We start from the raw sequence: 72,089 nt of genomic DNA on the forward strand, positions 1-72,089 counted from the left end.
AGTGGACATCTTTAATATGGGCAGTAAGACACACGTGCAAGGAAGGTAGTTCCAAAGAAACTTCAAGTAATAGAAGATAAGCTGTTTCACGATATGAGAAAGTAACAATAATGCTCAGGAAAGGAAAGAATACAGCAGCATAAATCATTTACGCACGAAATAAATAGCAAATGCAAGGCAGCCAACACGAAATGGCTAAAGGAGAAATGTCAATAAGTCTAAAAATAAATGTTCGCCGGAAGGAGTTACTCAGCTTATACAGACGTTAAAATTCTCTTCGATGAAGTTAAAGAGGTAATGTGGACAGTACAATGGGTATTCCGATGTTAAACGTAGAGGAAAGAGCGAACAGGTGGAAAGAGTACATTGAAGACAACTATGAGGGGTAGACTTTCCTTATGACTTGACAGAAGAACAAATTGGAGTCGATAAGGAAGACATAGGGGTTAGAGTATTAGTGTTAGCAGTTCGAAGAAATCTGGAGTACACAACATCAAATAAAACAGAAGGAACAGACATCGTACCAAGCCGCGTGGTGTAGCCGTGCGGTCTAGTGCGGCTAACCACTGTTCCCACAAATAATTGATGACGTGCAAGTCCTACTCGGAAATGAAGAGATTGGCACAGCAAAGGAATTCGTGGTGGGTTGCTTCAAACCAGTCAGACGACTGATGAATCAAAATTATTTAAAAAATGGACACTTCTTAAAAGTGACATTGAAACTGATTTATACATTTTCAAACTGATTATTTTCCTCCTCGTGCTTTTCAGTTTTCTCTTCCATTTTGTTTATACTTTTGAAGGCACCTCTCGTCCACGTTGCATCATCTCAAAACAGCATATCAATCATAACAATTCAATTTTTACTTCACAGTCGGAAGACAACGTTTCAGTTCGAACAATGCAGAACGACAACTACGAATACATTTTTTGTTGTTGCTTTTGTTAGGATAAGATAATAAAGTATAAGATAAATCACCATTGCAAATGTGAAAAAGTAACTTGCTGAAGTTTTCTTACAGTTATAAAATTTATTTGTAATATTTAGAGAGCCGAAAATTTAATAGTCGTGGGTGACTGGAAAAGTAACTGAATACGGATTCGGGGTAAGAAAAGAAAGAGGAAGCCGCCTGGAAGAATTTTGCACAGAGCGTAACTTAATCATAAATAACACTTGGTTCAAGGATCATAGAAGAAGGTTGTATACATGAAAAGAACCCTGGAGATACTGACAGGTTTCAGATAGATTATATAATGGTAAGACAGTGATTTAGGAACCTGGTTTTAAATTGTAAGATATTACCAGGGGCAGATGTGGACTCTGACCACAATCTATTGCTTATGAACTGTAGATTAAAACTGAAGAAACTGCAAAAAGATGGGAATTGAAGGCGACGGGATCTGAACAATCTGACAGAACCAGAGGTTGTACAGATTTTCTGGGAGAGAATAAGGGAACATTTGATAGGAATGGGGAAAGAAATACATTAGAAGAAGAATGGTTAGCTTTAAGGGATGAAGTAGTGAAGGCAGCAGAGTATCAAGTAGGTATTAAGACGAGGACTAGTAAAAATCCTTGGGTAGCAGCAGAAATATTGAAATTTGGTGAAAGGACAAAATATAAAATAGCAATAAATGAAGCAGGCAAAAATGAATGCAAACGTCTCAAACATGAGATCGACAGAAACTGCCAAATGGCTAAGTAGGGATGGCTAAAAGACAAATGCGATTGCAGTCTTTCTCGGCGTATTCCATTGATGAAATCTTCTCGGGTTATCAGCCGAGTGGTGGCGTCGTCTTGTCGCAACGTTTCGATGAGTTTCGTACCCATCATCTTCTGGCGAAGTGTCGGGATGCTGTGTTCCACCTATCTATATAGTTGCTGGACCGTTGTCCGTCTCTGTAGGCCGGCCAATCACGCTTCTCCGGAAGGGAGTGCCGCGTCAGTGGTGGGGGAACCCGTCGCGGCCGGTGGTGGGGGGCCGCGGTGCGGCCCTGGCGTCGAGGCCCGGTGGCTATCCATTCTGTCTGCGGGCGCTGCTGCCTTCCGATCGGAGCGTTCCTGACGTATCATGTCAAGTGTGGGGTTCCACGCTGCGCTAAGCTGAAATCCGCTGTCTCTGTTTACTAAATTGTTGTGCAGACGAATCTCCACTGCCTCTTTGAAGATGGAGTCCCAGAAACCGTTGGCGCTACACAGCTTCTTCGTGTTTTCGAATTCGAAGGTGTGTCCCTCGATAATGCTGTGTTCTGCTACCGCGGACTTGTTAGTCTGTCCCAGTCGTACGTTTCTGATGTGTTCAGCACAGCGCTGGGAGATACATCGTTGTGTCTGCCCGATGTATTCCATCCCACATTCGCACCCAATACTGTAGATTCCTGGCGTCTGTAAGCCCAAGTGGTCCTTGGTTGAGCCAAGAATATCTTTAACTTTCCGCGGTGCGTGAAAGATGGTCGTTATTTCGTGCTTCTGTAATATTCTCGCGATCTTGGCTGTCGCCGGTCCGGCAAACGGCAGGAAAGCTACACGTTTTTCTTCGTCTTCTACTGGTGTCTCCTCCCGCCTCTTGTCCGCACGCAAGGCCCGTCCTATTTGTGTCTCGGTGTAGCCGTTCTTACGGAAAGTTTCCCGTAGATGTGCTAGCTCACGCGGCAAACTCTCACTGTCACAGATGGACCTGGCTCTTTGTACTAAGGTAGTTAGTACCGAGTTACGTTGTGCCGGATGGTGGCAGCTCCGAGCATTCAGATATAAATCCGTGTGCGTCTTCTTCCTGTAAACCGAGTGTCCCAACGTACCGTCCGGATTTTTCTTGATCAAAATATCCAAGAAGGGGAGGCAACCATTCTCTTCTACCTCCATGGTGAATTTGATGTTGTCATGTATGCCATTGAGATGGCGTAGGAACCCTTGTAGATGTTCCTTGCCGTGAGGCCACACCACAAAAGTGTCATCAACGTATCTGTAGAACACCTTCGGTTTGTGGCAGGCGGTGTTCAGTGCCACCTCTTCAAAGTGTTCCATGTATAAGTTGGCAATACCTGGGGCCAGTTGAGAACCCATGGCAACACCATCTGTTTGCTCATAGAATCTCCCGCCACATTTGAAGTACGTTGTCGTTAACACGTGACGAAAGAGTCTGAGTGTGTCTTCATCAAAGTGATCTTCGAGTAAAGCCAAGGAATCCTCTAGTGGCACCCGGGTGAAGAGAGAAGTGACATCAAAGCTGACTAGTAGATCATTCTCCTCCAGGCGTAACTCTTGGAGTACCTTAACAAATTCGGTCGAGTTCTTGACATGATGAGGGCAGTGACCCACGAGTGGTTTTAACCGCTGTGCCAGGTGCTTGGCTACCCCATACGTCGGAGAATTTATGGTGTTCAGTATGGGACGTAGAGGGACATTCTCCTTATGAATCTTCGGGAGGCCATACAGTCGCGGTGGAGCCGGTGCCCGAGGGTAAAGCTTCCTGGTGGTGTTTCTGTCGAGTCCTGAGCTGTTGAGAAGAGCAATGGTCTTGCGTGTAACAGAAGCAGTCGCATCTTTCCCCACTTCTTTGTATGCTGGATCTTGTAGTAGCGTGTCGATCTTCTGCCAGTAATCTTCTGACTTCAGAAGGACTGTCGCATTACCTTTGTCTGCTGCTAAGACCACTGTATCTTTGTCATCGCGAAGGTTCAACAGCGCCCTGCGCTCTTCTGCCTTAATGTTGTTCTTTGGCATTCTTGCTTTCTCGAGTACCCTACTGGTCTCCCTCCTCACTTCCTCGGCTGCTCTCAGAGGGAGTCCACGTATAGCTTGCTCGACGTTGCTGATGATGTCACGTTTTGGTAACGTCCTAGGAACCGGAGCAAAGTTCAGACCTTTCGACAGCACGGAGATCGTTGGCTCATCCAGTGCTCTTCCTGTCAAGTTGATGACGGTCTTAGTCTTGCTGGCTTTCTCCTCCTGTTGACGTCCGCCCGGAAGTCTGAGGAACTTATCGCACTGTTTGTTGGTATCTTTCTTCTTGTGGAGCTCACTGCTAGCGTACGTATTGCCGTCCAGCCACTCCCAAGTGTGTGCTGGGAGAGTGGAAGCTAGGAACAGGTGGTGAGTGAGCAAAGTCTTGTCGTTCTTGTCGAGTTCCATTCTGGTCACACGTATGTGTTCCCGTACCAAGGCTGAACCAGCCCGTCGTAATATGCGCTTTGTCCTCGCCGTGTTGACAGGGTGCCGCAAGTTCGCAAACTGCGGCATCACGTCCTTATCCCGACACCTTAGTAAGAAGGCTAATCTGCTGAGCAGCTTTCCCTTCTTGATTCGTAGATTCTGCAGCATCTTGTAGCTGCGCTGGACCTCCTCCCCGTAGAGGTGTGATATATGCGATTGCAGTCTTTCTCGGCGTATTCCATTGATGAAATCTTCTCGGGTTATCAGCCGAGTGGTGGCGTCGTCTTGTCGCAACGTTTCGATGAGTTTCGTACCCATCATCTTCTGGCGAAGTGTCGGGATGCTGTGTTCCACCTATCTATATAGTTGCTGGACCGTTGTCCGTCTCTGTAGGCCGGCCAATCACGCTTCTCCGGAAGGGAGTGCCGCGTCAGTGGTGGGGGAACCCGTCGCGGCCGGTGGTGGGGGGCCGCGGTGCGGCCCTGGCGTCGAGGCCCGGTGGCTATCCATTCTGTCTGCGGGCGCTGCTGCCTTCCGATCGGAGCGTTCCTGACGTATCATGTCAAGTGTGGGGTTCCACGCTGCGCCAAGCTGAAATCCGCTGTCTCTGTTTACTAAATTGTTGTGCAGACGAATCTCCACTGCCTCTTTGAAGATGGAGTCCCAGAAACCGTTGGCGCTACACAGCTTCTTCGTGTTTTCGAATTCGAAGGTGTGTCCCTCGATAATGCTGTGTTCTGCTACCGCGGACTTGTTAGTCTGTCCCAGTCGTACGTTTCTGATGTGTTCAGCACAGCGCTGGGAGATACATCGTTGTGTCTGCCCGATGTATTCCATCCCACATTCGCACCCAATACTGTAGATTCCTGGCGTCTGTAAGCCCAAGTGGTCCTTGGTTGAGCCAAGAATATCTTTAACTTTCCGCGGTGCGTGAAAGATGGTCGTTATTTCGTGCTTCTGTAATATTCTCGCGATCTTGGCTGTCGCCGGTCCGGCAAACGGCAGGAAAGCTACACGTTTTTCTTCGTCTTCTACTGGTGTCTCCTCCCGCCTCTTGTCCGCACGCAAGGCCCGTCCTATTTGTGTCTCGGTGTAGCCGTTCTTACGGAAAGTTTCCCGTAGATGTGCTAGCTCACGCGGCAAACTCTCACTGTCACAGATGGACCTGGCTCTTTGTACTAAGGTGGTTAGTACCGAGTTACGTTGTGCCGGATGGTGGCAGCTCCGAGCATTCAGATATAAATCCGTGTGCGTCTTCTTCCTGTAAACCGAGTGTCCCAACGTACCGTCCGGATTTTTCTTGATCAAAATATCCAAGAAGGGGAGGCAACCATTCTCTTCTACCTCCATGGTGAATTTGATGAGAAGAGAAAGCAAGAATGCCAAAGAACAACATTACGGCAGAAGAGCGCAGGGCGCTGTGGAACCTTCGCGATGACAAAGATACAGTGGTCTTAGCAGCAGACAAAGGTAATGCGACAGTCCTTCTGAAGTCAGAAGATTACTGGCAGAAGATCGACACGCTACTACAAGATCCAGCATACAAAGAAGTGGGGAAAGATGCGACTGCTTCTGTTACACGCAAGACCATTGCTCTTCTCAACAGCTCAGGACTCGACAGAAACACCACCAGGAAGCTTTACCCTCGGGCACCGGCTCCACCGCGACTGTATGGCCTCCCGAAGATTCATAAGGAGAATGTCCCTCTACGTCCCATACTGAACACCATAAATTCTCCGACGTATGGGGTAGCACAGCGGTTAAAACCACTCGTGGGTCACTGCCCTCATCATGTCAAGAACTCGACCGAATTTGTTAAGGTACTCCAAGAGTTACGCCTGGAGGAGAATGATCTACTAGTCAGCTTTGATGTCACTTCTCTCTTCACCCGGGTGCCACTAGAGGATTCCTTGGCTTTACTCGAAGATCACTTTGATGAAGACACACTCAGACTCTTTCGTCACGTGTTAACGACAACGTACTTCAAATGTGGCGGGAGATTCTATGAGCAAACAGATGGTGTTGCCATGGGTTCTCCCCTGGCCCCAGGTATTGCCAACTTATACATGGAACACTTTGAAGAGGTGGCACTGAACACCGCCTGCCACAAACCGAAGGTGTTCTACAGATACGTTGATGACACTTTTGTGGTGTGGCCTCACGGCAAGGAACATCTACAAGGGTTCCTACGCCATCTCAATGGCATACATGACAACATCAAATTCACCATGGAGGTAGAAGAGAATGGTTGCCTCCCCTTCTTGGATATTTTGATCAAGAAAAATCCGGACGGTACGTTGGGACACTCGGTTTACAGGAAGAAGACGCACACGGATTTATATCTGAATGCTCGGAGCTGCCACCATCCGGCACAATGTAACTCGGTACTAACCACCTTAGTACAAAGAGCCAGGTCCATCTGTGACAGTGAGAGTTTGCCGCGTGAGCTAGCACATCTACGGGAAACTTTCCGTAAGAACGGCTACACCGAGACACAAATAGGACGGGCCTTGCGTGCGGACAAGAGGCGGGAGGAGACACCAGTAGAAGACGAAGAAAAACGTGTAGCTTTCCTGCCGTTTGCCGGACCGGCGACAGCCAAGATCGCGAGAATATTACAGAAGCACGAAATAACGACCATCTTTCACGCACCGCGGAAAGTTAAAGATATTCTTGGCTCAACCAAGGACCACTTGGGCTTACAGACGCCAGGAATCTACAGTATTGGGTGCGAATGTGGGATGGAATACATCGGGCAGACACAACGATGTATCTCCCAGCGCTGTGCTGAACACATCAGAAACGTACGACTGGGACAGACTAACAAGTCCGCGGTAGCAGAACACAGCATTATCGAGGGACACACCTTCGAATTCGAAAACACGAAGAAGCTGTGTAGCGCCAACGGTTTCTGGGACTCCATCTTCAAAGAGGCAGTGGAGATTCGTCTGCACAACAATTTAGTAAACAGAGACAGCGGATTTCAGCTTGGCGCAGCGTGGAACCCCACACTTGACATGATACGTCAGGAACGCTCCGATCGGAAGGCAGCAGCGCCCGCAGACAGAATGGATAGCCACCGGGCCTCGACGCCAGGGCCGCACCGCGGCCCCCCACCACCGGCCGCGACGGGTTCCCCCACCACTGACGCGGCACTCCCTTCCGGAGAAGCGTGATTGGCCGGCCTACAGAGACGGACAACGGTCCAGCAACTATATAGATAGGTGGAACACAGCATCCCGACACTTCGCCAGAAGATGATGGGTACGAAACTCATCGAAACGTTGCGACAAGACGACGCCACCACTCGGCTGATAACCCGAGAAGATTTCATCAATGGAATACGCCGAGAAAGACTGCAATCGCATATATCACACCTCTACGGGGAGGAGGTCCAGCGCAGCTACAAGATGCTGCAGAATCTACGAATCAAGAAGGGAAAGCTGCTCAGCAGATTAGCCTTCTTACTAAGGTGTCGGGATAAGGACGTGATGCCGCAGTTTGCGAACTTGCGGCACCCTGTCAACACGGCGAGGACAAAGCGCATATTACGACGGGCTGGTTCAGCCTTGGTACGGGAACACATACGTGTGACCAGAATGGAACTCGACAAGAACGCCAAGACTTTGCTCACTCACCACCTGTTCCTAGCTTCCACTCTCCCAGCACACACTTGGGAGTGGCTGGACGGCAATACGTACGCTAGCAGTGAGCTCCACAAGAAGAAAGATACCAACAAACAGTGCGATAAGTTCCTCAGACTTCCGGGCGGACGTCAACAGGAGGAGAAAGCCAGCAAGACTAAGACCGTCATCAACTTGACAGGAAGAGCACTGGATGAGCCAACGATCTCCGTGCTGTCGAAAGGTCTGAACTTTGCTCCGGTTCCTAGGACGTTACCAAAACGTGACATCATCAGCAACGTCGAGCAAGCTATACGTGGACTCCCTCTGAGAGCAGCCGAGGAAGTGAGGAGGGAGACCAGTAGGGTACTCGAGAAAACAAGAATGCCAAAGAACAACATTACGGCAGAAGAGCGCAGGGCGCTGTTGAACCTTCGCGATGACAAAGATACAGTGGTCTTAGCAGCAGACAAAGGTAATGCGACAGTCCTTCTGAAGTCAGAAGATTACTGGCAGAAGATCGACACGCTACTGCAAGATCCAGCATACAAAGAAGTGGGGAAAGATGCGACTGCTTCTGTTACACGCAAGACCATTGCTCTTCTCAACAGCTCAGGACTCGACAGAAACACCACCAGGAAGCTTTACCCTCGGGCACCGGCTCCACCGCGACTGTATGGCCTCCCGAAGATTCATAAGGAGAATGTCCCTCTACGTCCCATACTGAACACCATAAATTCTCCGACGTATGGGGTAGCACAGCGGTTAAAACCACTCGTGGGTCACTGCCCTCATCATGTCAAGAACTCGACCGAATTTGTTAAGGTACTCCAAGAGTTACGCCTGGAGGAGCATGATGATCTACTAGTCAGCTTTGATGTCACTTCTCTCTTCACCCGGGTGCCACTAGAGGATTCCTTGGCTTTACTCGAAGATCACTTTGATGAAGACACACTCAGACTCTTTCGTCACGTGTTAACGACAACGTACTTCAAATGTGGCGGGAGATTCTATGAGCAAACAGATGGTGTTGCCATGGGTTCTCCCCTGGCCCCAAGTATTGCCAACTTATACATGGAACACTTTGAAGAGGTGGCACTGAATACCGCCTGCCACAAACCGAAGGTGTTCTACAGATACGTTGATGAGACTTTTGTGGTGTGGCCTCACGGCAAGGAACATCTACAAGGGTTCCTACGCCATCTCAATGGCATACATGACAACATCAAATTCACCATGGAGGTAGAAGAGAATGGTTGCCTCCCCTTCTTGGATATTTTGATCAAGAAAAATCCGGACGGTACGTTGGGACACTCGGTTTACAGGAAGAAGACGCACACGGATTTATATCTGAATGCTCGGAGCTGCCACCATCCGGCACAACGTAACTCGGTACTAACCACCTTAGTACAAAGAGCCAGGTCCATCTGTGACAGTGAGAGTTTGCCGCGTGAGCTAGCACATCTACGGGAAACTTTCCGTAAGAACGGCTACACCGAGACACAAATAGGACGGGCCTTGCGTGCGGACAAGAGGCGGGAGGAGACACCAGTAGAAGACGAAGAAAAACGTGTAGCTTTCCTGCCGTTTGCCGGACCGGCGACAGCCAAGATCGCGAGAATATTACAGAAGCACGAAATAACGACCATCTTTCACGCACCGCGGAAAGTTAAAGATATTCTTGGCTCAACCAAGGACCACTTGGGCTTACAGACGCCAGGAATCTACAGTATTGGGTGCGAATGTGGGATGGAATACATCGGGCAGACACAACGATGTATCTCCCAGCGCTGTGCTGAACACATCAGAAACGTACGACTGGGACAGACTAACAAGTCCGCGGTAGCAGAACACAGCATTATCGAGGGACACACCTTCGAATTCGAAAACACGAAGAAGCTGTGTAGCGCCAACGGTTTCTGGGACTCCATCTTCAAAGAGGCAGTGGAGATTCGTCTGCACAACAATTTAGTAAACAGAGACAGCGGATTTCAGCTTAGCGCAGCGTGGAACCCCACACTTGACATGATACGTCAGGAACGCTCCGATCGGAAGGCAGCAGCGCCCGCAGACAGAATGGATAGCCACCGGGCCTCGACGCCAGGGCCGCACCGCGGCCCCCCACCACCGGCCGCGACGGGTTCCCCCACCACTGACGCGGCACTCCCTTCCGGAGAAGCGTGATTGGCCGACCTACAGAGACGGACAACGGTCCAGCAACTATATAGATAGGTGGAACACAGCATCCCGACACTTCGCCAGAAGATGATGGGTACGAAACTCATCGAAACGTTGCGACAAGACGACGCCACCACTCGGCTGATAACCCGAGAAGATTTCATCTAAAAGACAAATGTAAGGATGTAGGAGGCTTATCTCACTAGGGTTAAGATAGATACTGCCTACACGAAAATTAAAGAGACCTTTGCAGAAAAGAGAACAATTGTATGAATATAAAGAGCTCAGATGGAAACCCAGTTCTGAGCCAAGTAGGGAAAGCACATAGGTGGAAGGAATATATAGAGGGTCTATACAAGGACGAAGTACTTGAGGGAAGAGTTGTAGATGAAGATGAAATGGGAGATAGGATATAGCGTGAGGAGTTTCACAGAGCACTGAAAGACCTAAGGCGAAACAAGGCACGGGGAGTAGACAACATTCCATTAGAGCTACTGACAGTCTTGAGAGAGCCATCCCTGACAAAATTCTACCATCTGGTCAGCAAGATGTATGAGACAGGCGAAATAGCCGCAGACCTCAAGAAGAATATAATAATTCCAATCCCAAAGAAAGCAGGTGTTGACAGATGTGAAAATTACCGAACTATCAGATTAATAAGCCACGGCTGCAAAATACTACCGCTAATTCTTTACAGAATAAAGGAAGAACTGATAGAAGCCCACCTCGGGGAAGATCAGTCTGGATTCCGTAGAAATATTGGAACACGTGAGGCAATACTGACCCTACGACTTACCTTAGAAACTATATTAAGAAACGGCAAACCTACGTTTCTAGCATTTGTAGGCTTAGAGAAAGCTTTTGACAATTTTGCCTGGAATACTCTCTTTCGAATTCTGAAGGTGGCAGGTGTAAAATGCAGGCAGCGAAAGGCTATTTACAATTTGTACAGAAACCAGATGGCAGTTATAAGAGTCGAGGGACATGAAAAGGAAGCAGTGGTTGGGAAGGGAGTGAGACAGGGTTGTACCCTCTCCCCGATACTATGCAATCTGTACATTGAGCAAGCAGTAAAGGATCCAAAGGGAAAATTCGGAGTAGGTATTAAAATCAATGGAGAACAAATAAAAACTTTAAGGTTCGGCGATGACATTGTAATTCTGTCAGAGACAGCATAGGACTTGGAACAACAGTTGGACGGAATGGACAGTGTCTTGAAAAGAGGATGTAAGCAGAACATCAACAAAAGCAAAACGAGGATAATGGAATGTAGTCGAGTTAACTCGGGTGATGCTGAGGGAATTAGATTAGGAAATGAGACATTTAAACTAGTAAAGGAGTTTTGCTATTTGGGGAGCAAAATAGCTGATGATGGTCGAAGTAGAGAGGATATAAAATGTAGATTGGCAATGGCAAGGGAAGCGCTTCTGAAGAAGAGAATGTTGTTTACATCGAGTATAGATGTAAGTGTCAGGAAGTCGTTTCTGAATGTATTTGTATGGAGTGTACCCACGTATGGAAGTGAAACATGGACGATAAGTAGTGTGTACAAGAAGAGAATAGAATATTTCGAAATTTGGTACTACAGAGAAATGCTGAAGATTAGATGGATAGATCACATAACTAATGATGAGATGTTGATCAGGATTGGGGAGAAGTGGATATTGTGGCACAACCTGACTAGAAGTACGTATCGGCTGGTAGAACATATTCTGAGGCATCAAGTGATCACAAATTTAGTATTGGAGGGCAGCGTAGAGGGTAAAAATCGTAGAGGAAGACCAAGAGATGAATACAGTAAGCAGATTGAGACGGACGTAGGCTGCAGTACGTACTGGGAGATTAAGCAGGATATAGCAGCATGGAGAGTTGCATCAACCCAGTCTCAGGACTGAAGACCACAACAACAAAAAGTGTAAAATGAAAAAACTGAATGAAAAGAACGGAACACTCTTGCTGGTAGCAGTATAAAGTCTAATTTCACACTTTATATTATTCAAGAAAATGTTACACGTTCAAGCAAAATACATATTGAGCAAAAAGAGTGCGGTAGCGACAGTGTTCTTCCCCCATGCAAACTCGCGTGAGGTTGGTTCCACCTCACGCTCCTGTCGCGTTGAAGTACTCAGTTCAGTAGAATGATTTTTGTTTTTAAGTTTTTCGTTAATTTAGGATTGGGTAGAGACCTTAAGCTTGAGGATCATACACAGTAACATTAATAAAACCGACAATATGCAGGGGCGTATTCCTATCTAGAAATGGAGGAAAAAAGGCCCTGTGAACGTATGTCCAGAAATGGATGGTTTGCGCTCAGAAATGCACAGTAGAGAATTTCATGGCCGCCATGTCACGCCAGATGCTCAAAGTGGCCTCCGTGGGAACTGCAGATGATAAAGATAGTCGCAGTTGTCATGCAGGATACATAGAATCGCATTTTAGCTTGCACCGTGTTCGTGGGCCGCTTGGCTGAGCTTCTCTTACTGTTCGTCTCAATATCTTGTAGAACACAGCGCTCTAAATCTGGTGTATACACTGCCCACCGTCTTCCTGCATGTTCGTCTGTCTTAAAAGTCCCATCAACACACAAGGTACCAAAAAGGGCGAGAAATGTTACGTGATGTGGTTGGCGACTGTGAGGATAGTTGTTTGGGCATAGCCGTCCTATCTCTCCAACAATTCCATCTTCTTGGCCGTACACAAACACCGTTTCGGTTTCCAGAATTAGATTTTCACTCTGCAGCGGAGTTTGCGCTTAGATAAATCTTCCTGGCAGATTAAAACTGTGTGCCCGACCGAGGCTCGAACGCGGACGTGAGTCGTGCTTCGGTAGCTCAGATGGTAGAGCACTTGACCGTTTCAGTTTGTTCCGACGTTAATACCAGCTAGAAATCTACTAAGTCGTGGAGCCGAGTTGTTAAAGTATATAACCATAACAAACAGTTTTGTGAATCAAAATTGTGATTATAAGGTTAATGGATTAATGTCGCGGTAGTTCGCACAGATATAAGGTGTCTCAAGAAAAATTTCCAGCACATGCAGTGACTCCCGGATATAAGTTGTGGTGATGTAACTGTACCAAAAATACACCAAGAACAACTGTTCTGGAATGCATCGTGCTCAGCCATAATTGTCCACATTACTGGAGACACGAGGATATTGTGAAATAATGTTTACTAACACCAGCATCAACTGAAACGGCTCAACTGCTACAAGACAAAACTTTTGATAGGTTTTCATATTAAAAAATGTAAATGGATTAACAGTAGTATAAGGGCATGTATTTTGTCTTTTGACTTTTAAAAATAAAGAAGTGCGGTAATTATCTATAGATTTCGGTTTTCGTATTACAACCAGACTATCAAAATTATATTAGAAAGAGTAACTAATTCCTTAAGTGTTTATATTTAAGAGAACTATGTTGAGTTGCCTACTATTTATCAAAGTATATTTTGCTAATTTAGGTCACAAATGGCAGTACAGATTTGGCTTGGCCTTCCCCTTAAAAAAAAACTTCATGATTAATTCCACTTCCTCTAAATTATTTTCCTATACATTTTGTAGATGCGTGCGGTCCACTGGTCCTGATCACGAAGTAGTAGTAGTAGTATAAATTTTAAGCTTATCCTGGTTGAATTGTAATTGAGCCCTTCACACTGGCATCACGGCCAGAGTAGTGCCACTCGGGTTATCGATGGATGTCGTGGTTTAGTCTTACGATCACAGACCCTGGTCTGAGCGTCTTCGACTGTAATACCATTTAAGCTCATCTAGCGTGTCGGTGGCCCTCTAATCCATAAAGTTCAGTTCCACAGTGGTGCGAGGAGACTAAGTGAGTTGGCGGGTCAGACGGTTGCTGGTAGAGTGAGAGAGCGAGGGGTCGGTGCAGTGAAGGGCGTGCTGCTCGTTGTGATGGTGACCGGCCGGCTTCGTCACTGGGTACGAATCCGGCGAGAGTGCTGTACTCACGTCTGAGCGGTCAGTCGGCACTGGTGTTCACAAATAGCGGTGACCGTTTGTTTGTTTGGTTTGGTGGCTAAAACGCTGTTTAAAGCGTTTGTGTGTCCCAGAGTAGAAGTACGAGTACAGTTACGTTTTATACACTACACTGTGAACTGAGTGCAGTTCTGAGCGTATAAGTTATGAAATAGCTAGTTGGACTAAGTGATTTGATAGTAGTAATTAGCACAGGTTTTAGTATTAAAGTTTCTTTCGCTTTTTAAGAAATGCCATAGGTTTAGTTCGTTAAAATTTAGTACTTTTCTCATATTTAAAGAACTATCTTGAGGTTTTGCTGTTGTTTTAACGTATTTCAGATATTTTGTGCTTTAAAGGGAGTTCCTCTTACTCAGGCATTAATTAAAGATTAGCTGGGTGGACGATCACTGAGGTGTTTGTACTTCTAGTACGATTAAGTGCGATGACATGTTGCTTCTCATAAACCGAGAGGGTGTTAGTGAACTATCTGTTGACTGAGTGCGTGTGAAATTCGAGTTACTGCCTAAGACTTTTATATTGCTGGTGATCCGGAATTTTTCATAAAATCAAGTGATCTAGTTACTTTTTACTTGATGTGTCTGGAAACCACTGAAACTGTTGGTTTTTTAAGTTGGTATGAGAGGGAGGAATCAACCATTGGTTTAATTCAAAGAAGGCTAAATGAAAAGGTTAAAATTAAACGAGTTTCAGGCGTTTAACGTCAAATGATGATTCTAATACTTGTAAATCTTTTTATTGCTAATTTTCCGTGTGTGTGTGTGTGTGCACGTGGGGTTACGTATGTTTTTTGCTGTTATTAAAGATCGTAATTATCCATTGTAGCTCCTTTTCTATGCCTAGTGCTAACAGGTTTATATTAAACGTATCTAAGATATTCTGGCCAGAAGGGCAAAGACGTGGACTTCTATAAAGAGAACGGCCAATAAGTGCAATGAAGGAAGAACTAAGAGCAATATTGTAGTGCTTAACCACCCCACCACCACAAGTTAAGAACTGTTGTCAATGGATTTGCAAGAATTGTATCTGTTTAACCGATTGTCTTGAGTGATTTCTCCAGTGTGCCTGTTTGGAAGTTATGAATTGTAATTATTTGTTTTGAGGAGAAATGTCACACTTGAAGACTCTTGGAAATCTCTGTACATATTGCGATTATTATTTGACTGTCAGCCAAAAAAAATATTCACCCTCCATTTTTCTCCTCATTGGTTGAACTTTAAAAAATGCTGAATCACGTAATTATTTATTTCCCAGCAGTAAAACTAAATACCAGCTTTTCGTAATTCTGGCTTTGGAATTGCCTTAGTAACGACATATTTCAAAAATCTTTCATCTCTTACTTCACTTCCTTCAGGAAGAGTCCCAACAATCCGTTCTTAAGCTACGCTACAGCATATGACCCACACCATCTCTAAATTTCAAGTTTCAGACATTGGCTGTTTAGGCTGTATGAGGATGATGATGATGATGATGATGACGATACAGTCAATCATTGTGTCCCTGTTTCACTCCCTTTGGGGCTCCTTTGTTTATGTAACATAAATAAAATACGCGAGGTCTTTCTAATTGTAGTTATGCCCTTTACTCTTCTGCAAATACGTGACAACGACAATGTGAAGAGAGGATTATACTAGAGGGAAGCTGTGACATGCCATGTGAAATGATACCGTGCTGGTGTGAGTGTGGACATACCGTAATTTTGGAGACGGGATACATCTAACAATGAGAATCACGTTACTTATCAAGAACGTTATGCTGTTGGAACGTAAGTTGGTGTGGTCAGTGTGCCGGCATGCGCGAAGAAAATAATTGTGTCTGTTCGTACGGGAGGTATAGATCTGACATGGGATATTTCGGTTTCAATTCATCCATGACTGTAAGGGGTAGGAAAGGTTTCACGTGGAAAATTATATCCAGAAATAAGGAGGATATAAAAGTTGGTTTAGTTATGAATTTAATATTTGCAGAGTCACAGTCACCAGGAGTAGTTACTTCCGACACTTCACTGACTGTCGAATGTCACCTGATTGCTTTTGAAACAGTCATATTCTATTGCAATTAAATTCATAAATAGGCGGATGGTTTCCTGGGACGACACAGGTAGGCATATGTGGCGTGTTGAAGAGGTTGGCGGTAACCGGAATGAGCTGAGACTCCTTAACCGGTGAGGCAGAGACGGGGACGATGTTGTCCTTACCGTGTCGCCCTCAGGAGGGGGGGGGGGGGGGAGTAGACAGCAAACTAGTACTAAGTATGTGTTGGACAGCCTTCGTGATCTTGTGTATTGCGAGCATTCACAGATTTGTTCGTGGAAATTTGTGGAGATTAGGTATGGCAAGTGATTGCGCTGTACAACTATTCTTGTAATGTCATTCTACATTGAGAGACATCGATTGTGATGTGTTGCTTGCATCGAGATGTTTAAACGCAAGTGGAAGAGACATTTGCTAGTTCCCTAGGCATGGGGAACACACACGATTACGACTGTTAAAAGCATACTTTACTTGATAAATACAAGGACGATTTGGAATCTCTTATATGATACAATTTTCACTCTTTCTTTTCCGGATCAAACTATGCAAGCGATCGGTAGCGTATGCTATGCGCTTGATATAGAGAACAGTCGCATAAATGACATGATATTCTGGCCAACAACATGAAAATACATGAAGTTCTGGAAATTCTCGTAGGCTGATCAAAGATTTGAGCACAAAAGGGCTACAAATACGTCATTTTTCTGCGTGTAAAATCGGATGTTACAACTGATATCGGCCAATTAATTCAAGATGGACGAAGTATTTCTCATCAACAGAGCTCAAAAAGTAAATGTTCTTGAATTCCAGCGTCTGGAGACGGTAGCAATTCGTTGCTGAAACCACGGCACCAAACAGGCCAGGTTGGAAATAGTACCGTTAGCTGGCGCCTATGTGACGGGGAAACCAGCCCAGCCTTTATACATCGGTTTGGAGACAGGATGCTCTGCGCAGAGGGAGCTCTCTTCGCCCATTAGACCAGCGTCTGGCGGGGAGGGGGGGGGGGGGGGGGGGAGGTCAGTTACCTGATGACCGTTGGCCGCTGTGGATGACCGAGCAACCTCCCGTGGTATATCTAGTACTGACACTATACGCGGTGCATGTGGTTACATTTTTGGGATCTGTGTTCTTCCAGTTATGTGCATGAGTGTCTGGTGAACGACAGCTGTATGTAATATCAAGAAGTGGTGGTTTTTTAAGGTGCACGATACGAAATGCTTATACTACAACGATATGGTAAGATGATGCAAAGTTCAAGCTTTCTTTGATAAAATCAGAGCAGTTTAACTGACTAAGTGTCCTTGGCGACAGTTCCTGTATTTCAGGATCTGTAGACAAATTGTCAGGGTTCGGTTCCCAGTAGAATATGTGTAACTATTTTGGTCTCTACTAAATACACTCCTGGAAATTGAAATAAGAACACCTTGAATTCATTGTGCCAGGAAGGCGAAACTTTATTGACACATTCCTGGGGTCAGATACATCACATGATCACACTGACAGAACCACAGGCACATAGACACAGGCAACAGAGCATGCACAACGTCGGCCCTAGTACAGTGTATCTCCACCTTTCGCAGCAATGCGGGCTGCTATTCTCCCATGGAGACGATCGTAGAGATGCTGGATGTAGTCCTGTGGAACGGCTTGCCATGCCATTTCAACCTGGCTCCTAAGTTGGACCAGCGTTCGTGCTGGACGTGCAGACCGCGTGAGGCGACGCTTCATCCAGTCCCAAACATGCTCAATGGGGGACAGATCCAGAGATCTTGCTGGCCAGGGTAGTTGACTTACACCTTCTAGAGCACGTTGGGTGGCACGGGATACATGCGGACGTGCATTGTCCTGTTGGAATAGCAAGTTCCCTTGCCGGTCTAGGAATGGTAGAACGATGGGTTCGATGACGGTTTGGATGTACCGTGCACTATTCAGTGTCCCCTCGACGATCACCAGAGGTGTACGGCCAGTGTAGGAGATCGCTCCCCACACCAAGATGCCGGGTGGTGGCCCTGTGTGCCTCGGTCGTATGCAGTCCTGATTGTGGCGCTCACCTGCTCGGCGCCAAACACGCATACGATCATCATTGGCACCAAGGCAGAAGCGACTCTCATCGCTGAAGTCGACATGTATCCATTCGTCCCTCCATTCACGCCTGTCGCAACACCACTGAAGGCGGGCTGCACGATGTTGGGGCGTGAGCGGAAGACGGCCTAACGGTGTGCGGGACCGTAGCCCAGCTTCATGGAGACGGTTGCGAATGGTCCTCGCCGATACCCCAGGAGCAACAGTGTCCCTAATTTGCTGGGAAGTGGCGGTGCGGTCCCCTACGGCACTGTGTAGGATCCTACGGTCTTGGCGTGCATACGTGCGTCGCTGCACATACGGTTCACGTCCACGCTGTCGCGGCATGCTACCAGTGTTAAAGACTGCGATGGAGCTCCGTATGCCTCGGCAAACTGTCTGACACTGACGGCGGCGGTGCACAAATGCTGCGCAGCTAGCGCCATTCGACGGCCAACACCGCGGTTCCTGGTGTGTCCGCTGTGCCGTGCGTGTGATCATTGCTTGTTCAGCCCTCTCGCAGTGTTCGGAGCAAGTATGGTGGGTCTCACACACCGGTGTCAATGTGTTCCTTTTTCCATTTGCAGGAGTGTAGGTTTGCGTTGAAATTCTTGTAATCCACCAGTGTGTAGAAAGCGCCACATAGTGTTCCCATCGCAGCAGCTGCAATTCGGGGGATAAATTCAATAACAATCAATAAGAATGCTCTATTCACAGGAAGTTACATGAAGTCAGAGATCCACAAGCCATCGTTTGAGGGGGGGTGGGCATAGGACTCTACAGATTGGTTCAAAAATACATGGAGAAAATAAGGTACCTACTGAAAGTTCTTTGACATCAGAGAGTCATATGATGTCTCCTGTTCCAGTGTCAGAGGAAAGCCCAGGTAGAATAGCCTCCTCTGGTTACGCCAGCTGGGATGGTGTCCCCCACCCGCCATTGTTACTTTAGAGCATCAGCACAGCAGCAGCTGCAGAACACAGAGAGTTCCAGCTGTTTTTCTCGTCTATAGGCAGTGCTTTGAATTCTAGAAGAGTGTCTTAGACATCCGATCTGCTGTGTGTCTGTATCTTCTTCAGGACCTATTGTGGGTTTCGAAATATGTCATGAACTTTTAGATGTGTAAATGCTCTGATTCTCCCATCTGCGCTTAGACACAAGAGTGCACTGAAAACTAACTATAATAAAAAAAAGAAGTACCTTGGCATCCCTGACTCCAGGAGCAAATATTATCTCTCCTCACTAGCCCCCCCCCCCCCCACCATTTTTTCCAAAAAGTGATATACACCTGAGCAACTGTAGTGATCAGAAATATTTTTCCCTTTAACAGTGCCTCAGATTAAGTAAGTCATTAGGTAGATCAGCAAATTATGGTCATGTATGTTCTGCACTAACAATGCGGACACAGTAGTAAAACTAGTGACTGCATGAGTTGACAATTTCTTAGCTCCTAACGCACAGCCTTTTGAATTCATCTGCACCGTCTTTTTTTCAGCCATTATCTGCTACATTATCCTCCCATCTCTTTTTCACACGTTTGGACCCCAAATTCTTATATCACACTATTCAAAATTTTTAATCTTTAAAGGGTGAAATCCTTGCTTATTATAAGACCTGTCATTCCGAGTTTCTGCATCACTATTAATGTTTCAGACCATTTTGTATATGATACAAACTTCATGATTGTGGTTCCAGGTTTTGTGGATCACAACGTTCTACATCCAGCTATATAACTTCTGATTATCTTTTCTATCACTAACTTGTGTTCCCACTGCAGTAACATGTTCTATGTCGAGAGGTTTAATAGAAACATACGAAATCTTAATTCTCGACTTCTACTAAGGACACGATCCGGAAAAACAACAGAGCAACCAACGGAGACCCTCTGTTTAGACCCATCCGTAGAAACACCTACATAGCCGCGGCGCTCGGAATAAAAGGCAGAATATCTTGCATTAAAAACGGTGGCAGGAGTGCAATCTCTCTCGTATTGACCTAAATCTAAAATCACTCTGGGCGTCCCCGAGTTCACGAAGCGAAGTCAAGCGAACGGGTGCTACTAATTGTCTTGGACGTAGCAGTTTAAATACAGAACTAAAAGTGTTTTTTCCTGCACAGGTTACACGATGTATTTTGGTTACTAAGAAATTAAGTAGCGAAAAGCTGGGTAAGACTACAAATAGGTGCATCCCATTGACGAAAAATACCGCGAGGTGTACGTCCGTCGATAGCTTCCACCTTCAATGCAACGGCGATCGCTGCTTGACTGCTGATAGTGGGCATTCAGACACTTTAGGAAAGTCAACCTTGTGGAAAGTTCGCAGCGACATTGAAATAATTACACTTATTAAAAGTGACACATGTCTGAAATCAGTGATACAAGGAGTGATAAAATATCCGTCTTAAGGCCACTGTAACGTCTCCTGGCAAAACACATGTTATATGTGCTAAAAAAAGGTGAAAAGAATAATTGAACTCAATGATTGTAATTTCGTGGAAAATGATCGTGTGAACTCCATGTAATAAAGAGAAACCGCTACTGTAACGTCTCCTGGCAAAACACATGTTATATGTGGTAAAAAAAGGAGAAAAGAATATTTGAACTGGATGACTGTAGTTACGTGGAAAATGATTGTGTGAATTTGATGTAATTAAGAGAAAGCATTATGTGTCATGTTTTATACTTGTATTGAATTATGTACCGTTTTTTTAAAGATAAAATCCGTGTCAGATATTACTGAAACCGCCACAGACGATACTTATAAAATATCAAGCAAAGACGTAAAGTCTGGAACGGCGCGAACGCTACGGTTCTAAACCTGCCTGGGGCATGGATGTGTGTGATGTCCTTAGGTTAGTTAGGTTTAAGTAGTTCTAAGTTCTAGTGGGCTGATGACCTCAGAAGTTAAGTCCCATAGTGCTCAGAGCCATTTTTTAAAGATGTAAATACGTCAAACCGAGTATAAATAGTAGCGACCGAGCGTTGATTTATCTGTCGTCTTTTCGGAGTTACGTGAGTAGGATGAGCCTGTGACGCAATATTGTGTGTATGTGTAGCATACTTTTGTCAAGATTGAGAAAAGGACGCCATTAGGCATTGATTTGTAAAGGTGTATAAGAATTTAATCTGTCTAAATGTTTTGAATACAGTCACTTAGTGAAAGCTTGCATTATGATTTGTAATAAGCTTGTCTGGTCCTTTATCCCACCATTTTAAGGCTTTTCCAGTTATTTAAATATTTTTCGTGGTGCAGAAATGCACTACGAACGAACGAGCCACTGCCGCAGCACATTCAAACTGCATTAAATTAAACCAATCGTACCGCAAAGATGCGGACAGGTAATAGTGTACTAAAATTATTTCTTTCAGCTTTCGGGATTACAGGGCAGAGCAGCAGATTTTATAATGTGTTTTACAGGTGGGCGGGGGTTGCAGATTATGTTGTATTATTAACAGTGCAGAAAGATAATTTACCTTCATGACATAAAAGAAATCTTGCTGTGCATAGTTCTGGTCTGGCAAACATTATGGTAAAAAACATTTTTTTCTCTGATAACAGTCTCATGTTCTCGAGTTAGTCGTGGTACTTATTGGTGTTTCAACGTTAACAAAAATACACTGCATATTTTTATGTTGAGCAAACATCACGCACTGTGACATTACTGATAACGAAATAATTCTCAGTAACCTTTTCAATAACTGTAAAGTAAGAATGATATGTTGAACTTTATAGGGAGTTATAGTAACGAACAATGTTCCTTTTATACAAAGCCAGATCAAGAACATATATATTTTGTTTTGTTGAAAATTAATTATCCAAAGAAAGTCACAGCACAGCATCCCTAAAAGGTATTTCAGTGCTCTTTTCGTAGCAACATATTTTATGTCATCCATTTATCAATATATTAGTTGTTACTCGAGCAATAACAAAGAGAGCTGAGCCACTCTAACCCCTGGCCTAAATGTAAGTGCTTATATGCCCGGATCGGAGTCGCCTTGGGCTGAGTATACGCTGCAGCAACCCCCTCAAACAGGATTTATTGATCAGCCTTATATTTACAGCACGAATGAGCGCCATGTACTTCTGCCTCATACTCCGCAAGCCATTTAGCAGTCTGTAGCAGAGGATGCTTCCGGCACCACTAACTGACCACCTTTCGTGCATGTCCTTTCGCACACACGTTCACATTCTGTCCTCGCGGCAGTCCGTAGGGATCTTCCTTTAGGGACGCTAGCCAGCCAGAGGCCATTAACAGGAACTGCTGTGGACAACAATGGCAGAGGAGAAGCAAACATTTCAGTTGTATGCAATGTTCCATCACGCCACTAATGCGTGATAACTGCGTCACAGATGTTGATACTTTGAGTTTAGCAACTACTGCACAAAATTATAGTTTCCCTATACCCAACTATTTGGCAACAATGACTCTCTCTCAATGAACCATAATGTTTCAGATTTCAGATTTGGTAGGTCAGAGCATGGTGCCAATCATTCATAATTATTACAGATTCTTGTAATAACAATGCCGAAATTAAACTACTGTCATCACTTTTTTTAAAGGATAGACCAACAATTGACCTGTATTATTTATCTTTCGTACTTTATAAATTTCTTTATATGTCTTTATCAAGTTCCATGCTGAAAGCTCGTAGGGCATTAACACGTCCTATCTGGTACATTAAGTCCAAAATAGATAAACAAGATCTGCAATTGCCTTTTCTTGTATTGTTTACGTGCTTTGGATTTACTTTACCAGATATGACGTGTTAACCGCTTAAGGTCCTCCAGCATTTTACTTCATAACAGCATAAAAGCCGAAATCTAGATAGCACAGAGGATAAATACAGTAATATAAAGTCAAATGATGGATTATTCTTTCCAAAAATATTGAATGAATGTGGCTCAGCAACTTTGAAAACTCTTTACATCATTGTATGTTGATGTTTGCGAGGCGAAGTCACAACACTCTGGCTGCACAAAACAGTGTAAATACAACGGAGATGAGCGTACCGATGCTCCGTTAACAACAATCTCACCAATCCTTTCCGCTTACGGTATACCAACAGTAGTGTATTTACGAGTTCTATCTTTCATTTTGTACCGCAACTGTAATTTGTTTAAAATTTCTCATAGACAAATTTTCTGAACAGTTTTTACGACCTTTCATTAATTATCTCGCGCAGTTCGAATATAATAAACAACTCTGTCATCACAACGTTCCCAGAAACGGTAATTATTAAAAATATATAAATCTATAAAGCTATACAAGTATCAGTATGACTATTTGCTAATCAAAATGAATGTAGTTGCGTGGTATTTGTGTTTCCACTCGTAATTAAATGTGTATTAATGAGCAGAGTTCGTTAGTGGTGTACTGCATATGGTGGCCAATTAAATAACACATTTCCGGTATCGCCACCCCACTCTGTATAGGTTGGGAACCGCAGTGTACTGAGATTTTCTGGTCTCTTTATCAGCTTTTATCGACGGAATTTAATTTTCTGCTATATTCCTAATTGTGTGCTTTAAACCCACTGTGGCATACTGCAGTTATTGCACGAAAAGTGGTCTTATATAAAAAATGGAAGGAATTTCGACAATCGGTGTAATGAGACGTAATAGGCCCTCACACCCTATCCTGTTAATTTGAGCGAAGAGTGATATGAAGCAAATCCACTGTTTACGAACATATGATAAGCATCCAGTTCCACGTTAGTTCTCATCTAACTTGAGGATGGATACTGAGCCACATGCAATGCTAATAGTAGCTCTGATGCCAGCAGCAAGGAGTCACTAATGTGACTAACGTGACTGCCTGCCTCAATATAGACATATCAAGAAATGTTTCGCATAACCGAGATTCCCATAACCCCCGAAGATAGGTGTTGACTGTGGATATTATATCACAGACAAAGTCCCACTGAAGTTCGGACATTTTACTAAAGCCGTCCAAGATGTAAACAATCATGCATGAACAGCGCCTATTAGACGGAAGGAGTCCGACAGCCGATCAGTTCCAGTAATTCCACAAGGAAGGAGGTACACTGCTCATGTTGTGTGTAGTTCAAACATCCCTAGACAGTCAAATACCGCGGTTCTATCGCGTCCGCATTGTTACTTTGTGCCAAGAAGGTTATCCACAAGCGAAGTGTGCAGGCGTCTGGAAGTGAATTATGGGTCGAAGGAGCCCTGACAACAAAGCCACCATGATGAATATATTTCGTGCAGCCACAGGTCGTCTTGTTACGACTGAAACTACGCTCAATAGGCTGCATGATGCGTAACTTCATTCCATACGTCTATCACGAGGTCCATCTTTGTGACAACGACACCATGCACGGCGGTACAGATGGGCCCAACAACATACCGAATGGACCGCTCAGGAATGGTATCACGTTGTCTTCATCAATGAGTGTCGCATATGCCATCAAACAGACACTCGTCGGCAAAGTGTTTGGAGGCAACCCAGTCAGGCTGTGCACCTTAGACACACTGTCCAGCGAGTGCAGCAAGGTGGAGGTTACCTGCTGTTTTGTGGTGGCATTATGAGGGGCCGACGATCGCAGCTGGTGGTCATGGAAGGCCCCGTAACGGCTGAACGATGCGTGAATGTCATCCACCGACTGATAGTGCAACTATATCGGCAGCATAATAGTGAGGAATTCGTCTTCATAGACGACAATTCGTGAGCCCATCGTGCACATCTTGTGAATGACTTCCTTCAGGATAATGACTTCGCTCGATTAGACTGGCAGCATGTTCTCCAGGCATGGACCCTATCGAACACGCCTGGGATGGACTGATAAGGGTCGTATATGGACGACGTGACCCACAAACCACTCTGAGGGATCTACGCCGAATCGCCGTTGAGGAGTGGGACGGTCTGTACCGAAAGTACCTTGATGAACTTGGAGATAGTATGACACGATGAATAGACGCATGCATCAATGCAAGATTACGTGCTACTGGGTAATAGAGGTATAGGTGTGCACAGCAGTCTGGACAAACACCTCTGAAGGTATCGACATATATTTTAAACATAGCTGCACAGCAGCAACTGTTCCATTATAAACAGCCGACCAGTAGCAATGAATAAAGAATTCTTTACCTAGGTTTCGACGAATAAAAGTTTGTCTTCTTCAGAAGGTGGCAATTTTACATGAGTAATGACTAATGTACCGTTGCCGTTTTTACGAATGTCGGCATAGATCCATTTGCCAAAAATGAAATATAGCCCTAGAATTAGGGTTTGTCACGTAAATATAAATTAATACATGGATCTTGTGAGCTCTGCTCTTGGGCCTCATCATTTTTTGCAGGTCGTGGTTGACGTTTCACATGTGGCTGAACACATCCTGTTTCCTTAAATAACGTTACTATCCGGTAAATGGTCCGGACACTTGGATGATTTCGTCCAGGATCCCGAGCAGCATACTTAGCATACGCCCGTTGGGGATTTTGATCGCAATAGCTATACATTAACACGATATCGACCCTTTCCGCAATTGGTAAACGGGCCATTTTAACACGGGTTATGTTCCACGAAGCAAATACCGTCCACACTGGCGAAATGTTACGTGATACCACGTACTTACATGTTTGTGACTATTACAGCACCATCTATGACAAAGCGAAAAAAGCGGTTCAACTAAAACATTTATATTTCTTTACGTACTAAACGAATATGTAATAAAATTGAGGTTCCTATTTAAAATACGCAGTTGATATCCGTTTGAGCTATGGCAGCGCCATATAGCGTGCCAACCTTAGCGCCATCTGGTTTCTCCCCTCAATCTAGACGAGTTAGTTCTTTATTGTTTTTTTCGTTTGATGTTTATTTGGTGAAATATCAATGGACCACCCTGTATACTAGTAAAATTGTGACCTGTTCATGTTCCATCAAATGATCTACAGATCTGATTATGTGAGTTTCTAGAAGTAGGGTCCAGGATAACAGGTACTGCAGACCACGCGCTGCTTCCACAAACTGCCTTCATTCCTTCCTGTTTTGTGCCCGGTTCCTCTAGGTGTCCTCAGTCCTTCGCCAGGTCGTCCATCCAGAGCTGCCTTTGCGTCCAGTGGGGCGTTTGGTGTTTGGTATCCCCGCTAATGCCATCTTCGCCTGTCTTCTATCTGGCATACGGGATACATGGCCCACCCATTGTAATCTTTTGCTCTTTGTCATCTGTCGCATAGTTGGTTGTCGCATCAAAACGTAAATTTCTCCGTTTTCCCTCTTCATTCATTCTCCGTTATCTAAAACAGGTCCCCATATCTTCCTCATTACTCCTCTTTCAAATATTAATAGTTTTTCCTTTTCTCGCTCAGTCATGCTCCATGTTTCTGAACCGTACATTGCTTCTGTGCATATCACTGTGCTGTAGATTTTCCTCTTATTCTTCACTGAGCTCGATTTAGAGCCGACCGTCTCTCTGAGGGAATTCATGCACTTCATTCACACTGATAATCTTTCTTGAATGTTAATTTTTATATTGTTGTCCTTAGTAAACCAAGATCCCAAGTATTTGAACTGGTGTACTCTCTTGAACCTCTTGTCATCTATGTCACGAAACTCATCCTGTTCATGTCTTCTTCCTAATTGCATGAAGTGTGTTTTGTCTTTAATCACTTTGATCCCTACCATCTGTGCATGACTGTCTATTTTCTGTAACATTCCTTTAAACTGATGCTTTGATTCACTTAGTAGTACTATGTCATCTGCATATGTGAGACAATTGAAGTTACCGTACTCCAGCCCACTCGTGTTGCCTACACTCTTTTATTGCTTTGTCTAAGATGACATTGAACAGAACACATGAGACAGCATCCCCTTGTCTGAGGTATGTCTCAGTCTAGAATGTTTCTGAAGTGGCTCCTCAGAATCGTACTGCTGCATTTGGCCCTTCCATACAACCTAGCACTATTCTCAATAACTTCTCAGGGATTCTGATGTCACGCATTGCATTGTATAGGCTACTCTTGTGGACGCTGTCATACCCACACTGAAAGTCGACGAACTGCCTGTAGATATTTTTATCATATTCGCAGAGTTTTTCAAACAGTTATCTCAGTGTGAAAATGTGACCTACTGTCGATCGGTTTGGTCGAATGCCAGCTTGGTACTCCTGTATGTTGTTCTCTATGAATGGTTATAATTCTCTGAGGATAATGATGGAAGGTACATTATAAGTTACATTCAGCATGCTGATTCCTGTGTAATTACCACTTTCCATTTTCCTCCCCTTATTGTATATTTGGAATATTATAGCCACTTACCAATATTCTGGTAGTGTCTCCTTCTTCCATATCAACTGGATCAGTTTATATATCCGTAAGTGTAAGCTCTCACGTCCCTCCTCGATTAATACTGATGTTATTCTGTCCTCCCCTGGTGCTTTTGAAAAAAGTGGGGCTCAGAAACCCACGTTTCCGATTTTTTATGTATTTTAAGAATTGCCTTGAATTTAGGTTTTGGCTCTCTTCCTCAAATTGTTCGAGCAAACTGATTAGTTATATTCTCTTCTCTGCTCTTAGGATACGCTTTGTCTCACTTCTGACATTTATAAAATGTTCTTTTTTCTGCTCTTTGTACCTATCAGCAAGCCCCATTATCTTCCTTCTCTTTTCTGTAGCCTTCCGGCATGACTTGTTAACCGTTTCTTCTTCTTCATTATCTTCTTTCTTCTCAATATATGCTCCACTACTCTTAGTACCGTGTACTTTATTTATTTCCACTTTTCCTCTACGTTTTCTCTTGCTTCCAGGCTCTCTAGGATCTCAAAACGGATTTTGATTTCTATAGTATATTGTACATTAATGGCACTTTCTCGTAATTTCTCAACATCCAAAGCAGGTTCTAGAGTCCCCTTCGTCTTATGCATGTAGGTGAACATGAGTTTAAGCCCGCACACAATGTTCCTACGAGTAAATTTACATGCTACGTCGTAGAACAGTGCCGTTCTCAAGTATTTGTAACTGAGGCCAGAAATTAATTTTCTTGTTGCAGGCACTGTTTTCCATTATCTCGGTAGGTGTTGAGAACTCTGCAACTACGCTGTGTCAGAAACATCCCGAAGTAGTTCGTTCATTTGATGTCTTAAGATACAAAAAACATGGTAGTAGGCTTTATAACACTACATCATTATCATCCAAATCTTCTAAGATCTCGCATGGGACACATGCTGTTGAAATATGAAAATATGTACATAGTGAAGCAAGTGACTTACGTGAATAAAGCTTTACGTGTATTAAATATTCGTGGTAAAATGTTCTAAGTTATTGTTACTGAAGTTAGCTGAATTTGCTATTCGGCGGAACATGAGAAGCATAACATATAATGCTTATTTGACGTTCTTCATAATCGTTGTTTATTTACTCTCAACCCATTTTTTGGTGTCTATGGCCAGCATTAGGTAGCAAGCGAATACCACAGATATTTCCAACAAGGTATTATTGATAGAAATACATAGCCCTTACAAACTACAGCTTTAACTTGAAAAGAAAGTTAGTTACATTTTAAAAATTACATTAAAGTTGTGTTTACCATATAAGTGAAAATAAATTTAAAACTGGAGAAAAGGAAATAATGTGTCTCCTTTTAAATCTAAACTACCATTCGGTTTAGCGAATTTAAGCATTGCGATTGGTGTTTCTCACTATTATACAAGAGCTCACCGTGTAAGCACTATACCTCGTCTTCTGATAAAGCGTGTTTCACCAATGCTGAATCTATCTTTCCTAGTTTAATACACTCTCACGTTGTGACAATCAGAAAGCAAGAGGTCAACCTGACTAAGTAACAAACAATATTTCGATAGAGAATATCAGAGTTCTATTAAACTTTGCTTGATGCCATAGCTTTTATTGTATCTTTCACTGTTGAAAAATACCTGAGCTATGTGACTGTTATTGTAAAACATTTGTCTCCAACTGTCATATTTAAAAGTATTGTTGTGAAATCTGTCCGAAACTACACCTACACATGAAATAACTGAGCAGTTTCGATGGCTAATAAGTGTTCTCTACTGTCCAGTGAGCACACCTGGAAACACTCTACGCCTTGTTTGATAGAATGATGGCATATATATCACCATTACTGAAACTAATGAATTCGATTACCTTTGTATCTGAAAGGAAGACGTAAAACTGGAACTGATATGAAACGACGCAGCCACGGAGACTAGAATATACAGTAAGACTCGCTGTGAGCTGTAACGTCACCATGACCCTTCTCCACCTCACACAGTACTGACGTTCTTGCGCGCATGGTGTAAGCTAACTTAACTCATACGTAGGTATGAATGTAATGAAGATTTTCATTGCTTTAGTGTATCATTATTGTTGGTTATATTATCAAGTTAATGTTACGTAGACTATTTGTTTCTAAGGGTGGTGAAATACTAGTGCATACCCTCCAAACTACTTCTTCTTCAAAGTTTGTTAATAATTTCGACTTAGTTTTCAAAACACTGAGGCTTAAATCAATGAAACCCGGTGAAATGTTAAATTATCCGAGTGTTGTTCTTAATAGTGATTTCACTAGGAAGGGGATATTTCAGTACGTCTCTGACATACGAAGCGCTCTATATGATAGGCAAAGTAAGGTGGCAAGCTTTGCATTATCTTCAAATGACCAGTTAGCACAGCGTCCTTTCATAACTACTTGTTATTGTCAGACAGAAAAAGAGCCCAGAACTACTTTTTAAAGATGTTCTGATTTTAATAACACAGCGTTACATCGACACAGGTTCACGTAAATCCCCATTTTTTAGGTCAAGAGTCTTTCATTCTCGGTTCCGTAATTTCTAATTGTTGGCGTAAGCGCACATTGTCGCATTGATTGAAGTGATTCTTTCACAGTTAACATTTAGTCTCAGTTACTTCTTCATTAGCTGGTGATAAATTTTATGTAAAATACAAATTTTTATGGTTGTTTCGATTTTGCGCATAGATACTTGTCTCAATAGTAGACTCATTACTACGTCGTAAATCTTCGCCAGTGGATGGTAGATTTTAAGTAGGAATGGAATTAGTTTTCACCTAGCGTTTCGAAGGAATATTCAGTAGCTAACTTTTCATATTCCTTTTATAACCCGATTCAGGAAGTTGTATTGAACAGACAAGAGCATTTTGAACGGAGCCCTGTCTGCACGTTTACATGAATTTGTGGATTTTTAATTTTCCTCATTATTCTTAGGAAATATATGACACTTTATTCCTAACTAACTTAACTATGCGGTGTGGTTAGTACAATAGTGGAGCGAGCAGCAAACCATTACTTTTCACTTTAAAACTTATTTTAAAAAAGTCCCTTACTATACTGATAATTACGGTGTAGCTCCGAACTATTTCGACAGTCACTGATAAAAAATCACATTGTCGTAAACAACCTTGCCTTACTTCGTAAACGAAGATGCAACAGACTATGCTATGTCAATTGTGGACTACAGAGCGCTGGTCGTTTTCGCTCTGCGCATCTACTTCCTCATCCCTACCTGTATTCTACACTCATGTTCATAAATTAAGGATGTGGTGCCACACAATGTGGCACTACACAGAACTGACGCTAATAGCATATGCACATAGGGAACACACACGAGACAGATCTATAAGTCCACGGTACTGGTGATAAGTTGGGAAAATCGTCCCGAAACACATGTACTACAAAACGCCGCTGTTTCCTGTGCTTGTACCTCGACATCAATGTGGGATATGATCACCATGCACCCGTACACAGGCCGCACAACGGGTACGCATACTCTCTATCAGGTGGTCGTCCAGCTGCTGGGGTATAGCCTCTCGTTCTTGCACCAGTGCCTGTCGGAGCTCCTGAAGTGCCGTAGGGGTTTGAAGCGTGCAGCGATACGTCGACCGAGAGCATCCCAGAAGTGCTCGATGGGATTTAGGTCTGTAGAACAGGCAGCCCACTCCATTCACCTGATATGTTCTGTTTCAAGGTACTCCTCCACGATGGCAGCTCGTTGGGGCGGTCTGTTATCATCCATCAGGAGGAAGGTTGGACCCACTGCACCCCTGCAGATCCGGACATACTGGTGCAAAATGACGTCCCGATACACCTGACCTGTTACAGATCCTCTTTCTAAGACATGCAGTGGTGTACGTGCACCAATAATTATCTCGCCCAACACCATCAAACCACGACCTCCATACATGCCTCTTTCAAAGACGTTCAGGGGTAGGTATCTGGTTCCTGGTTCACACCTGATGAAAACCCGGCGAAAGCACTGTTCAGACTATACCTGGACTCGTCCGTGAACATAACCTGGAACCACTCTTCCAGTAAACATGTACTGTGTTCTTGACACCAGGCTTCACAGGTACTCCTGTGACCAGGGGTCAGTGGAATGTACCTTGCAGGTCCCCCGGCGAATAAACTATGTCTGTTCACTCGTCTGTAGAATGTGGGTCTCGAGACAACTGTTCAATTGGCTGCGGTAAGGCCCCTAGCCAAGCTATCTGCAGTAATCCGAGGTATCTGTGGTACTAATAGTGGGATATCGGTCTTCGTGTTGTGTTGTAAACTGTGAACGCCTTTACACGTTTCCTGTCTGCTGCAATCGTTGCCATAATCTTGAGATCACACTTTTTGGCACACAGAGGGCCCGTGCTAAGACGTGCTGTGTCTGACCAGCCTCCAGTCGCCCCTCATAACTTCATCAATGTGTGTTCTTTGAGCCATTTTCAACACACAGTCACCATTAGCACGTCTGAAAACGTCTACACATTTACTCGCTGCACAGTACTCTGACATGCACCAACACACCTCTGCGAATGTGGACTGCTGCCAGCGCCACCGTGCGACGACCACAGGTCAAGTACACTGCATGGTCATACCCCGAGGCGATCTAAAGCCTCAAACCGAGCACCAGAGTGTTGTTTCACCATGTATCAGCATTATCCTTAATTTATGAGCATGAATATACACTCCTGGAAATGGGAAAAAGAACACATTGACACCGGTGTGTCAGACCCACCATACTTGCTCCGGACACTGCGAGAGGGCTGTACAAGCAATGATCACACACACGGCACAGCAGACACACCAGGAACCGCGGTGTTGGCCGTCGAATGGCGCTAGCAGCGCAGCATTTGTGCACCGCCGCCGTCAGTGTCAGCCAGTTTGCTGTGGCATACCGAGCTCCATCGCAGTCTTTAACCCTGGTAGCATGCCGCGACAGCGTGGACGTGAACCGTATGTGCCGTTGACGGACTTTGAGCGAGGGCGTATAGTGGGCACGCGGGAGGCCGGGTGGACGTACCGCCGAATTGCTCAACACGTGGGGCGTGAGGTCTCCACAGTACATCGATGTTGTCGCCAGTGGTCGGCGGAAGGTGCACGTGCCCGTCTACCTGGGACCGGACCGCAGCGACGCACGGATGCACGCCAAGACCGTAGGATCCTACGCAGTGCCGTAGGGGACGCACCGCCACTTCCCAGCAAATTAGGGACACTGTTGCTCCTGGGGTATCGGCGAGGACCATTCGCAACCGTCTCCATGAAGCTGGGCTACGGTCCAGCACACCGTTAGGCCGTCTTCCGCTCACGCCCCAACATCGTGCAGCCCGCCTCCAGTGGTGTCGCGACAGGCGTGAACGGAGGGACGAATGGAGACTTGTCGTCTTCAGCGATGAGAGTCGCTTCTGCCTTGGTGCCAATGATGGTCGTGCTCTAGAAGGTGTAAGTCAACTACCCTGGCCAGCAAGATCTCCGGATCTGTCCCGCATTGAGCATGTTTGGGACTGGATGAAGCGTCGTCTCACGCGGTCTGCACGCCCAGCACGAACGCTGGTCCAACTGAGGCGCCAGGTGGAAATGGCATGGCAAGCCGTTCCACAGGACTACATCCAGCATCTTTACGATCGTCTCCATGGGAGAATAGCAGCCTGCATTGCTGCGAAAGGTGGATATACACTGTACTAGTGCCGACATTGTGCATGCTCTGTTGCCTGTGTCTATGTGCCTGTGGTTCTGTCAGTGTGATCATGTGATGTATCTGACCCCAGGAATGTGTCAATCAAGTTTCCCCTTCCTGGGACAATGAATTCACGGTGTTCTTATTTCAATTTCCAGGAGCGTAGTATCAGTGGATGCACCGGACGGTGAACTATATCACGCATACTGTAAACCGGTCCTTCTCCTCCACTACGCCTATCGCTTAGTGGTCCCCTATGCACCCCATGCATTACTGATCATTGACATGTAAATCGCGTAGGAAGCTGACTCTGAATTTACGAAAAGTTACCGAAAACAGAAAACGAAGATTTTTCTAACCAGCAAGAAAAAACCAATCTCAGAGAAAATGTATAATGGCACAAAAAAGATACTGAGAGGATGTCTAAGAAAAGTCGTGCAAAGTCAGATTTAAAAAATATTCTAATGAACATAGCATCATTCGTTCAATAGAATAACTATTTCCCTTATTCGTACAGTGATTACATTACAACCAAAAAGAATTTTTTTTGTGTATCAAAAAGAAATTTGAAAAACAGGAAGATACATTTTGTATTTAATCAAAATATACTTTAAAAGTAAACTAATTAAGAGAAGCTAGACTAGAATTGATACTCCCGTTGCCTACATGATCAACTGTTACACAGCGCATATTCAAATTTTCAAATGGCTCTATACACTATGGGACTTTGTATCTGAGCGCATCAGTCCCCTAGACTTGAACCACTTAAACCTAACTAACTTAAGGACATCACACACATCCATGCCCGCGGCAGGATTCGAAGCTGCGACCGTAGTAGCAGCACAGTTCCGGACTGAAGCGCCTTGAACCGCTCGGCCACAGCGGCCGACCAGCGCACATTCCGTTTAGGTCTGGATGCGGAAGGAAATCTGCCAAGCTCTATTTATGTGAAAATTCACGGCATTCATCTTGATTGATTTAGGAAAATCACGTGAACTTACATAAATCTGAATAGCTGGACGGTGGTTTGAAATACAGGCCTCCCGAACTACAGTCCAGTGTACTAAGTAGTGAACCATCTAGTGATATTTCAGCTGGACCCTGTGGCCAAGCAGTTATAGGCGCTTCAGGCCGGAACCGCGTTACTGCTACGGTCGCAGGTTCGAATCCTGCCAAGGCGTGGATGTCCCTAGGTTAGTTAGGTTTGAGTAGTTCTACGTTTTAGGCGATTGATGACCTCACATGTTATGTCCCGTGCTAAGAGTCATCTTAACCATTATAGTAATTTTTCAAAAGTTTCAATACTGTATGTAACTGTATATTGTGATCCACGCTACCAGCAAAATCGTTTTCTTCGCCTCCGCGTTTTCTTGCAGGAATATCTTGTTTAACGATTTTCTTTTTGATTCACGCACATTGAATATTTTATAATGGAATATTGCTGGCGCAATATCGGTATGCAACACACACATAAAGGACCACATTCTAAAGTTCAATGAGATAAAAATTTATGTATTCGTAGATCTAATTAATTATCTTGGATTCACTGTCACAATGAGAAATAAGAAATGAAAAAAATGTTAATTAAGCTCTGGCCACCATAAATATTTCAGAATAAAAGCAGTATAATTAATTACATTTGGAAGTTGGTCTTGTTATACTGTTCTATAAATTTACTGGTAAAATTTCTAATTACTTTAAATTATTTTTAAAATTGCTTTTGAAATAATAAACTTCACATACGGCTTCCTCATTTCGTTAGGTGAATAAGTTTAAAACCCTTAGTCAAATAACAGTAATCTGGTGACAAGCGCTGGATTTAATTCAGTTTGAAAAAACTCATTACTTCCCAAAATTTAATAGCGAAATGGTAGTTTTCTAAACACCCCAAATTCCTACGAAGGTCTAACGTATCTCCGCTGACGAAAAAGGTGAGACCAGCTCATATAGTCCTCATTGTAGCTGGAATGAGATGAAAATCTTCCAAATAAAATATATTCTGCGTATATCTTCACTGAAACACCATTAGCCAGTCGCTGTTCATGTTGACTCGTCATGTCAATGGAATTACATCTGTAAACATTGCGCCGCACTTTCATGTGGCCATCACGGCACATCGACTTACTTTAGAGTCCAGAGCGACGTTTTTGAGCGTACACAGTCGACTGCAGACCTCTTCATTCTATTGAAGCAACATGTGCATGGGACAATACAGTGTTATTACATGCCCCATTCTACTAACTTTTAGTCCATTATTCATACCATTAGTCTATGGAAGGCATTTGTATGTTTTACAAGATACATACAGGTATTACCAAATGAACATATAACCCGTGGAATTTTCCCAGTGAGTTTTGCCATTCCTAGCAGCATCTGCGGTCAAGTCTATTTTTCCGGTGTGACCAGCTCGCTGATAACGAACACCGTCTGCGACAGAATCCATTGTCTTCAGGCGTCTGGTATTGAATCCACAGTGGCTGGACGATCTACTGACGCGTCAGCTGTGCGTGGGTTGGCGTTGGTTTGTGCTGCCACTATATTTTGAGTGTAATTTGAATGAATTACTTTGTTTTTCATCATTGTTTCAGAGGAAATAATTCGAGGCCAAGTTCTCCCACAAACTAAAAACCAAAGGTTGACCCAGACACTGGTAATTGAGTATAGCGCATATGCAAAAAAAGGGAAGGGATATTAATTTCATCGTTAGGACAGGTTCGTATTACATCTCTCAAAATATCGGTTCACATGTCGATCGTAGTGGATATGACTTTTTAAATGCGTTTCCTTACCTGATGTCTGTCGCAGACAATCTTAAAGTAATTTACAATAATAAGTTTAGTGTGTCGGTAATCTCCATGACTTGTAAGAGCCCAAACATTTATGGCGACCGTTGATTGACGAAGGTGACTGTTGTGTTGAACATTGTTGTAACCTGCATATTTGTGGGGAGAAGTACTATCTGGGCGCGAGCATTTGTCTGATGATCAACACAATACCCCATTCCTAACACAAACTGATTCCTGTAAAAACCCCGGATCTCCCTGTAATATAGCAAGCTGAGCTTGATCTTGAGCTATGACAAGAAAAACTAGTCCCACAATACGCTAATTATCTACAAAGAATCTTTACGAAATCGCGGCTACTCCAGCAGTATTCCATGACCCGACCCAATCATAGGCAAACTTTAAATCGTTTCGAAAAGTCTGCGTGAATATCCTTAACGCTTGCGATTTTCTTATGATTCCATTTCCCCAATACTTCACCAACTTTCTGTTGGGTGTACACTTCAACACTTCAACAGTAAGCATCTCCTCTTCCTCTACGATTCTATGACTCATGTAGTGTGTATCACCAAGGAATTAATGCTCCAGTAGAGACTTTGTTATTCATCTACATCTCTGAGTCGCATTTCAAGGATCCTGCGCACTTCAAACTCTCACTAAAGGTGTTTAGTCAACAGACTTACCGCAGTGGTAACACCGGTTCCCGTCACATCACCGAAATTAAGCTCTCTGGGGCTGGGCTAGCACTTGGATGGGTGACTATCCACGCTGCCGAATGCTATTGGCAAGCGGTGCATTTGTAAGACTGAAAGGCTGCTTGTCTGAGAAGTAGCGGCTCCGCTCTTAGAAACTGATATACGGCTAGGAGAGCGTTGTGCTGACCACCTACCCCTCCATACCAAATGACGCCTCTTGGCTGAGGGTGACAAGGCGGCAGGTCGGTACGTTGGGCCTTCCAAGGCCTGTTCGGGTGGATAGTAGATAGTCTCTAGAGCCGTCTGTATCCTTTGACTCAAAGGTCAAGCTCAGCTTGATAACGAAGGTGATAGTAGAAACTCATTCCGGCTTCTGGCCACGTAATAGCTAATGTCACCACATTTAGCGCCAGCCTTCGAGAAACTGGGTATATCAGGAATTTCAGTGTCAGCATTGAATAACCGCACATGTAGTACCTCGAGGCTACGTCGATTTATATTTAAGATCATTGACCTCTCCTCCCCTCCTCAGGATAATATCAAAGTTATCAATCTTTCAGCCAACAGATGAGGAAGGGGGAGGGGAGGAATGCAAACCGCTTTCACGTAAGTGTTCTCCACTGTAGCTAAGTACTCTGTAGTCAGAGGACCACGATTAATTTGGCATACTGAATGTAAGTTTGACAGCAAATGGAAAAATGGAGATTTACCTTTCCAAAAGTTCTCATGCCGGTGTGTATGGGCCTACTGTAAATGGTGGTACACATGCTTGTAGTATTGTAGAATAATACGCATCCAATACAGATGCAATTACTCATTGTAAATAATCAACGGCCTCATGTTACATGACAGGCCTCAGACGACATCAAAATATTCGAATTACGCCAAAGTCGGGCCAATGTCAATATCGTGCCATATCATTGTCATGCTGATATCGATATCAACATCACGTTATGTAAGCATCATCAACATACTCTGAACCAATGGCTAGGGAATCCCCACTGTTGTAGAGCAAGAGGTATATGGCAGCATGTGCTGAAAACTGCCCGAACGATCTAAAAAGTTTATCAAATGGTTCAAATGGCTCTGATCACTGTGAGACTTAACATCTGAGGTCATCAGTACCCTAGAACTGTAGAATTACTTAAACCTAACTAACCTAAGGACATCACACACATCCAAGCCCGAGGCAGGATTCGAACCTAGGACCGTAGTGGTAACACGGTTCCAAATTAAAACGCCTAGAACCGCTCGGCCACAACAAAATATTTATCAATCAGGCGATGTAACGCTCAGCTAATACCTGCAGGGCTCCTCAGCTCTCAGGCAGTTTGTTCCCTATTTTATATTGTGTTCTTCAGTGAGTGAATGAGGGTGTAGGTATTTGTTTTAAGAAACTAATTTTATTATTACTACAGTTCAATGAGTTAGGTCATTCGATGTCAGTATATTCTATTAAGAAGATCTTCGACATCAGTGTTACTCTGCTTACAAAAATAAAGGCAAATATTATGAGGTAGGATACGTTTACGTTGCAGTGTGTATACAGTGTTGTTGTTGTGGTCTTCAGGCTTGGGACTGGTTTGATGCAGCTCTCCATGCTACTCCATCTTGTGCAAGCTTATTAATCTCCCAGTACCTACTGCAAACTACATCCTTCTGAATCTGCTTAGTGTAGTCATTTCTTGGGCTCCCTCTACGACTTTTACCCTCCACGCTGCCCTCCAATACTAAATTGGTGATCCCTTGATGCTTCAGATCATGTCCTAACAACCTATCCCTTCTTCTGGTCAAGTTGTGCCACAAAGTTCTCTTCTCCCCAATCCTGTTCAATACTTCCTCATTAGTTATGTGACCTACCCATTTAATCTTCAGCATTCTTCTGTAGCACCACATTTCCAAAGCTTCTATTCTCTTATTGTCCAAACTATTTATCGTCCATGTTTCACCTCCATACATGCCTCTTTTTTTTTTGGTCGTCAGTCTACTGACTGGTTTGATGCGGCCCGCCACGAATTCCTTTCCTGTGCTAACCTCTTCATCTCAGAGTAGCAATTGCAACCTACGTCCTCAATTATTTGCTTGACGTATTCCAATCTCTGTCTTCCTCTACAGCTTTTGCCCTCTACAGCTCCCTCTAGTACCATGGAAGTCATTCCCTCAAGTCTTAGCAGATGTCCTATCATCCTGTCCCTTCTCCTTATCAGTTTTTTTAAACATATTCCTTTCCTCTCCGATTCTGCGTAGAACCTCCTCATTCCTTACCTTATCAGTCCACCTAATTTTCAACATACGTCTATAGCACCACATCTCAAATGCTTCGATTCTCTTCAGTTTCGGTTTACCCACAGTCCATGTTTCACTACCATTCCATGCTATAGTCCAGACGTACATCCTCAGGAATTTCTTTCTCAAATTAAGGCCGATATGTGATATTAGTAGACTTCTCTTGGCCAGAAATGCCATTTTTGCCATAGCGAGTCTGCTTTTGATGTCCTCTTTGCTCCGTCCTTCATTGGTTATTTTACTGCCTAGGTAGCAGAATTCTTTAACTTCATTGACTTTGTGACCATCAATCCTGATGTTAAGTTTCTCGCTGTTCTCATTTCTACTACTTTTCATTACCTTCGTCTTTCTCCGATTTACTCTCAAACCATACTCTGTACTCATTAGACTGTTCATTCCGTTCAGCAGATCATTTAAGTCTTCTTCACTTTCACGGAGAATAGCAATGTCATCAGCGAATTGTATCAATAATATCCTTTCACCTTGTATATTAATTCCACTCCTGAACCTTTCTTTTATTTCCATCGTTGCTTCCTCGATGTACAGATTGAAGAGTAGGGGCGAAAGGCTACAGCCATGTCTTAAACCCTTCTTAATACGAGCACTTTGTTCTTGATCGTCCACTCTTATTGTTCCCTCTTGGTTGTTGTGCATATTGTATATGACCAGACTCTCCCTATAGTTTACCCATACTTTTTTCAGAATCTCGAACAGCTTGCACCATTTAGTATTGTCGAACGCTTTTTCCAGGTCGACAAATCCTATGAACGTGTCTTGATTTTTCTTTAGCATTGCTTCCATTATTAGCCGTAACGTCAGAATTGCCTCTCTCGTGCCTTTACTTTTTCTAAAGCCGAACTGATCTTCACCTAGCGCATTCTCAATTTTCTTTTCCATTCTTCTGTATATTATTCTTGTAAGCAGCTTCGATGCATGAGCTGTTAAGCTGATTGTGCGATAATTCTCGCACTTGTCAGCTCTTGCCCGCCTTCGGAATTGTGTGGATGATGCTATTCCGAAAGTCAGATGGGATGTCGCCAGACTCATATATTCTACATACCAACGTGAATAGTTGTTTTGTTGCCACTTCCCCTAATGATTTTAGAAATTCTGATGGATTGTTATATATCTCTTCTGGCTTATTTGACAGTAAGACCTCCAAAGCTCTTTTAAATTCCGATTCTAATACTGGATCCCCAATCTCATCTAAATCGACTCCTGTTTCTTCTTCTATCACATCAGACAAATCTTCACCCTCATAGAGGCTTTCTATGTATTCTTTCCACCTATCTGCTCTCTCCTCTGCATTTAACAGTGGAATTCCCGTTGCACTCTTAATGTTACCATCGTTGCTTTTAATGTCACCAAAGGTTGTTTTGACTTTAGTGTATGCTGAGTCTGTCCTTCCGACAATCATATCTTTTTCGAAGTCTTCACATTTTTCCTGCAGCCATTTCGTGTTAGCTTCCCGGCACTTCCTATTTATTTCATTCCTCAGCGACTTCTATTTCTGTATTCCTGATTTTCCCGGAACATGTTTGTACCTCCTCCTTTCATCAATCAACTGAAGTATTTCTTCTGTTACCCATGGTTTCTTCGCAGCTACCTTCTTTGTACCTATGTTTTTTTCCCAACTGCTGTGATGGCCCTTTTTAGAGATGTCCATTCCTCTTCAACTGTGCTGCCTACTGCGCTATTCCTTATTACTGTATCTATAGCGTTAGAGAACTTCAAACGTATCTCGTCATTCCTTAGAACCTTCGTATCCCACTTCTTTGCGTATTCGATTCTTCCTGACTAATGTCTTGAATTCAGCCTACTCTTCATCACTACTATATTGTGCTCCTGGGTACGCCTTACAATCCAGTATCTGATTTCGAAATCTCTGTCTGACCATGATGTAATCTAACTGAAATCTTTATCTCCCGGCCTTTCCAAGTATACCTCCTCCTCTTGTGATTCTTGAACAGGGTATTCGCTATTACTAGTTGAAACTTGTTACAGAACTCAATTAGTCTTTCTCTTCTTTCATTCCTTGTCCCAAGCCCATATTCTCCTGCAACCATTTCTTCTACTCCTTCCCCTACAACTGCATTCCAGTCGCCCATGACTATTAGATTTTCGTCCCCCTTTACATACTGCATTACACTTTCAGCATCCTCATACACTTTCTCTATCTGTTCATCTTCAGCTTGCGACGTCGGCATGTATACCTGAACTATCGTTGTCGGTGTTGGTCCGCTGTCGATTCTAACAACCCGGTCACTGAACTGTTCATAGCAACACACCCTCTGCCCTACCTTCCTATTCATAACGATTCCTACACCTGGTATATCATTTTCTGCTGCTGTTGATATTAGCCGATACTCATCTGTGCAGATATTTTTGTCTTCCTTCCACTTCACTTTACTGATCCCTGCTATATCTAGATTGAGCCTTTGCATTTTCCTTTTCACATTTTCTGGTTTCCCTACCACGTTCATGCTTCTGACGTTCCACGCCCCGAATCGTAGAACATTATCCTTTCGTTGATTACTCAATCTTTTTCTCATGTTAACCTCCCCGTTGGCTGTCCCCTCCCGAAGTTGGGACTATTCCGGAATTTTTTTGCTAATGGAGAGATCATCATGACACTTCTTCAACTACAGGCCATATGTCCTGTGGATACACATTACGTGTCTTTAATCCATTGGTTCTCATTGCCTTTTGCATCGTCATGTCGCTGATCATTGCTGATTCTTCTGCCTTTAGGGGCAATTTCCCACCCCTAGGGCAAGAGAGTGCACTTAACCTCTATCCGCTCCTCCGCCCTCTTTGACAAGGCCGTTGGCAGAATGAGGCTGACTTCCTATGCTGGAAGTCTTCGGCCGCCAATGCTGATTATTTATCAAAATTTAGGTAGTGGTGGGGATGGAAGCCGGGACCGAAGACGTTTTGATTATGAATCAAAGACGCTACCCCTAGACCAAACATACATGTCTACATTCCATACAAATTCTTTCAGAAAAGACTTCCTGACACTTAAATCTATACTCGATGTTAACAAATTTCTCTTCTTCAGAAACGCTTTCCTTGCAATTGCCAGTCTACATTTTATATCCTCTCTACTTCGACCATCATCAGCTATTTTGCTCCCCAAATAGCAAAACTCATTTACTACTTTAAGTGTCTCATTTTCTAATCTAATTCCCTCAGCATCACCCGACTTCATTCGACTACATTCCATTATCCTCGTTTTGCTTTGGTTGATGTTCATCTTATATCTTCCTTTCAAGACACTATCCATTCCGTTCTACTGCTCTTCAAAGTCCTTTGCTGTCTCTGACAAAATTACAATGTCATCGGCGAACCTTAAAGTTTTTATTTCTTCTCCATGGATTGTAATACCGACTCCAAACTTTTCTTTTGTTTCCTTCACTGCTTGCTCAATATACAGATTGAATAACATCGGGGAGAGGCTACAACCCTGTCTCACTCCCTTCTCAACCACTGCTTCCCTTTCATGCCCCTCGACTCTTATAACTGCCATCTGGTTTCTGTACAAATTGTAAATAGCCTTTCGATCCCTGTATTTTATCCCTGCTACCTTCATAATTTGAAAGACAGTATTCCAATCAACATTGTCCAAAGCTTTCTCTAAGTCTACAAATGCCAGAAACGTAGATTTGCCCTTCCTTAATCTAGCTTCTAAGGTAAGTCGTAGGGACAGTATTGCCTCACGTTTTCCAACATTTCTACGGAATCCAAACTGATCTTCCCCGAGGTCCTCTTCTACTAGTTTTTCCATTCGTCTGTAAAGAATTCGCGTTACTAATTTGCCGCTGTGACATATTAAACTTATAGTTCGGTTATTTTTACATCTTATTTCTTCATTTCTTAATTTATTAAAACAAATACCTGCACCCTCATCCACTATGTGATCAAAAGTATCAAGACGCCTGGCTGAAAATGACTTGCAAGTTCGTGGCGCCCTCCATCGATAATGGTGGATTTCAATATGGTGTTGGTCCACACTTAGCCTTCATGACAGCTTCCACTTTCGCAACCACACGTTCAGTCATGGGCTGGAAGGTTTCTTGGGGAAAGCAGCCGATTCTTCACGGAGTACTGCACTTGGGAGATGTATAGAATCCTGTCGGTCAAGTCTGGTACGATGTCGTCATTCCAAAACATCCCAGATGTGTTTTATAGGCTTCAGGTCAGGACTCTGTGCATTCCAGTCTATTACAAGGATGTTATTATCGTGTAACCACTCCGCCACAAGCCGTGAGTTATGAACATGTGCTCGATCGTGTTGAAAGATGTAATCGCTATCCCCGACTTGCTCTTCAACAGTTGGATGCAACAGTGGGATCAATGTAATCCTTGTGCTGTAGTAGCGCCACACAAGAAAACAAGGGGTGCAAGCCTCATCCATGAAAAACCCACACCATAACACCATCGCCTCCGAATTTTATTGTTGGCACTGCATATACTGGCAGATGACGTTCACTGGGCATCCACCATACCCACGCCCTGCCATCGGATCGCCATAATGTGTACCGTGATTCGTCACTCTACACAACGTTTTTCCACTATTCAATCGTCCAATGTTTACGCTGTATACAGCAAGTGAGGCGTCATCTGGCATTTATTGGCGTGATGTGTGGCTTATGAGCAGTTGTTCGACCTTGAAATCCAAGTTTTTTCACCTCCCACCTTACTGTCATAGTACTTGCAATGGATCCTAATGGAGTTTGCAATTCCTGTGTGATGATCTGGATCCATTTCCGCCTATTACACATTAAGGCGCTCTCCAACTGTCTGCGATCTCTGTCACTCAACATACGAGGTCGGCTTGTACGCTTTTGTGTTCTAGGTGCCCTTCATGTATCCACCTATCACATCGGAAACAGTGGGCTTGGTTCAAATGGCTCTGAGCACTGTGGGACTTAACTTCTGAGGTCATCAATCCCCTAGAACTTATAACTACGTGTAACTAACCCAAGGACATCACACACATCCATTCCCGAGACAAGATTCGAACCTGCGACTGTAGCCGTCTCGCGCCTAGAACAGCTCGGCCACCTCGGCCGGCTAAACAGTGGGCCTGGAGGGGTTTGGGAGTGTGAGAATTTCGCATACAGACGTATGACACATATGACATGCATCAGATGACGACGTTCGAAGTCCCTGAGTCCCGCAGAGCGCCCCATTCTGCTTTCTCACGATGTGTAATGACTGTTGGGGTAGCTGATATAGACTACCTGGCAGTAGGTGGCAGCACAATGCACCTAGTATGAAAACCGTATATTTGGGGGGGGGGGGGGGGGGTATTCGGGATACTTTTCATCACATAGTGTATATTAATAACATTGTAGCATAGTCGGCAGAAGGGCGGTGAATGTAAATAAAAGGGGTACATTAACAATGCCTTCCGAGTACTAGAATTAAATGATTTTATCGTAAATTCTGTGCAAAAAGGTTAGTCCTGTGAGTGAGTAGTGTGTGCGGTGGGTCCTATCCTACCTGAAAATGCAATCTAATATTACGACAAGTAATGACCTCCTTCATGCCTTTAAAGATAATTAACAAAATAGTAGCGAACTATTGGAGATTTTTCCGTAATTTTCTACAATTGTAGCTGAATATTTACACGAATATCAACTCTGTGCACAATACTGAGAGAAACTGCAATTTCTAAATATGTCTTGTATTGACGTCTGAGTGCGTTAACATTAATTATTCGACAGCTGTGTCATTTACATTGCGTTACAGCTTGCTACAGAAAGATTGAGCCTCAGGCGTCCGTATGTTGTAGTGTAAGTTTATAAAGTATTTCTTTGGCCTAATGTGACACTATGTCGATTAGGCAGGTGTAAACCTGAACTAGCAGAGCTGGCCTTTTCAGTACTTCGGTATGTCCTACGAAAAGTACATATGCATTTTTACTGTCTGTGATTGCTAAAGTACTGACTCACTAACAACTTTTGCAATCCCCAACTTATTAAGACTTGTTGATATGTGACCAGTCTACTGCCATGTGAATATCAGTAAATGCTGAGTACGCCAGTACCGTCGCGCCAGGACAATGCATGAAGCCAACCAGCCGGTGCTCTCAACTAAAATAAAAAAGAGTGACATGACATGTAAGTACTATTAATGTGGCATACCACGTTATTTAAACTAACAAACTGTTGCTAAATACCGCCGACTCTACGCCATACCTGCATTATCAGTGAGTGTGTCTGTGTGTATTTGGAGAGAGAGAGAGAGAGAGAGAGAGAGAGAGAGAGAGACACTTGCAAACACACATAGTTGATTTGCAACACTGACAAACGAGCAAAATATTTTAAAGTGGAATTTTGTGTGTTCATTCAGTACAGCATTCTCCAGATCAAAGGCCAACTCCTGCTCATAATTCAAATGTCAGCATTTCAGGAATAACACAGTGCTTTTAAAATGACGTCACTTTCATATACTTTCCATACTTAGGCTCCACTGTATGTAGTTCACACAAACTGTGAATAAATCAGTGAGAAGGTAAGGAGTGAAAGGGTAATTTTTCTTAAAGCAAACTTCCTTAACGCATGTAACCTCCAGCTCATTTATGAACCTTAATGACAGTTAAAATTTAAACCTCGTAAACCTAATGGAAAATTGGGAAAAGCAATCGACACCGAAGTTAATTTGCCGGTAAAGAGGGAGGAAAAGGTTACATCTAAATGAAAGGAAAAATGCAAATGAAATTGGTGAAAAATAATTTTGGGAAAATGGTAATATTAATAAAGAAAGTATATGTGCGGTCGTTAAGTAAATAATTAATTGGCGTTAATTTGATATTTTAGATTCGGAAAAATTACGGTCGCCAGTCCTATGGACAACTACTATAATACCTAAAAATGAAAAGATTATTGCTCATATAATTAGCACTGAATGCATGGCAACTGTAGGTTGACACTTGTAGTGTGAAAACTGAATGTTTGTCAGAAGTAATGAATTTCACCACACTCTGACTTAATTTAGCAAAAGAATTAATAAAACCGGAAAACTGAAAGTTTATTTAGTGACTGAAATTAATAGTGAACTTTGTATCTGAAGAACTACGAAATTCAATAATAAGGTTAGTCTTGGTCTACCTCAACAATCATTTCATAAGCTACTAGAATCTGCGCAATTTAGAAATAAGAGATTTAACTTTGAACTTGAAATAAATGATTCTGAACAATTAACAATAGTAAAATTTAGTACGTACCACGCTGAGCTGCAGTCACAGGTAAGCTAAACATGCTAACAAAACTCGCATTCTTAATTTGTGATTGTGTAATCTAAGTATTGTAGCCAGCTAAGAATACTTTCACTGAACTTTAAAATTAAAGCAGTGAAATCGGATGAAATTACTTTAATGCTGGCATTTGAATTTCAACGACACTCGAGCTCATTTCGGAAATGGAAGGGACCCTGCTTGGTAATGCAATTGGGACAATGAGTAACAAATGTTCATGATAAGCTGCTGTAATTTTAGTTATGAAAACTGAACAGTTTGAAAAGCTGAGGTCTGCCATACAGTTCTAAAACTTTACGTGCTTCCAGTCTTCCTTGTTGGTTTATTGAAGGTTTGAAGTGGTCCATCGAGGAGGTGGCGACAGTCACTCAATGTCGGCCGTCGCTGTTGCAGAAGCTGGATGTTGGCGCGCCTTCTTCTCGACACGGTCACCAGGTCAAACGGGCTCTTGATGTGCGGCAGCTAGTGCTTCCCGTCCGCCACACCGTATCAGAAACTACCGTAGGAAGGCTAGCGCAATTACATGCTGCCAAACCCCGGAAGGGCGGCAACTCGAGGGAGCGTCACACAACACACCTGTTCCACCGCCCTACTCCAGATAGACTCCGCTCTCCCCGCGCTCCATGCGGCCCAGTTAACACTACCAAAGATACTAAACACTTTGCCTCTCCACATGACCTATCTATGTAATTGTTCGATTGCATAGTTTTCTCTAGGCCAGACCCAGCGCTAAAATAGAAATAATATTTACAAAACAAACCAATAATACATCGACATAAATGTATAGTAAAACAATTACAATATATAAAGACACAGAAATGTCATATCCCCAGGTAACAAATAAAGTTAAAAAAAAATTATAGCACAATAGATGGAAATAGTAGAATATGAATTTCTGGCGTTACACGCTCCGCACTTTATCACAAATATTTTCATCCTTTGTCAACCATATAGTCCCTCTACTAATTACAGATTCTCTTCACACCAAATCACTTGCATATGCAGTAAACGTAGTAAAGTGACTTCTGTAGTACATCATTGGTCAGTACTGTAATACCTACCACACAAAATCATTTGCAGAATTTTCGATAGCTGCTGTTGGCAAACAGTGATCATTAAACGTAAGTGTCTAGCATGAAACTACATCTATTAATCACGCACAGTCCGACTCTGAACCACTGAATATCTTTGTCGGCACAAAATTTAGTTTTTTCCCTTTATTCTATTTCGATTCCCCCCGAACTGGGGTGAGCTGGCTGCAGCTTATTACACTGCTCTGCAGCCTACAGACTTTTTAACACGAAAGAAGAAGGTTGTTTTTTTTTTTGGCTTCAGTCTACCGACTGGTTTGATGCGGCCCGCCACGAATTCCTTTCCTGTGCCAACCTCTTCATCTCAGAGTAGCAATTGCCACCTACGTCCTCAATTATTTGCTTCACGTATTCCAATCTCTGTCTTCCTCTACAGTTTTTGCCCTCTACAGCTCCCTCTAGTACCATGTAAGTCATTCCCTCATGTCTTAGCAGATGTCCTATCATCCTGCCCCTTCTCCTTATCAGTGTTTTCCACATATTCCTTTCCTCTCCGATTTTGCGTAGAACCTCCTCATTCCTTCCTTATCAGTCCACCTAATTTTCAACATTCGTCTATAGCACCACATCTCAAATGCTTCGATTCTCTTCTGTTCCTGTTTTAACACAGTCCATGTTTCACTGCCATACAATGCTGTACTCCAGACGTACATCGTCAGAAATTTCTTCCTCAAATTAAGGCCGATATTTGATATTAGCAGACTTCTCTTGGCCAGAAATGCCTTTTTTGCCATAGCGAGTCTGTTTTTGATGTCTTCCTAGCTCCGTCTGTCATTGGTTATTTTACTGCCTAGGTAGCACAATTCCTTAACTTCATTGACTTCGTGACGTACATATTGCATATGACCCGTCTCACCCTATAGCTTACCCCAACTTTTTTCAGTATTTCGAACAGCTTGCACCATTTTATATTGTCGAACGCTTTTTTTAGGTCGACAAATCCTATAAACGTGTTTTGATTTTTCTTTAGCATTGCTTCCATTATTAGCCGTAACGTCAGAATTGCCTCTCTCGTGCCTTTACTTTTCCTAATGCCAAACTGATCGTCACCTAGCGCATTCTCAATTTTCTATTCCATTCTTCTGTATATTATTCTTGTAAGCAGCTTCGATGCATGAGCTGTTAAGCTAATTGTGCGATAATTGTCGCACTTGTCAGCTCTTGCCGTCTACGGAATTGTGTGGATGATGCTTTTCCGAAAGTCAGATGGTATGTCGCCAGACTCATATATTCTACACACCAATGTGAATAGTCGTTTTTTTGCCACTTACCCTAATGATTTTAGAAATTCTGATCGAATGTTATCTATCCCTTCTGCCTTATTTGACCGTAAGTCCTCCAAAGCTCTTTTAAATTCCCATAATAATACTGGATCTCCAATCTTTTCTAAATCGACTCTTGTTTCTTCTTCTATCATATCAGACAAATCTTCACCCTCATAGAGGCTTTCAATGTATTCTTTCCACCTATCTACTCTCTCCTCTGCATTTAACAGTGGAATTGCCGTTGCACTCTTAATGTTACCACCGTTGCTTTTAATGTCACTAAAGGTTGTTTTGACTTTCCTGTATGCTGAGTCTCTCCTTCCGACAATCATATCTTTTTCGAGGTCTTCACATTTTTCCTGCAGCCATATAGTGTTAACTTCCCGGCACTTCCTATTTATTTCATTCCTCATCGACTTGTATTTTTGTATTCCTGATTTTCCCGGATCATGTTTGTACTTCCTCCATTCATCAATCAACTGAAGTATTTCTTCTGTTACCCATGGTTTCTTCGCAGCTACCTTCTTTGTACCTATGTTTTCTTTCCCAAATGCTGTGATGGCCCTTTTTAGAGATGTCCATTCCTCTTCAACTGTGCTGCCTACTGCGCTATTCCTTATTGCTGTATCTATAGCGTTAGAGAACTTCAAACGTATCTCGTCATTCCTTAGAACTTCCGTATCCCACTTCTTTGCGTATTGATTCTTCCTGACTAATGTCTTAAACTTCAGCCTACTCTTCATCACTACTATATTGTGATCTGAGTCTATATCTGCTCCTGTGTACCCCTTACAATCCAATATCTGATTTCGCAATCTCTGTCTAACCATGATGTAATCTAACTGAAATCTTCCCGTATCTCCCGTCATTTTCCAAGTATACCTCCTCCTCTTGTGATTCTTGAACAGGGTATTCGCTATTACTAGTTGAAACTTGTTAAAGAACTCAATTAGTCTTTCTCTTCTTTCATTCCTTGTCCCAAGCCCATATTCTCCTGTAACCTTTTCTTCTACTCCTTCCCCTACAACTGCATTCCAGTCGCCCATGACTATTAGATTTTCGTCCCCATTTACATACTGCATTACCCTTTCAACATCCTCATACACTTTCTCTATCTGTTCATCTTCAGCTTGCGACGTCGGCATGTATACCTGAACTATCGTTGTCGGTGTTGGTCCGCTGTCGATTCTGATTAGAACAACCCGGTCACTGAACTGTTCACAGTAACACACCCTCGGCCCTACCTTCCTATTCATAACGAATCCTACACTTGTTATATCATTTTCTGCTGCTGTTGATATTACCCGATACTCATCTGACCCGACTCGTAGAACATTCCTTTCTTTGATTATTCAATCTTTTTCTCATGGTAACCTCCCCCTTGGCAGTCCCCTCCCGGAGATCCGAATGGGGGACTATTCCGGAATCTTTTGCCAATGGAGAGTTCATCATCACACTTCTTCATCCACAGGCCACATGTCCTGGGGATACACATTACGTGTCTTTATTGCAGTGGTTTCCATTGCCTTCTGCATCGTCATGTCGCTGATCATTGCTGATTCTTTCGCCTTTAGGGGCAATTTCCCACCCCTAGGGCAAGAGAGTGCCCTGAACCTCTATCCGCTCCTCCGCCCTCTTTGACAAGGCCGTTGGCAGAATGAGGCTGACTTCTTATGCCGGAAGTCTTCGGTCTTCAATGCTGATTATTTATCAAAATTTAGGCAGTGGCGGGGATGGAAACTGGGGCCGAAGACGTTTATGAATCAAAGTCGCTACCCCTAGACCACGGGTACAAAAAGCTAAGAAACAATAAAAGCAGGCGATAACATGGGGTTAAATTGTAAAACGTTGGAAAATTCTGGAAAGTTAAAACATAATGCAAAGGGATGGCAAAGCGATTAAAATACACAGTGTGCTGACAGGTAACGTAGTAGACACACAATTAAAAAACATGGTGACAATCTGGTTTCTGTTCGCAAGTGATATAAAAGCACACCCAGAGACAGTATGATGGCCATTCGCAACACTTCATAAAATACACACAACACTGAACACTCACTGTAAACGCTGCACTAAAAAGTCGCCACAAAGAGGACACACCATAGCCTAGGGCAGGTGGGACGGGGGGGTGGACCTGGACAGATCAGAGGGGAAAACTAGGAGGGAGATGGGGGGAAAACTAGGAGGGAGAAGAGGAAAAACGAAAGGGGGAGAACCAAAGGAGGGAATCATAAGGGGGTGGGGGCAGGGCAGACTCAAGAGGGAATGGGGAAAGGGAGAGGAGGGAAATGGAAGAGGAATGGGGGAACGAAGGGTGGCAGAGAGAGGGTAGGTGGGGAAAGAGAGGATGGAAGGGGGGTGAGGGAGCCCAAGAAAAGAATGTAGGAAAAGAGGGGGGCCTAGGATCAGAGTTGATAGGAGGGATAAATGGAGGGAGAGAGGGCATTAAACGGGAGGGGGAGTTGATGGAAGCCACCTTGGGAAAGGAGATGAAGGGTGCACAGATGGAGGGTTGGGGGTACACAACAGTGAAGATGTGGCAGGGGGTGGGGATGGGAGAGGAGAGGAACAACCAGGGGGTGACGGGGATCAAGGCAGTGGGAGGTGTAGAGTATGCGGATATGTTCAAGGAATAGGAGCAGATGTGGGAAAGTAATGAGGTCACAGAGGATCTGCATGGGGGAACGGAGGTGGATATGGAAGGTGAGGTGGAGTCATGACGTTCAAGGATCTGGACGGACGTATAGAATTTGGGGAGGCCAGATATCCAGGTGGGACTGGCATAACAGAGGATGGGACGGATTAAGGATTTGTAGGTGTGGAGGACAGTGGAGGGGTGCAATCCCCATGTCCGGCCAGAGAGGCGTTTGAGGAGTCAGAGGTAGTAGTGGGCTTTGGATTGGATGGAGCGGAGATGAGGGATCCAGGTGAGGTGACAGTCAATGATGAGGCCAAGGTAGGTGAGGGTTGGGGTGAGGCGGACAGGACGGGCACAGACGGTAAGGGAGAAATCCAGGATCCGGAAGGAGCGAGTGGTACGACCTACGATGATTGCCTGGAAGGATTGATTTTCAGGAGCCACTGGTTACTCAATGCGTCAAAAGGGTCAAGGTGATTCTGGAGAAGATGTTGGGACCGTTGGAGGGTAGGAGCGAGGGCGATGAATGAGGTGTCATCGGCATATTGCAAGGGCTGTCAAAATTTAGCTGCGAGTAAGTGTTAATATATGATCTAAGGAGTCATTTTAATGCGACATCTCGCTGTGAAGTGAGACGCTGATGACGACGTGATGATCTCCTCTGTCTGTTTCATATGTGAGGCAGAGCATAGCATGCTTGAAGACAAACTAAGAGGCGAGTTATCTAAAAAGTTATCTTCTTCTCCATCAGTTAAGAGTTAACTCATTTTTAATACTGGACACTACTCTCAGAGAAACTTTCGTCACTACAATCCCAATTGTCAGAGCAAACCGTAACTTGCTGTGAAACTGGAGTTCTGATGATGATTATGATTTTTAGTTTATAGGACGCTCAGTAGCGTGGTTATCAGCACCCATACAAATTCCCAATCTTTTCAAAGTCCAGTCTTGCCATTTCCCAGAATGGTGATGAAATGATGACAAAACGGATAACCTGTCTCAGGGTGGAGGAATCGCCGTCCCGGCCAGGAATCGACCCTGGGACCTCTTGATTTAGAGGCACAACGCTATACACTAGACCATCACCTATGGACAAATGGGAGTTTTGTTTTTGACACAGACAGCACGGATTGTTCATCAGTGGCTGATGCTCTTTCCCCAGTCTTACCACCTTAGTGCTCTCTTCCCTCTATGAACGGCAGCTGTTGCATCCCTGTCAGCCTACTAATTTATGTGACTAAACTACCAGGGTGCTACATTCCTGACTGGATATGTACCCTGGCGCTGATTGTAGCAGAGAGAGTTCTATAAACAGACACCTCTGCAATCGAGGCAGGATACGTTTTTATATTTCAAGGCTAGGATGTAAACTTCTGGCACATCAATAACACTACCCTTTCTTCAGTATGCATGCAGAAGCGGGAAAGCTGGTTGCCGAAGAATTAATACATTTAATGACAGTTCGTTTGCTAAAAGTGTTTTTTTTTTCATGTGATACGGTACAATGCAGTATCGCCGGTCTTGGTCGTCTAATTGTGTTGTAGTGGCAGTTAATTAAATCGAAAACATAATTTTTAACGTTCACAGGTGTCAAGTTATAACACCAAACATTTTTTGTAACTAGATGTGATCTTTCAATTGCACTGGATGTTGCTTTTGAAGAGAACTGCAGCAACTTAGCTTTAGCGGCTCTTAATCACATGTTAACAGCGCCACGAATACCCGTACCACTGTCAGGAAGAAGGGTCACTTAAACGTCTGCCTTGCTGTACCATATATGAGCTATCTATTAACTTCGCTATGGTGTATGTGTTTATTATTATGATTGCAATACAGAGTGCATAAATAATGAGCAAAGGTCAAACTGGTTTTAAATCGCGCTCTGGAAAAATGTGTGCAAAGTAATTGGGTTTAACGACTTAAATGGGCCACCATAGTTCAGTAACAAAATTAAGAAATCGACAACGAAGTTGTTGTACTCTCTGTTCAATAAACGATATAGAGGTATCGGCAGGTAAAAGTTAATTTAAATTCGTGAGTCGGTAAAACGCCGGATGCACGTAGGATACAAGTTCGTCCGCGAAAGGTTTTGTTGAGAACCCGGTAGGCCGGCCGCTGTGGCGGAGTGGTTCTAGGTGCTTCTATCCGGAACAACGCTGCTGCTACGGTCGCAGGTTCAAATCCTGCCTGACGCACGGATTTGTATGATGCCCGTAGGTTTGTTAGGTTTAAGTAGCTCTAAGTCTAGGGGACTGATGACTTCAGATGTTAAGTCCCATGGTGACTTACAGCCATTTGAACCATTTTGAGAAGGCGATAAGACTTGGTCCCCACCTTACATCAACGAGGATGTCGAAGGATTCTACTTGGTCAGTCGCCGACCGGTTTGCTGTGGCAATAGAAGGCAGCAAAAGCGAATTTCAAGTTTTAAATATCGCGTTTAAGAAAACACACTTGCAAGTTGATCGAACGATACCATCATTTTACTGTCACGAGGGCTCCCGTTGTGGTTGACATGAAACGAAGACAACATTCATTTCGCGAAACATTTCTGTGAGAGTTCAGAGGACTGGTATTTGCGACTGACTGCAGAACGTTTCTTCTGCCACTAACATGCGTACAGCTTGTGTAGGTACCCTGAGGTCAAGAGAAACTAGGGCTTGTATGCAGTCACAAAACTGCTTCTCCTCCGTAGATATACATGTGTGTGTAACAGTAATGGGAATGGCTGGTAGTGGTACATCACACCCTCCGCTATGCAGCTTATAATGGGCTGCCTATTACGTGTGTAGATGTAAATATATACAGTTTCCTGCTTCCATTTTTGATATGATCTCCCTGTAAAGAGCTCTCAGTTTGACGCTGTCCAGGACTTTCCAGACCTAATAAAGAATTTTTTAGGTGATCGGTGATCTTGACCAGCAGCCTTGCTGCAGTGGTACCACCGGTTCCTGCCAGATCATCTAAGTTAAGCGCTCTCTGGTTTGATTAAGACTTGGCGGTGGGACCATTCGGCCTGCTGTTGGCTGTTGGCCATCGGTGTGCACCCACGACTGTGAGGTAAACTGAGGAGCTGCTAGTTTCAGAAGTAGCAGCTCCGGTCTCGTAAATTACATATGGCAGGGAGAGCAGTGTGGTGACCACATGCCATTATGTGTCCACATACGCTGCCGTTCGGTACCGTTGGGCCACCATGACGTGTTAGGATGGAGTTTAGTTTAGTTTAACGGCCATCTTACTGGTTTCGTGATGGGCAGATACAATTGCGACAGTCTCAAGTAGTGCTACTATCTAATTTTGTTCCTGAACAAATTGAAAATAGTCTTCGATGCTATTAATTACGTGAATCAATATACATACAGGCAACGAGAAGGACAGGTATTTGGATAGGTAAATAGTGCAGATGACTTAATTCTTGATTAACATTTAGCCCTGCAAGAATGTAGATTTTCACGGTTTCCTTGAGAAATCAGTATGTGCTAAACACATTACTTGTTCTCACTGGGTTTCATACCTACAATACGTAAGCAGAACATAGACGAGTATTATCAAGTTACTCTCTGCGGAAAATATTTTATGGTAATCTGAATTTATCAAGCACTTTTTGTACAAACACGAATAATCTTCCATCTTCAGTAGAAATTGCAGTGTATGCTGTTGAACATGATAAGTGAAACATCGTCTGAAAATTACGAGATGGGTCATGCATTAGACAAAAAGTTACCAAGGAAACCATTTTGTACATATACGAACTGGGAAATTCAACGTCGAAAGATGAAGTTACTTAACCTTAATATGTTTTCTGTGAAATAAAACTGGCCAGGGTGATGTTCTCTATTGCTTGATTTGTTGTTCCGGTGTCCTTCTAGTTTCTCTTGTCTACTTGGTGGAACATTCTACTCGTTTTCCAAGGAATGTGTTTTGAAGCACTCTGCACATCATAACTAGAAACCAATGTAGAATGCTGAGATGATGGTCCGCCATTCATCGATCAACTCAGAGAAGGGACACACGTCCCTTTTTTATACTACACAAGCTCTGATGTGACGTCATCGGTTCCAGTACTAAGAGTACCTCGTTGCAGACAGCACCAGGTCAGTATTTCATCTAAAATTGTATGTAGCTTATTGTGCATGTTTAGTTTATGAGAATGTTTTCAAAACACTGTTTTTATGACTCAATGTGAATGAATGGTCTAGACCATAGTATCGTAAATTGTAAACGTGGGTTTAATTACAGCAGACACCAAAATTAAATTTTTTTATTCCTTGCGATGTTAAACTATTGATTATAAAATTTAAAAGAAACAGTTCAGTTTATACAAATAAGATTAATACATTCAATTTTGCCACAATTACCTGCATTGTAGGTTAAGAAGGTATAAGCTATAGGGTGGTAAAAAAAGAGTATACTAGAAAATTTGGTACGAATGTATTATCCTTAGATGTAGATGAACTGCTAAGGAGGCTTTCTTTCAGCAGATCCTTCGAAGATAAATGAGCTTGTTACATGGATTTGAGACAAAGCTCTCCGACTCGGCTTCAGAAATACTTACTGAATGTTTTGATCAGCTTTTCTAACACGCATCGAAATCTAGGCGAGGCATTACCTCCGGCTGTCAAAAAATGGAAGAAGTAGCTAAAACGTTGTAAAGTTGATGAAGACAACAGAACTTTTGCAATGATGGCTACCAAAAGTAAAAGGTAATGAGCTGAAATCAGTCTTTCAGGAAACTTGAAAACCAGAAGAAACCCCGAGTAAGACGAAGAGGGCCTTGATATATACGCTACAGAAGAAAGACAGTAAACATCACGTCAACAATATATGATTGTCTTTGCAGCACATTGCATATAAGGTATTTTCCAAGACTGTAGTAAAGCAAGCACCAAAAAACTGGAGAGTAAGTTAGGTGCTTATGACAGAGATTTTCTAAAGGGTATATAATGCTTTGTGCATGTATTTAATAGGAAGTCAATTGTTTGCCACCGATTACTGATTAAAAAGGCCAGTATTTTTCTTTGAATTTGCCTTTCACGAATTTTGATAGTGTAGGGTACGAGGGGTTTATAAATTGCAGTTGCCATGACTGTTCAGTGATCCAGATCATCACTAATACTTACACATTAAAGGTTGGTGATATTTTACAAGCACAGACTCCGATACAACAAACAGAAAATGTTTAGTTATAGATACTTAAGATTCAAGTGTGAACATCTTATAATGAGCACAAAAATAAATAAACTAATTGTTTTATTTGTTTTCTTTGTTATTATGATCTCTGTGGATTGTTTTCAGCAGTTTCTCAGCTTCAGTGACATGTTGCCTGTCAACCTGTAGCAGCCTGCTTTTCGTGTTTTCTCAAGTTTGGATGCCTAGTCTGCTTATGGTCTTCAATTTGTATCTTACTCCATCATTAAAACATATTTTGGCGTCCATCACACCACTCTCAGAAGCTTACCCCAACAAAAACAGTTGTGGCAAGCATTCCCAAATTCAACTACCGAAGCTCTCATTCAGAATCTGTGTTTTGCCATGTAACATTTCTGCAAGAGTTTAGTATCTACTAGGTCTCTTATTGGCTTTGGTTCTACCATAACAGTTTCTGGTGGCATGACATGTGTATGTTTATGTTTTTGTCCATCTGTTTCACACCTGTTACACATGCACAATGAAGTGTTCCATTTGGGCAGATGCCATGCTGTGGATGCTCATCAGTGAATATTCCGTAATTCAGAGGTCACAGTTCCTTAAATTGCTTTTTACATCTCACTGAAATTTTCGCTGTTTCTCCTAATGTCATGGCCATAGCGCTTTGCGAGGTGTTCAGTGATTTGGTGAGTCAAGCTTATGCGTTAACTGCTTTGCCTGTAACGCCATTGCATATGTTCCTAAGACTAGTCCCCATTCTCTATTGTATATGTCCTATACAGTCTATTTTATTTGAAATTTGAGTTTCACCATATGGGTTAGCAGCCACAATACTACTGAAGGCTTTAGTCATCATCACGAAGATGTTCAGTGTATCGCACAGCATGTCTTGGAAGTGACCTACTGAAATTAGAGATTGTGCCCTTGTTTTCTACAACTGAAACCTTCAAATTTTCTGTCGCATTTCTGTTCATTTCCATTTTAGGCACAACCATGTCAATGTTTTGTCACACTTTCATAGTCCAGTACTTTGCCTCTGTCTACTAAGGTAACAATGAGAAATCTCTTAAGCGATGGATGGCCTCTCTTCTGCCAGGAACTATCCAATACAGTTGTCCTGGGCATAGATGCTTCACTGACTCACGCTGGGGCATTACGCAAACGTTTGTAAAAAGTCACAAGTCCCTAATTTGACTGGTGGCAGTGGAAGACCCATAATAGCAGAAAATATCTGAGATACTTTCCTTACCTTGGCAATGCACCTCATGGCATTAGCAAGGAAAATATTCATTTTACTATATTTCTTTCATGTTACATGAGATGTCATTGCACATTTCGTTACTTTATACACCTGACATTCCTCTACAATTTTTTCTGGCCAGGCCTCCTCTCTTACCTAGGTCCTAACTAAACGCAAGGAATCATTCACTGTTACAGTATTTACATTTAGCAACAGACAGAAGTAATTTTGAACCGTTACACTTACTAATTATAAGGTAACTGTTAATAGCAACATTTGTTTCATTTTCGATAGGGTTTCAATTTGGATTTTGAAGCTTTCCTGGTGAACTTTTAGGCAAAAAGTCAATTCACTATGGCGGAACAGATTCTAGATATTTAAGATTCCCAACAAAACGCCTGTGTTGATAACCGTACAGTTCATGTCTGCTATGAAACACCTTAGATTTTGTCACTTAATTGTGCAAAAAGCTTGAAATACACATTCACAACAACAAGTTTGAATGAATGTGAAAAAGTTAGTAAATTCAAGCGATCTAATTCTATTGACAGAAAAAGCGATGGCAATAAATCCCTGCTCATAATATAGATGATGAGTTCCTCAAGGAAATTATAGAAACAGGTTTCTAAGGAAACAGCAGCGTTAAAATTAAACAACGAACCGTTTTAGGTAAGGTTTCGTGTTTGGTAGTAGTGTGAAAGCTACGATTCACGCAACGCATCTGCTTTAGAAAGGCATTTAAACACTAAAGTGATGGGCGTCTGTTCATATAGTATAAAATTTTAGAATCAACAAGAATCTCACAATTTTATTACATAAAAATTAAGTATATTTTTTTCGGTCCTCAACGACGTCCCAGTACTCTAAAGTGCTTTTATTTTTTGCAGTTTTGTCACATGATGACATGGTTGGAGACTGTTACTGTTATTAGAAGACAAATGTTGATGGTGTTGATACAGAAACCAGCCACATGTTTCTTTTCAGTTCCTTTATTCAAAAGGTGCGTTACCGGTTTCGACTCATTACGATTCATCTTCAGACGGTTTTCATGCTTTCATTAAAACATGTGGTGCGTGTTCTTACGGATTAATTGTCCTAAAATATAAATAGTACATAATTATTAGCACGCCAACCAGATGGTTGCCTTACAGATTTGCACTGGATGTGACTTACGTGAAATGTCCGTTTTGATTGTATGTTTTCGTAGTTTTCTTCCAACAGATGTGAATACATTCCCACTGCATTCTGATCGTTGCACACGTAAATTTTTCTCACTGTGTCAAATCTAATGTGTTTTTCCTTTATTCTGAATATACATTTAAAACAAATAATGACGGCATTGGCAGGACGCCAAGTTGACAATCAAGTCCTGTACGGGCCACACAGAACTTTTACCCAACCATTCCGCTGAATTGTTGTGTAGGTTACGCCTCGATCATCTTAGTTTCGCTAGTGGGTGTATATAAAATCATCCCTCTTCTCAACAGAGAACACTTGATCATCTTGCAACACTACCACACTGATCGCAGAAATTATCTGAGATAAGTCGATAGTTCTTCTTAGTGATTTAGTCGGTTCTGAGTTCACTGGATTGTAACTTCTGCACATTTATTACTCACAAATGCCGGCGTTGTCATCATCTCCTCGGATAACAACAATTCTAGTTGAGTGAAATACTAGTTCAATGCGTACTTAAGAGCTCTGTATGTCTATTCCCAAAGATTATATCCACGCTCTATCACAAAATTAGGTTTACAATCATTAGAATCGTTTGTTTTACGAATCTGTCCTGATTTTGTAAGACATTAGTTTCTCGGTGTTTCAGAATTGTGCAAGGGCAGAGCAACATAGTCAATTCATCAGACAAACCTTACCTTTGGCTATGAATATTGTGTCAAAACCACACACGAAAATCAGCAGAACAAGAAGTACCACGAAACACGAGCTCAGGTATGAGCAGAATCATTCAGCTTAAAGTACAACTGTTTCTTTTTACTTAGTTTTGAATGCTACTAAGCTAAATCAACACTCTCTCCTTATTATATAGCAAGACGACATGTTACGTACTAATAAGTAATTGGTAATGAACGTACGCCTTTCTTGTGCCAGTAGTTTTTCATTTCACTTGTTCATCAAGTATTAGAAAAACACATAAAGGAAGAACGATTACGGCTAAACATGTAGTGCTTCAATTCGTACATCGTAACCGCCTGTGAGCACAGTGGAGATTTCAGATTTGATAATTTATAGATGTATTCCTTTTCTTCGCCAAACATATACATACCAATCTCCAATTAGACCGTGTCTCTTCATTTCAATCAAACAACTGCAAGTAGTGAAATTTCACGCTCGTGTTATGGAGTACCAAAAAAAGCAGTTCTCTCACAGTTTACTGTACATGCATTGTTCAAACAAGAAGTAAAGGGTCTCTTGGAGTTGTGTTATTAATACCTACTATTTACACACATACCGATAGGTGTCAGTGTAACGTAGGCAGTGCAGTGCCTGGGAATCAATTTATTTGACGAATACAGTCATTGTGTGCAAACGTGCTTCACCTACACACTACTAGTCTAAATTTTCTCCTTGTAATACATGTCCTACTACTGTTAGTATTAATCATGTAGCATTCTTTCAGTCTCTATGGAAACTTTGCCTACATATGGTTCTAAGAGTTTCTACTACCATCACTGGTTAGTTCAGTTTCTAGGTCACCATTAATGAATCAGGTACATCCAAGAATTTGGTTTGATGTACAAATAAGACTAGTAACTTACGTACATAATTCTAAGATAGTGGTGGGTACAGAATCCCTTGATTTTTCTGGTTGTAGGATAGTTCAGAAGAACTCTGTTTGACTTTTTTTGAAAGGACCTGTACACCTATCGTATACTTCTGCTGCCACTTCTAGTTCTGTTTGAGTAGAGGTGAAGTTTTCGGTATGTTTTCCAAAACGTTCTTTCTCCTGGCTTATATCATTGCATTTCTAGGAATTTCTTGTGATAATAAGCTTTTCTAAGTGCTTCTATACAATGAGTGTCGCTCATGTTGGTGTTACCTTCGTGAGCGCCAGTTTTTTGGTCTATAGGATGAAGTATGTATTCTGAGAGTATGTTTCGTGGTGGCGAAGTTTCATTTGGTATTTTTGGGTATTAACATAATATATTTTCTTTTCACAAACACATTTACATCTACTAATAGTAAATCCTCTAGTTCTGCTTGTTGCAGTGAGTCAGTGGTTGCAGACTACATAACTTTATCTTTTACTTGATGTTAATACTCTCAGCCGGGCAATTGGTTGACGGTGTGCTATCGGTCTAAGTTGTCTTCGTGTTGAGAAAATTCACTTTTAAGCCTTGGCAGCATTAACTATACTCTGGCTTTATGTCAGCTACAGTATTTTGGCCATCGGTGTTCAGGAAGCATTTCCCTAAGGAAATCAACGCCAAAAATGCACCAATAATCTTGGAACCATATTAGAGTGACTGAATTACAAATGTCGCCCCCACGATATCTCACAGCTTACAGTTTGTTGTTCAGGTAACTGGTGAAACTTAGTGTTGCGGGTAGGGCATTTTACCACCTCAGTAATATTTACAGCGAGATTCCCTGCTCGCTAGTTAGTTTCAACCGTACAGTTTATAATTGACTTTCCGGCAGGTATGTTTTGTTTATGTTGCAGTGATTGTGTTAGTAATTCCCTCTTCCTATCCCGACAGAATGGTATCCATTTTCGTACCTGTTACCATCCCTTCTTACCATAGTAAGGCGTGGTTACCATGTATAGTATGAGTGCTTTGGGTGAAGACCATGTCGCTGGCTGCCTAACAGAACTGGCACAATAGTCTTTGACAAGCCGTGACAATAAAATGTGACGTGAGTAGGTGGGATGGGAGGAACGTTGCTGTTGTTATTTCTATTTTTGCCATTCCTCCTGGCTGTGATTGTATGAATTTTATTTTATTCCAAGAAATATTCACGCAGTAAAATTGACTGTAGATAACAGTGTTGCTCCAAAACCATAGGATTAATCCTTGGGTGACAGGCCTGCATGATCTGTTTTACTTCATTAAAATTCGCCAGGTGGTGTATATCTCATACTTTCGTACCAATTTTAAATGAAGAATGCGGTCGGTCATATACTATATATCATGACGGATATCCACTGTTGTACTTTAGAGAACCGTGACTTAACATCATCTTCTGCTTCTGTTAAATAGTTACTTAATACAGTTTCGTTGGGATTTACTCCGGTTTTGATTTCTGCTTGTTAAGTGTCATTCTGAAATGAAAATTCAGCAGTAGGAAGGCGCTCTACAAGTGCCAGTTCTGAATAAAAAATTTCACGGGCTAATAGCATTTCTGAGGAGATGACTACTGGTTTAAAAGGCTACCACATGGTTTATTTAACATTGATTTGTGTTACATGACATCTCAGTTAACTTAATTACTTTCCATCTAAGTCGGATGACATTTCATGTTCTCGAACAACATTTGTATCATCATTTCCTGAATACCACCAAGTAGTGTGACATCTGCGTTTTTTAAAGGGCTGATGATAGAATTAATTCCCTGGCTGTGATCGAGGTGCGAATACAGCATTGTCAGCGACCGCATCATCGAATTCGTTTTCACCAGCATTCCATCCCATCTCGTCTCACATTTAAGTTTTGGTATTTGTGTATCTTCAATATTTTTGCCGTAACATATAAGATGACTGAAATCACGTTTGTAAAAATTGATGAAGTAGACCTTTCTGGAAAGAGAATATTTCTGGGTCGAAAAACTAAACAAATGTGGCGCTCTCAGCATGATATCACTCGTTTTGCATAAACTAGGATTTGCTATTGTTATAATTTACTTTCTGCTAGACGCTTGTATTTCCTTCCGCCTTGGTGGGGAGGCTCGCGTGCCTCAGCGACACAGATAGCCGTACCGTAGGTGTAACCACAAAGCATGCAGCTTTACTGTATGATTAAATGATGATGGCGTCCTCTTGGGTAAAACATTCCGGACGTAAAGAAGGGGTCGGTTGGTAGGACATGTTCTGAGGCATCAAGGGATCACCAATTTAGTATTGGAGGGCAGCGTGAAGGGTAAAAATCGTAGAGGAGACCAAGAGATGAATGCACTAAGCAGATGCAGAAGGATGTAGGTAGCAGTAGGTACTGGGAGATGAAGAAGCTTGCACAGGATAGAGTAGCATGGAGAGCTGCATCAATCCAGTCTCAGGACTGAAGACCACAACAACAAAAATGCTTCATTTGTTGCATTTTATACTTTCTTTCTTCATAAATTAAATTCAACATCTCCTGTGATATACAAGGATTTCTACTAGGCCTTGTCTTGTTACCTACTTAATCCTCTGCTGCCTTCATTATTTCATCTCTAAAATCTACCGATTCGGCTCCTGCTATAATTCTTTGCATTGCTTCTGTCAATCATTTACTACGGCTTCCTGCTCTAAACAACCTCTTGTTCTTTAAACGTATATAGGTCTTGGCCCCATCTCATAAATTTTTAATGTTATAGCAGTTTATGGAGTTTTAATACACAACTGGAAACCAAAAAATTGTGGTCGGAGTCCCTATCTGCCCCAGGCAATGTGTTAGAGTTTAAAATCCAACTTCGAAATCTCAGTATAAGCCTGCGGCCTCGGGGCCGTTTTTTCCTGCGAGATTTGAGCAGCAAAAAATGTGGTAGGAATTCCACTTATTCTGGTGGCCACATTTAGCAGGAATAACTGCTGCTTTGTGCTAGTCGGACGATGCCTACACGAGAGAGAGAAGCAACGTCGAAAGAACATAAAGTGAAAGTGTTTCGCTATATAACAACGAAATTTTTTCACAGTTTTTACTACTCATTATCGTCGTCGTCGTTGAAAATTACATACCCAAGGAAATGGTGGCTGCACCCCATAGCAACTGATAGCTCAAAAAAAGTAAAGTTCGTTTTCCTGCATCAGGAACTAAAGGATTATGCAAATAATTGTTTGATTACTATCGAGTGTCAGTTAATTCATTGCAAAAACCTATTATGTGGAATTTCGGACAGTAAAAGAATTACGGCACGATCAGTATTCTGGGAAGAAGTACCGCGGTGCGGTGCGTTTTGAAGTTCCACCCACCTTGTGGTGAATCTCATCTCTCACGCACGCCTCTTTCAAGTTACTGAAATGCAGTTGTGAGCCCGAAAAATCCTTAGAAAAAACCACCGTACCCCGCGTTACCACAGGTCGCATTAAAAATTGTATTGTCGGTGTAAGAAATAAATAAACGAAAGTGTTTATGTCCATAATATTTCACTCTATTACGGTTAAGCCTGCTTACACCAGTTACTACAAGGCCTTACTCCAAGCTGCACAAAGTCTGAAGAGTCCACATGCACACATCATTCATAAGTGTAGCTAGTTTATGGCAATTGATAAATATACTTCCCAAAATGTTTACAAATGATTTGTTTCTTTTAGAACAGGTTGCTCGAATGTTCTTATAATCAGACTCACATAAAAAATGTTCCATTTCGTGAGTAAGCAACACGTCACGCAGAATTTAGTTCTTTAAATGTCACCAGAAGATTCTGAATTTCACACTGTGCGTTAAATCGAACTATCTCCCACACTTTACGACTCATCTTAAACATTTTGGTACCTAAAAATCAATATATGAATAATTTTCAGTGGGGCACATATCAGTAGTTCTGATTGCAAGAGATCCAAGTCCCGACTCTAATCATGTCTCTACACAAATGAAGTTTCTATTTCCTCCCAAAACGAGCGAATATGCTAATTTCTGACTGGCAGAGAGACATGACACCAGTCGGAAAGCAGCACCAAATCGGCTGAGTACCGCGCATATACACGTATACAGAACGAATCAAAATTTGTCATTGAATCAGAAAAGTAAATTAACGTAAGTAAAACCTGAAAAACCCCAAAAAATTTAAAGTAATTACCTCTTTACACAACTACTTTACCGAAATCATCATCTCATTTACCCAGTACCTTAAATTGACTAAATGGTTTATAACAAATCCACCGTTACCGATGGCTAACACACGCGCCATTCTCGAACATTCCTCATGGGACCAGTTACTTCAGCGTATAGTAGAAAAATTTTATACTTCACACGTCCATTCAGTCTCATAACTAAGCTAATTCCTATTGTAATTAATAAAGAATTAGAAAATTAAACAAACAGAAATATAATTTAAAATGACAGTATTTTGACGGCAGCTCAAACAGTGTCAGTAAACCCGTGTCCTCTACCAGATCGCATAGAAACTACATATACACCGCCATCTGACGCCACATGTCATATGCGGGACTCATACTGCACGAATGTTCGCTGCTCTACTGTCCCATCGATATATGCACATTGTAAGGTGGTACTCTTCAAGTCGTGCTAAAGTGTACTTAATCATATGTTGTTCTAATGGGTCTGCTATATAATTTCTTTTTGTAGACTGTATCGGAGCCCTTGGAACAGGTGCAACCAATGGTTGGAATTAACTCCTCATTCTTCCTGTTGCCCAGTAAAAATTTTTTTCCTTATCACAGTCATTGAGATGAGTGGAATAGTCAATACAAGTCTTCAATAAGTCATTCAACACTTGATTGGAGAAAGGACATTTGCTTCCTATAGAGATAATGTTTCTTATTCTTCGCTGCATGTCCACTTCTGCCTCCTTGCAACTTTAAGGTTATCAGATCTCTGTGCTTCATGCTTTTCCAGCGTATCTATACCTCCTTACGCATAATATAATTATATACAATGTGATACGCTGATCACATTTTTCATATAATTTTCAGACATCTAGTAGCAAGAAGCTCATTCTGTTTACATCACTTAGAGTTTCTATTTGGTCGTTATTCCATTGCACGTATTATTCGCGATAAAAGAGTGGCTATATGGAGAACGCTGAGGAAGGGGCCAATGAAACAACCAAAAACGGAGGATTGGATGGAAAACAGTCAGTAGTATGAGATTAGGACCACTTTCCTTCGTTGTGGGTAAGCCATTGATGGGTAACCCATGCGAAACCCATTAGGATTGTAAAACTATTACAGAGTGGCAAGAGAATTCAGTCACTATAAAAATATTTCTTCGATCGCCCTTGTACCTCTTTCAGATAGCTGTGACTGTTTCATACAGAATAGTGTATGAGGCCTTGGTCATGAAGGAGAGTGAAATTTGTCCAAAGGAACTGGTATAGGGAAAATAATCTACGCTCACTCGCAATAGAAATCTCTTCCGAACTGTCCCACCGCTACCCACCCTCCATTTGTGTTTATAGCTGACAAGGCATTTGTCCTATGTGAAAATCTCTTGAAACTTTATCGAGCAAAAAAGAGACGCCTAAAAAAATTTTTTTTCACCTACAGATTATCAAGGGTCAGTCGCTTTGTTGAATGCGCATTTGGCATTTTGAAAATATAAATGGTGGATATTGACCTGACCAGCAGCTGTGAATGTTCATTTTGTAGACATTTGTGTTAAAACATATTACGTACATCACATATACAGAGGACAGTTGACGGTTACAGCTTCGAGGACACTGTGACTTTTTCATTGACAAGTAAGTCTCCAAGCGGAACTAGACCTAACACAAGCGGTAAATTGCTCACAGACGACTTATCGGTCTACTTCTATGCTAGTCGTGGATCAGTGCTTTGGAAAAATAGCTGCACACGGTAAATCTGAAAACCATACCTAACTGTAATTTTTAATGGAACTCGCTATCAAATACACGCATCAAAAAAAGTTTGCATCACGTTGGTTACGAGAGTTGCGGAACCTGAACGGAAAATTGTAATAGAGATCAACATAAACATCATTTCAACCCATTTGATAGTTCATGAAAACCACACATTGCATGTTGTACTACCATACAGCGAGACCTTCAGAGGTGGTGGTCCAGATGGCTGGAGACACCGGTACCTCTAATACTCAATAGCACGTCCTCTTGTATTTATGCACGCCTGTATTCGTCTTGGGATGCTATCCACAATGCATCAAGGCATTGTTGGTCCAGATAGCCCCATTCCTCAATCTATCTCAGGCATGTTCGAATGGGTTCATGTCTGGAGAACCTTCACGCCACTCCAGTCGAGCGATGTCGTTATCTTGAAGGAAGTCATTTACAACAGGTGCACAATGGTGGCGTGAATTATCGGCCACGAAAAAGAATGCCTCGCCAATATGCTGCCAATATGGTTGCACTATCAGACGGTGACATTCACGTATCGTACAGCCGTTACGGCGCCTTCCATGACCACCAGCGGCGTACGTCGGCGCATATAATTACACCCTAAAAACAGCAGGGAACCTCCACTTTGCTGCACTCACTGAACAGTGTGTCTAAGGCTTCCAGACTGACCGAGATGCCTCCAGACACGTCACTGATGTCTGGTTGGAGGCATATGAGACCATTATTGGTGACGAGGATGTGATGCTAGTCCAGAACGGTCCATTCGGCATGCTGTTGGGCCCATCTGTACCGCAGTGCATGGTGTCGGGATTGCAAAGATGGACCTCTCCATGGACATCGGGAGTAAAGTTACTCATCCTTCAGCCTATAGCACACAGTTTGAGTCGTAATACGAGATCCTGTGGCTTCACGGAAAGCATTATTCAAGATGGTGGCGTTGCTGTTAGGGTTGTTCCGAGCCATAGTCAGTAGGTAGAAGTCATCCACTGCAGTAGTAACCATTGGGTGGCCTGAGTGAGGCATCTCATCGACAGTTCCCGTCTCTCTGCATCTCCTTCATGTCTGAACAACATCGCTTTGGTTCAGTCCGAGATACCTCAACACTTCCCTCGTCAAGAGCCCTTTCTGGCACCAAATAACAATGCGGATGCAACCGAATCGCGGTATTGACCTCTAGGCATGGTTGATCTAAAGACAACACGAGCCGTGTACCTCCTTCCAGGTGGAATTGCTGGAAGTGGTCGGCTGTCGGACTACTTCGTCTGATAGGCGCTGCTCATGCGTGGTTGTTTACATCTTTAGGCGGGTTTAGTGACATACCTGAACAGTCAAAGAGACTAAGTCTGTGATACAATGTCCACAGTCAACGTCAGTCTTCAGAAGTTATGGGGAACCGAGGTGACGTAAAAATAAATTTTATGTGTATATTTATGAAGTAAAGGAGACGATGTTTGTCGGCATAAGGGGCTAGATATGTACAGGTTCTAAGTCCTGCCATCATGATTTAGGGTGTTGTCATCGTTACAGTGAGGACTGTATGAAATGGTACACCACCCACTGAAACGTCAGTTTGCTTGGAAGCTTCAAGAAGAAAGGACCCTTCACTCATCGCTTTTCCGACTGCAGTGTACTTCTTACTTCGTGAAGTTTTTTGGTCTGCTGCATCTGTATATCGAGTTAAGGCACTACTGATGTCTCTTTTCGAAAGAGTGTTTAACTGTCTTTGCATTTGTATATCATAGCATCTTTTATCTGATGTGAGTATTAGCTTTATGTTGAAATTCCCTAGTCGTTAGATGGCATAATTAGCTATGGGTTCTCTCAGTATAGCTACAACTATTCGGCCAACACCTTCTTCAACTACTCACCCCGTTATTGTTCATTAAAAATAAAGTCTTTGTCTACAAAATTTGTACACACACGTCTCCGCAGAAGAAATTCGCCTTTGCCCAATGGCAGGCACAGCCAAACTCCACCTGGTCCAAAAAGATAGGACAAACCCATCAAAGACAGAATCGCAGCTAAAGCGGTTAGTAAGCAGTACAAGTTATGTTCAGTTTAGAAGGTTAATGTGGTAGAGGTTGATAAATCGATCAGAATTTTCTTCCACTGATTTTGATCATAGACTGTAACGACTTAGCTATGCCGAAGAGACGGCTGGTATCTCTTCTAAGGATGATTCGCAGGCTGAAGGACCTATCCATGGCGAAAGCCTTTTACCCTGAGCCTTCGGCCAAAAACATGATAAGATTTATCTTTGAAAACTCCATTAAACTTGGAGAACCTCAAAAAGAGGTCAATATGTTACACCGTACGAGAACAAAAAAGAATCCACACTATCCCTAAGGCCACATAATTCACCGTTAATGCCATATTCGGGTAAATGCCTATTTTGTTGAAGAACCACTGCCGCCCGCCCGAAAGGATCCTGGGCAGATTGTCGAAACTGATGGCAACGGTACTGACGTATCCAGCATGGTCAACAAGGGGAAAACTGCAGGTGGCCAGACGAGGATGATTCAGTTTGATACGACGTAAGAAAAATTGTGGGGAATTTGAACCCATGTGTTCATCTAAACTACTATGTTCCCAGTGCTTTCAAAACGTCGAATCTATTCTGTTTGAATAATTGGAGGTAGTTATAATAATAATGAGAAATTTTTCTTATAAATTTCATTGTTTGTTCAAACATTTAAGTTCATTGTCTCTCTTCATGCATTTAAGCCAAATTTACTTTATTTCGTTATTTCACCATGAGGAATTATTTAGTTTGCAAAATTTATACTTTGAAAAGGAATTTATCTCAAGTTTTGAGAAAATCAAATGTTTTTTTTCCTGGAAAATGGCTGTGTTTTGCCTAGATATCCTTTTTGAGATCAGGTAATGCAACTCAGCCCTACGGGCATGACAACGAACCCCACATTCGGAACCAGTTGGAAGCTTTTGGGTTAACCTAAACAAATGGGTGCTAAAGATTTCGTAGTAAAAAAGTTTAGCTATCAACCACATTCAGCACAATCTCTCCAAGTATTGCACCAAATAATGAAAAAATGAAAAACCAAATTCATGCCAACTAGAACCTGTTCCCCATAATAAACGAGAGTTTTCACAAAATATTCGTAATTAATAACTCTGCTTCTGGTTCAATTTTCTTCCCCAAAAAGTCACAAGATTTTTATTTCTGACTGCAACTCTATCTTCATATTCTCGTTTGTATAGTCTAGACACCTTACCTTACAAACACATGGATATTCTTGGGTTACGGAATTAAGAGTTCGCCTTCTACATACTCCATGATGCGCATCATAACTGCGCTCTGGTCGGAAGAGCTCGACAGACTGATCGCTGACTGATTACCGGACCGTGTGGCCACTCAAGCAGCCTATGTTCCAGCAGAGAAGTAGCCCGTGCTGCATTTTGCTGCATGTGACCATGAAAACGTTCCACGCCACTGGATCAGCCCCATTAATTCCCGCACTCTGTTCTTGCCGCATTTCTTTCCAACTCCCATTAATTCCGGCACTCAGTTCTTGCCGCATTTCTTTTCAGCTCCAACCCCATCGACAAACCACACGTGAAGTTAGCTTTACCATTATACGATCAATCTGATACCTTCCACGTGTATATAAATAAGCCGTGTTGCAGCTCGGGTTGGTGCAGTGTGTAGGTTTCCGCCCTCGGTTGGAGGCCAGACGGTATCATTTAGCTGTCAAGGTTGCAGTCATTTGTCTTCCTCTCTTGTTGACTGGCGCCACTCGGTTTCGTAAGCATTGCCTGTCCGCTAGTGGTAGCAGCGGCGGTAACTGTTTCCCTATCGTTGGGGCGACGTCGTTGTTTTTCTGGGTCATGTGAGTAGCGAGTTCAGTCAGAGACTAAGGAGAATCCAGGTCCGCGCATTGCGAGGAATACGCCGGGACAGCTGGCGGCACGCATGGACTGCCGGATGGGAGGGCTGTGGTCACGAGGGTGCACGACTTTGTCGTAAACCGGATCCACCAAGCTTTAAGATGAGTGCATTTCAATCCAATTATAAAAACCTCCGCCATTGTGATATCCTTCCATTCTCCAGTGACTTGGGCTTGTGTTGCTGGTCTTAGTGTCGCCGATGTGTAGATGCAGCGAGTGGAGTGCTTGGGGAAGGCAGATCTGCTGAGCTTTCCTTGACCTCTTATTACTATTCATTGCGCTCAAATTGTTACAAGTTGTTAAGTTCAACCGGCTGTAATGTTTCTTGCCTGGTGGCCGCTAATGCCCCAGTTACCTGCCCTATGGGTTAGGGTAAGTAACGGCAGTGTTCATTTTCTCGCCTTGTCGCTGCTGTCTAGTAATGCGCGTAGTTTTCACGTCTTTCTTGGTTGTTGGCCGGTTGGCGATTCCTCTACTCTGGTGGTAATGATTCCTTTGTTGTTCCGGGGGCTCTAAACACAGTATTCTGGACGTAGCGCAGACCGCTAGTTCCGGCTTTGTCGTATTGCTCCATCGCTGCATTTGTTTTAGCGGACGTCAGGTAGCTTCAGCAAGATGATCGTTGGTCATTCGTTAGACTGCCACTAGTCCGAGTTACCATCTTGTGAAGTGAATGCAACTTTCGGCTGCCTATCTCATCGCTCGCGGAGGTGTTTATTGCCGGACCTTCTGAGAGGCCGATTCCTGGAGCACCGTATGGATCAGTTGCTTGTTTTTTTTTTTTTTAATTAATTTTGCTACTGTATTTGCTGTATTACAACAGGTTTAAATTTTTAAAATATTATTGTCGTTCCTGGCGTGTAAGACCTTAGGCCGTAATTGTTGTCGCTTGTCTTAAAATTGTAATTTGGTATTTGCATTTTCGCAGTAAGGCTTTAAAACCCTATTTATCGCCACTCCTGGCGTGTAAGGCCTTCTGCCCAGATAACAGTGACTTGCTTTTAAAACATTATCTGTTGTATCTGTATTTAATAGTAATTTGCCAACTTGTAACTCACTGCAAACACTATTATTTACACTGTTGTTTATTCCTTCATTAATAACGCGTGGTATTCCTTTATTTATTGTTGGGTTAGGAATTACTGGTTTAAAATAAATTCTGGGTAATAGTAAAATGCAATCGATAGTAACTGATTGCGGCCCCATCCACAACTGTAACGAAATCCTGCCTCCCCTTGACTATCACAAGGTCTCAATAATTTTCTTTCGCGATCCATAATTCTTTCCATAGTAAACAACCAGTGTTACAGGAAAGGAGTATTAGTGTGTGCTTGGTTCCCATTAAATACCGCAGATATGCTTCCTGTCTGCCTAGTTGACTGCCGCAACAAGGTCGGTAATCCTGCAATCTCCTGGGTTGAATAGGTGCTGTGGAATACGTTGGCGATTCCATCCCCAACTCGATTATGGTGGACGCATATAAATCTTAAATAAAGTCAATGTGTTAGCTATTTAGAGACTTTAAGTTTCCGATTTACAAGTTTCTCTTCACATGAAGTACTGAGCAAACTCACAGTGTCGGCTTCCCTTCAGATTATTACACTTTTGGTGTTTCTTTCCAGTCTGTTTTGTAATTTCATGTACAGTTTACTTCTAAGGCTATAACATTCAGAGGGACAGACGAATTGTCTGCATAGTGTATTAATTCCTAATAACGAATGGATGTCACCATTTAGTGCAGCTGGTAATCTAAGGGCCACTTAATTTCGATTCCGTTCTTGAGAACCGGAATCTTTTTGATGTAGATTTTAAAACAAGCTCTCTGTAATCCCAATTCCCCAACAATTTGAGTTCGTGTGCTAGCACACAGAATTTTCTGCAAAGCCACTTCGAATACGTGACGAATATATGTCGGTAGAATGAGTGAAATTTCTTAGATACATCTGGAGCCCAATCCCCAATACAAATTCTCTGAGTGACCTTCAAAACTAAATAATCAAAGTTCTTGAATAATTTAGTTGCTCTCCAAATAATGATTACGCACTGTACCACAGGAAGATATGGAGCAAACTGTAAATGACAGCAGTA

The sequence above is a fragment of the Schistocerca gregaria genome, chromosome 5 (genome assembly GCF_023897955.1).
Source record: "Schistocerca gregaria isolate iqSchGreg1 chromosome 5, iqSchGreg1.2, whole genome shotgun sequence".
Taxonomy (NCBI): domain Eukaryota; kingdom Metazoa; phylum Arthropoda; class Insecta; order Orthoptera; family Acrididae; genus Schistocerca; species Schistocerca gregaria.